This window comes from Amblyraja radiata, chromosome 2 (assembly GCF_010909765.2).
Source record: "Amblyraja radiata isolate CabotCenter1 chromosome 2, sAmbRad1.1.pri, whole genome shotgun sequence".
Taxonomy (NCBI): Eukaryota; Metazoa; Chordata; class Chondrichthyes; order Rajiformes; family Rajidae; genus Amblyraja; species Amblyraja radiata.
In genome coordinates this window covers 125,340,955-125,412,714 of record NC_045957.1, presented here as the reverse complement: position 1 = coordinate 125,412,714, position 71,760 = coordinate 125,340,955, and the positions used below count along the sequence as shown (strand labels likewise).

Here is a 71,760-nt window from a genome sequence, read left to right as displayed (position 1 = left end):
CCATTCTCTCTATATAGTCCCTCCCCCTGCTGGAGGGAGGGGGAGGGACTATAAAACCAGGAAGTGGTGTGCCTCACTCAGTCTCTGCAAGATGGATGAAGTCAAGGGTAACGTCTCTCTGAGCTCTGAATAACACTGAACAAATGTCTACACAACTGTGAGTCCCCTTAATGTGGTTTGAAAATAAAAATATGGTTTGTTTGAAGTAAAAAGACACTGCCTGCAAATGGTGGCTTGGGTGCTTTGGCTTGAAGTTGAAAGGCACTACTTATTGCAAATGGTGGCTTGGGAGCTTTGATTTAAAGTTGAAAGGCACTACTTACTGCAAATGGTGGCTTGGGAGCTTTAGCTTGAAGTTGAAAGGCACTACTTACTGCAAATGGTGGCTTGGGTGCTTTGGCTTGAAGTTGAAAGGCACTACTTACTGCAAATGGTGACGGGTGCTTTGGCTTGAAGTTGAAAGGCACTACTTACAGCAAATTGTGGCATGAAGTTGAAAGGCACTACTTACTGCAAATGGTGGCTTGGGTGCTTTGGCTTGAAGTTGAAAGGCACTACTTACTGCAAATGGTGGCTTGGGAGCTTTGGCTTGAAGTTGAAAGGCACTAACTGCAAATGGCGGCTTGGGTGCTTTGGCTTGAAGTTGAAAGGCACTACTTACTACAAATGGTGGCGGGTGCTTTGGCTTGAAGTTGAAGCACTATTTACTGCAAATGGTCGCTTGGGTGCTGCGGCTTGAAGTTGAAAGGCACTACTTACTGCAAATGGTGGCTTGGTTGCTTTGGCTTGAAGTTGAAAGGCACTACTTTCTGCAAATGGTGGCATGAAGTTGAAAGGCAATACTTACTGCAAATGGTGGCTTGGGAGCTTTGGCTTGAAGTTGAAAGGCAATACTTACTGCAAATAGTGGTTTGGGTGCTTTGGCTTGAAGTTCAAAGGCACTACTGCAAATGGTGATTTGGGTGCTTTGGGTAACTTCCTGTTTGCACTTTATATTGATTTTAGATAAAACGCTACCACTTACGGCTGTGATTTTTGGCCATATTTCTCAGTCCCCCCTCCCATCAATGAAAAATAAAAGTGTTATTAGTGTTTAAAATTTTTTGAGAATCTCTCTCCTGTCAATCATGGCATGAAGGCCACACCTTTTCTGGTGGGAGGGGGAGGGGTTATAAAACTCGGAAGTGTGGGTGTGGCTCAGTCTCTGCATGATGGGGGAGGGAGAGCTCACAACTCTGTCTGAGCTGTGAATCAACTGAACACACTGAATGTCTACTGAACTGTGAGTTTGGTATTTTGTGTGGTTTCATGGTGGTTTCACCCTGCATGAAATGGCATGAAGCTGCATTTGAATTTGGTGGCCTTGCACCCTGCTGAAAGTGGTATGAGAGTGCACTTGAATTTGGTGGCCTTGGATCCAGCTTGAAGTGGTATGAAACTGCACTTGAATTTGGTGGCCTTGCACCCTACTTGAAATGGTAGGAAAATGGAATTGAATTTGGTGGCCTTGCACAGTTGTTGGTTACCACCACCAACAACCGTCTGCAGTGCAGCATTTCAAAGCAGTTACCACCTCCAACAACCATCTGCAGTGCAGCATTTCAAAGCAGTTACCACCACCAACAACCGTTTGCAGCGCAGCATTTCAAAGCAACGGCATTTTCAATTTCAAACCACATTAAGGGCACTCACAGTTGAGGAGACATGTGTTCAATGTTATTCACAGCTCAGAGAGACGTGACCCTCTCGCTTCCTACATCTTGCAGTGACTGAGTGAGGCACAACACTTCCGGGTTTTATAGTCCCTCCCCCCTCCCACCAGCAGGGACAGCAGAGAGAATGTCAACATTTTTTAAACATTAATAACTCTTTTATTTTTAATCGATGGGAAAAATCCACTTGTCCTGCGCAGCGGAGGGGGACTCTGAGTAAGATGGCCAAAAACACAGCCGTAAGTGGCAGCATTTTTTCAAAAATCATGTAACAGAAAAACAGGAGTGGTCAAGATCTTACTTTTAGTAAATAGATATGAAGATAAGGTGATGGACTGTCCCAGTACACCAGATGACTGGAAGAGAGTGGCGCATGGCTTTGACAAAAGATGGAACTTTAAGCATACATGTGGGGCAGTGGATGGCAAGCATGTCGCCATCCAGTGTCCACCCAACCAGGCACGGAAATCGCTATCAAAATATGGAGGGGACCGGGGGACAGGGGGGGACACAATTTCTTGGCGGTCGCGCGTGCATGCGCACACTCACACACACACGCTTCGGAGGCTCAATCCAGCGCTAAATGCAGCTCAACTCTGCCTGTCTCGCCGGGTTAACCTACAGCCCTGCCTGAATTGACGGGACACCGGCGCTGCTTCTCCGCGCTGGCCATATTTCCCGCAAGTCCAGGCAGGGCTGTAGGTAAACCTTGCGGGACAGGCAGAGTTGAGCTGGATTTAGCGCTGCTTCTCTGCGCTGACTGTGGGCCTGGGGGCACCGCGCCCTTCCGACTCCCGACGTCTCTGGCCACCCCGGGTGGGGTGGGGACGGGACAGCGCCGGAGAGCCGGAATCGATCCTGGCTGTGGATGAGGCGCAGGTCTGTGCCGCCCCCATTGCCTGCTGATCGACGTCCCTCTTGTCCAATCGGCGCCCTCGATCAGCAGTCCCACCCCCACTGTCTCGCAGAAAGCGGAGATTTCACCGGATTTTAAAATCTGGATTACAAAAAATTAGGAGGGGGGGGACTGTCCCCCCACCTCTCAATACAGGGGGGTTCGTGTCCCACCTGCCCCCCTCGGGATTTCCACCCCTGCTCCCAAGGGAGTGTCAAAATACTTCAATTACAAGAAGTTTCATTCCTTCGTACTGTTAGCTGTGGTGGATTCAAACTACAACTTCCTGTATGTGGATGTGGGCACACCTGGCAGTGTCGCAGATGGTAGGATCTGGAGAGAGACCACCCTTGGGCAGGCACTGGAAGAAGGAACAGCAGGCATGCCTGATCCAGAACCTCTGCCAGGAGAAGACAACCTTGTATAGGAGACATGCACTGTTGGTGATGATGGCTTTGCACTCAGGCCCTGGATGATGAAGCCATACCCACCCACACAGGCATTTGACAAGGGTCCAGAGGATCTTTAATTACAGGCTGTCCAGGGCTAGGAGGGTTGTTGAAAACGCATTTGGCATCCTCTCCAGCAGATTACGATGCTTGCTGACTACTACGGAGCAGGAGCCCAAGAATGTGGAGGCTATTGTGTACGCAGCATGTGTCCTCCACAACCTGATCCGTATCAAAGGTGCAGCAGCAGCATCAGCAGCAGCAGCAGCAGCATCAGCAACAGCCATGTAGGAGGGTGGCTTGGTGGACAACCGTACAGGAAACATAACACCAGGTGCATGGAGGACTGGCGAACACGCTGCAACTATGGTGTCACCGCAGCGATTGCCAGGTAACACCAGGAGAAAGAGAGACCATCTCCTACTACAACTAAATACTGGGCAATGTGCCACGGCAGAACAAAGTTAGTTGAGGAACAACAGTGAGCATCACACAGCACAAAGTGAAGTTCACCACTCCAGGAGGAGAGCCCACTGCAGACAAGAACATTTATTTTTCAGGACAATTAAAATCCTGGAGATTTTGTTTAATTCCAGGTGAAGTGATCTTATTGAATTTCTCTTAATCTTTAAATTAAAATGTTTAAATTCAGTGTACTTCTTGTTTCAGTGACATTTAACGAGATGTATAAACACATTGTTTTACATTTGGTTGTTTTATTTTCAGATTTATCGAGAGGTACAATAAATATTCCTTTAAAATGCCGAGTTTGTGTCTGTTTTCACTCATAAAAATAATTGTGAGGCTAAAATGGGAATACATTGATACTAAGATAGGTGGGGTTGCGGGTAATGAAGAAGAGTTTCAAAGTCTACAGAGAGATTTATGCCAGTTGGAAGAGTGGGCTGAAAGATGGCAGATGGAGTTTAATGCTGATAAGTGTGAGGTGCTACATCTTGGCAGGACAAATCAAAATAGGACGTACATGGTAAATGGTAGGGAATTGAAGAATGTAGGTGAACAGAGGGATCTGGGAATAACTGTGCACAGTTCCATGAAAGTGGAATCTCATGTAGATAGGGTGGTAAAGAAAGCTTTTGGTGTGCTGGCCTTTATAAATCAGAGCATTGAGTATAGAAGTTGGGATGTAATGTTAAAATTGTACAAGGCATTGGTGAGGCCAATTCTGGAGTATGGTGTACAATTTTGGTCGCCTAATTATAGGAAGGATGTCAACAAAATAGAGAGAGTACAGAGGAGATTTACTAGAATGTTGCCTGGGTTTCAGCAACTAAGTTACAGAGAAAGGTTGAACAAGTTAGGGCTTTATTCTTTGGAGCGCAGAAGGTTAAGGGGGGACTTGATAGAGGTTTTTTAAATGATGAGAGGGATAGACAGAGTTGACGTGGAAAAGCTTTTCCCACTGAGAGTAGGGAAGATTCAAACAAGGGGACATGACTTGAGAATTAAGGGACTGAAGTTTAGGGGTAACATGAGGGGGAACTTCTTTACTCAGAGAGTGGTAGCTGTGTGGAATGAGCTTCCAGTGAAGGTGGTGGAGGCAGGTTCGTTTTTATCATTTAAAAATAAATTGGATAGTTATATGGATGGGAAAGGAATGGAGGGTTATGGTCTGAGCGCAGGTATATGGGACTAGGGGAGATTATGTGTTCGGCACGGACTAGAGGGGTCGAGATGGCCTGTTTCCGTGCTGTAATTGTTATATGGTTATATGATTACATTGCATTCCTTCCTTGATTTGGTGCGTGTTTCAATATCTAAATATATGATAAATGAAATATGAGATTCAAGTGATAACATGTTGGACTAATATAAAAATAATGGGTATCAGACATCAATTCTAGTTTGAAAAAACAAGAATGTCCTTCATTGTGCATTAAAGGTAACGAATTGTGATAAGCAAATAAATGTTGAAGTGTTGCAGTTGAATAAAGGGGACTATGGAGCCATGAGGGAGGTGCTGGCCAAAGTTGACTGGAAAAATACACCAGCAGGGATGACAGTGGAACAACAATGGCAGGTGTTTCTAGGAATAATACAGAAGGTGCAGGATCAGTTTATTCCTAGGAGGAAGAAAGATTCCAAGGGGAATAAGGGGCGACCATGGCTGACAAGGGACATCAGGGACAGTATAAAAATTAAAGCGAAGAAGTACAACGTAGCAAAGATGAGCGGGAAGCAAGAGGATTGGGTAATGTTTAAAGAACAGAAGATAACCAAAAAGACAATACGGGGAGAAAAGATGAGGTACGAAGGTAAGCTAGCCAAGAATATAAAGCAGGATAGTAAAAGCTTCTTTAGGTATGTGAAGAGGAAAAAATTAGTTAAGACCAAAGTTGGACCCTTGAAGACCGAAAAAGGTGAATTTATTATGGGGAACAAGGAAATGGCAGTTGAGTTGAACAGGTACTTTGGATCTGTCTTCACTAAGGAGGACACAAACAATCTTCCTGATATAGTAGTGGCCAGAGGATCTGGGGTGATGGAGGAACTGAAGGAAATCCACATTAGGCAGGAAATGATGTTGGATAGACTGATGGGACTGAAGGCTAATAAATCCCCAGGGCCTGATGGTCTGCATCCCAGGGTACTTAAGGAAGTGGCTCTAGAAATCATGGATGTATTGGTGATAATTTTCCTATGTTCTATAGACCCAGGATCAGTTCCTGTGCATTGGAGGGTAGCTAATGTTATCCCACTTTTTAAGAAAGGCAGGAGAGAGAAAAAGGGGCATTATAGACCAGTTAGCCTGACATCAGTGGTGGGGAAGATGCTGGAGTCAATTATAAAAGATGAGATAGTCGCACATTTGGATAGCAGTAACAGGATCGGTCCGAGTCTTTGTACTTGTACTTTGTACTTCCGGTGGCGCTGGTGCCAGCAGCCTCCACCTTCAGCCCAGTATCTTTTTGTTTTTTTGTTTTTTTAGTTATGTTAAAGTGTGTATTTTATGTTTTTTTAAATGTCTTTATGTGGGGGAAGCGGGCACGGTGCGGGGGATACCGTCCTTCAGTCGCCTCCTGGAGAGGACGCGACTATTATTCGAGTCGCGTCCTCACCCCCCCAGCGGCCTACCTACTGGATTGGCGCGGCCTTTCCTGCCGGGATCGACCAGAGCTCCAGCAGCGGCGGGACAGCACTGTAACATCGCGGGGCTGGCGATGCCTTACTGGGGATCGCCGTCTGGAGCCCGGAGTGCTGGACCTGCTGCACCGACATCCTGGAGCTGCGGTTTGCGGAGCTCCCAACGCGGGCGGCGCTGATGGACAGTGCGGGGACCTACGACTCTGCCCGGCTCGGCCTGCGGACTCGGGAGCTGCGGACTCCGGCTGCGGGAGGCGGCTGATCAGGAGGTCCGGGCCGCTGAGGAGGAGGATGTTCACCGTCGGGGATCGGCGTCGGCGTTCCATCAGCCCGGCGAGAGGGCCTGAACATCGGGACACCCGGGGTGGCGACTGCGGGTGCTCGGAAGGCCCAGACCACGGATGAACATCTGGGAAGGTCGGAGGGGAGGCTGGCTGGACTATGGTGCCTTCCTCACCTTGGTGCCACTGTGTTATGTTGTGTCGTGGACTTTCTGTGTTTGTGCTTTTCTTTTTTTAATTCAATTTTATTTTTAATATATTTTATTATTTATTATTTATTTATTTTTATGATACTGCCTGTAAGGAAAATTCATTTTGTTGTCTCTAATTGAGACAATGACAATAAATTTGAATACAAAATTTGAATACAAGTCAACATGGATTTACGAAGGGGAATTCATGCTTGACTAATCTTCTGGAATTTTTTGAAGATGTAACTAGGAAAATGGACAATGGAGAGTCAGTGGATGTAGTGTACCTGGACTTTCAGAAAGCATTTGATAAGGTCCCACATAGGAGATTAGTGGGCAAAATTAGGGCACATGGTATTGGGGGTAGAGTGCTGACATGGATAGAGAAGTGGTTGGCAGACAGGAAACAAAGAGCAGGGATTAACGGGTCCCTTTCAGAATGGCAGGCAGTGGTTAGGTGCTGGGACTGCAGCTATTTACAACATACATCAATGATTTGGATGAAGGAATTCAAAGTAACATTAGCAAATTTGCAGATGACACAAAGGTGGGTGGCAGTGTGAACTGTGAGTAGGATGCTATGAGAATGCAGGGTGACTTGGACAGGTTGGGGGAGTGGGCAGATGAATGGCAGATAAAGTTTAATGTGGATAAATGTGAGGTTATCCACTTTGGTATCAAAAACAGGAAGGCAGATTATTATCTAAAGGGCATCAAGTTGGGAAAAGGAGAAGTACAATGGGATCTGGGGGTCCTTGTTCATCAGTCTATGAAAGTAAGCATGCAGGTACAGCAGGCAGTGAAGAAAGCGAATGGCATGTTGGCCTTTATAACAAGAGGAGTCGAGTATAGGAGCAAAGAAGTCCTTCTGCAGTTGTACAGGGCCCAAGTGAGACCACACCTGGAGTATTGTGTGCAGTTTTGGTCCTCTAATTTGAGGAAGGACATTCTTGCTATTGAGTGAGTGCAGCGTAGGTTTACAAGGTTAATTCCCGGGTTGGCGGGACTGTCATATACTGAGAGAATTGAACGGCTGGGCTTGTACATTCTGGAGTTTAGAAGGATGAGTGGGTATCTTATTGAAACATATAAGATTGTTAAGGGTTTGGACACGCTAGAGGCAGGAAACATGTTCCCGATGTTGGGGGAGTCCAGAACCAGGGGTCACAGTTTAAGAATAAGGAGTAAGCCATTTAGAATGGAGACGAGGAAACACTTTTTCTCACAGAGAGTGGTGAGTCTGTGGAATTCTCTGCCTCAGAGGGCGGTGGAGGCCGGTTCTCTGGATACTTTCAAGAGAGAGCTAGATAAGGATCTTAAAGATAGCGGAGTCAGGGGATATGGGGAGAAGGCAGGAACAGGATACTGATTGGGGATGATCAGCCATGATCACATTGAATGGCGGTGCTGGCTCGAAGAGCCGAATGGCCTATTCGGACGTCTATTGTCTATTGTCTATCACAGGTAACAGACTACTGACCGACATCTACTACAAACCCACTGACGCCCATGGCTATCTGGACTACACTGGCCACCTCTGTGCCCAGGATGAAGTGTTCCAAACCAGGGCATCAGAGATGTCCTCATTCTTTAGGGAATGGGGCTTCCCCTCTTCTACTATAGATGAGGCTCTAATCAGGGTCTCTTCTATATCCCGTAGCTCCGCTCTTACTGCCCATCCCCTGACTCGTAACAAGGACAGAGTCCCCCTAGTCCTCACCTTCCACCCTACCAGCCGTCGCATATAACAGACAATCCGCCGACATTTTCGCCACCTCCAACGGGATCCCACCACTGGCCACATCTTCCCATTCTCCAATTACAGTGGTTTCTCCTTCCTTTCCCTTCCCAGCTCTTCCACAGCCCACTGTCTCTGCCTCTTCCTTTCTTTTTCCCGCTCCCCTCACCCCACCCCAACTTCAGTCTGAAGAAGGGTCTCGACCTGAAACGTCACCTATTCCTTCTCTCCATAGATGCTGCCTCGCCCACTGAGTTACTCCAGCATTTTTGTCTACCTTTGATTTTTCCAGCATCTGCAATTCTTTCTTAAACCACTTGGTGGGAGTGTTGACCACAAATTGGACGGGCCTGCAGTGCAGTGGATCACCACTTGGTGGGAGTGTTGACCACAAATTGCACGGGCCTGCAGTGCAGTGGATCACCACTTGGTGGGAGTGTTGACCACAAATTGGAGCGACCTGGTATTTTAATTCACTGCACATTGGGAGCGCTGTCTACAAATTAGATATTGTGCTCTTTACTGCAAAATGGTTCTTTATTGCTCTGTGACCCTTTACCTTTCCCCTTCCCCGTAATGCACCCATTGCTCAGATGCCAAACTTAGTAAAAAGCCCTGAAACCAAGGCAGATTTGGGATGAAAATCAAGGAACTGCAGATGCTGGTTTACAAAAAAAAAGACACAGAGTGCTGGAGTAACTCAGCGGGTCAGGCAGCATCTCTGCAGTACATGGACAGGTGGGATTTTGGGTTGGGGGCCTTCAGACTGATTTCTGGGTGTAGTTCTGTTTACTTTGTGAAGGCAGTAGCAAGGATGAATTTGTCTCCTGGATAGGTGCCCAATTGTATTTTAATTGGGGCACTTTGTGAAGATTGGTTTTCAGTTGATGACTAATTGTTATGATTAAGAAGACAGCGAGGAATTTAAAGTGGATCTACATTGTACTTGGTTGAGGAAAGTTAATGTGAACTAGTTGTTAAACCACTTGGACGGGCCTGCAGTGACCTTCTGAAGAAGGGTTTCGGCCCGAAACGTCGCCTATTTACTTCGCTCCATAGATGCTGCTGCACCCGCTGAGTTTCTCCAGCATTTTTGTGTACCTTCGATCTTCCAGCATCTGCAGTTCCTTCTTGAACACTAGTTGTTAAACCACTTGTGTGAAATGGTTAATGTTAACTACCCTAATCAAAGCTTGTTTATTATGAATTCTTATCAAGGACTTTCAGGTGAAAGGAATCTGTGTGTGATGTGTTGAGTGGTCATTCATTGAGCTTTGGACTGGACAGACTGTTGTAAAGATATTTGGATGCTCTTGCTCAAAAGACAAAATGCTGGAGTAACATCAGCGGGTCAGGCAGCATCTGTGGAGAACATGGATAGGTGACGTTTCACAGTGCTGGAGTAACTCAGCGGGTCAGGCAGGATGCCCATAATAAAAAGTACAGCATTGAGCAACTCAGTCAGTGAGTTCACCGTTTGTGTACAGGGTTTGATGCCCATAGTAAGAGTTACAGCATTGGGCAGCTCAGTCGGGGAGTTCACTGTTTGTGTGAAGTGTTGTCTTTGATATAGCTGGCATGTTGCTGTGCCAGTTTGATTATGAAAATAGTCGATGTATTCTTCCACCCTGTAGGATTCACTACTGCAGACACATTTGAATTTCACTGTACCTTAATTGGTACATGTGGTGATAAACTGACCTTGAAACATTGGGCCTAGAGTTATTTTTCGAGGCCTTGTCCATCCAGTGTTTGATATTTTGAGGTGAATGTAGAATCTTCTCGCCTGCTGCTGTTTCTCCCTCTACAGTTATTCTACTTGTTTCTGGTTGATGAGCCAAGGTCTTTGGAGATCTTCTAATGTCCCCAGTTTTCTATGGTTTGTGATAGATGGGCTTTGTCAACTTGCTGTTCCAAGTACTGCTTGTGATAGAGGGTGTGATCAAGGATGTCAGGAGATTTCAATCATTAAAGTGATCTTTTTGTTATAACTGGTCTATCTAATCTAGTCTTTGTGGAGATGATATGAAGATAAGGCCCTTGTTTAGACCCTTTCGTGGTTTCAATCGGGATAAATCTTTGAGAAAGATTAACAATGTATTTTCCTAATTGCTTTGTGGTCACGTTCCTTGTATTTCATGGTGCTGCAATGTTGAGCAGAAGTGCTGGAGGAACTCTGAGGGTCAGGCAGCATCTGTGGGGGAAATAGACAGATGGCATTTTGGGTTGGAAACCTTCAGACTGGAGTAGGGGGAGAAAGATGGATAGTGGGGGTGGGACAAAGCCTGGCATGTGGGGGTGGGTGGCAGATGGATGGAATGAATAAGTGACAAAAGCCAAAGGTGAAAGTGATAAAACATGTTGGATAACAAGGGTAGAGGTGTGGAAGAAGAAGCCAGAGGGAGGTTTATGGATGAGGGGATAAAAGGGAAATGTGGCATGGAGGTGGGGAATCGCCATACTGGTGATGGGAACCCCCCTCTTCCCCTGCACCCCCCCCCACCCTGGTGATGGGAACCCCCTCTTTCCCTGCACACCCCCCCCCCCCCCCCCCATGATGGGATCCCCCTCTTTCCCTGTCACCCCCCCCCCCTGGTGATGGGAACCCCCTCTTTCCCTGCACCCCCCCCCCCCACCCTGGTGATGGGAACCCCCTCCCTCCCTGCACCCCCCCCCCCCCCACTAAGGTGTAAACACTTCCCTCAACACCTTGGTCACTCTGCTCCTTCCCTCTGTATGCTCACCTCCCAAACCAGTCTCGTATTTCACTCCATCCCCTTCCACCCATATCCCTCCCTCCAGCTCCACTCTTCTCATCTGTTGCACCTTTTGTCTCCTTGTCACCCCTAGCCAATGTCACAACCCATCACCCTCTCCCCTGTATCCACTAATCACATAACAGGCTTTGTCCTGCTCCCACCTCTTTCCCACTTTCTCTGCCCGACTCCATCAGTCTGAAAGGGTCCCAACAGGAAACGGCAGCATCTGTCCATTCCCTTTGTGGTCGGGTAGATGGTGCCTGATCTGCCAAGTACATCCATTCCCTGGTTAAAGTAATCCTAGTTGGCTGCTGTTGCAGGGAAAGTAGTTTAATGTTCATTATGACATTTGCCGTCTCATTACAAATTGGCAATCCTGCCATTCACCCTACTGTAGTTTTGGAATTAGTCTAAATCTACATTTGGTTTGAGTGTGTTTGTTGCCAGAATCCATTTCCTCTCCTCTCTGCTCTTTTGTGAAGGTGACCAATTAGTGTTAGTTTCACTTCCACTTTCTCTACCCTACTCCATCAGTCTGAAGAAGGATCCCAACCTGAAACGTCTGTCCATTCCCTTTGCAGGCAGGCAGATGGTGCCTGACCCACTGAGTAGTTCCAGCACTTTGTTTTGGACCAGGTTACATCCCCTGGTTAAAGTAATCCTAGTTACCTCCTGTTGCAGGGAAAGTAGTTTAATGTCCATGACACTTGTGTTTAACTCATTACAATTAAGTAATCGTATCACTTCCATTCACCCAACTGTAGCTTTGTTTGGAATTGGTCTAAATCTATATTTGGTTTAGTTTGTTTGTCTGTGTTGCCCGAATCCATTTCCTCTCCTCTCTGCTCCTTTCTAAAGGGGTGACCAATTAGTGTCAGTTTCCACTCAGGATCTCCAAAGACTGTGTGTCCTCTGATGCTGGAAGAGTCTGCCAGAGTTAGACTCTCTTCCCCATTCTACCAAACGTTGCATAAACTGGGCCAAACTTCACTACTGTTCCTTTACTTGTACGTCTCATTTAATTCAAAGTATTTCTTTGCCGTTTAAAGTAGTATCTGGATTGTCATGATGTGTTTCTCCAGTAGATCAGATCAGATCAGATTCAACTTTAATTGTCAGTGTAGACAACGAAATGCAGTGTACAGTGAACTGCCTGTGTACAGAAATTTGGAGTTTTTGTATGTGTATAAAAGATCATTGTCGCATATAATTTCTTGTTGCATCATTCACCAGGCGGCTAGACGTGGCGTGGCTCCTTTACCATTCTTTTTATATATTTTTTCGAGTTCCGTAAATTTTTATATCAGTAAACAATATCCAAGTTCAGCTACATGAGAGTTCAAACTTAGATATTAGAAAAACATAATTGTTACACCACGGTAGGCTACAGTTATCCGTAGTAATTATCTGGTTATCAGTGACTGCATTGAAAATATTATATGAAATGTTAATGAAGCCTGTTCTTCAGCATATGTGCTTAAACATAAGCTATTGTTAAAGCTATGTGAGAGGTATTATCAATATTCAGGATTTTTTCATATACATATTCTTGTGAATCATTGTTCTCAGTTCTGGAGTAGTTCCTGAGGATTGGCGGGTAGCAAACGTAACCCCACTTTTTAAAAAGGGAGGGAGAGAGAAAACGGGGAATTACAGACCAGTTAGTCTAACATCGGTAGTGGGGAAACTGCTAGAGTCAGTTATTAAAGATGGGATAGCAGCACATTTGGAAAGTGGTGAAATCATTGGACAAAGTCAGCATGGATTTACAAAAGGTAAATCATGTCTGACGAATCTTATAGAATTTTTCGAGGATGTAACTAGTAGCGTGGATAGGGGAGAACCAGTGGATGTGGTGTATCTGGACTTCCAGAAGGCTTTCGACAAGGTCCCACATAAGAGATTAGTATACAAACTTAAAGCACACGGCATTGGGGGATCAGTATTGATGTGGATAGAGAACTGGCTGGCAAACAGGAAGCAAAGAGTAGGAGTAAACGGGTCCTTTTCACAATGGCAGGCAGTGACTAGTGGGGTATCGCAAGGCTCAGTGCTGGGACCCCAGCTATTTACAATATATATTAATGATCTGGATGAGGGAATTGAAGGCAATATCTCCAAGTTTGCGGATGACACTAAGCTGGGGGGCAGTGTTAGCTGTGAGGAGGATGCTAGGAGACTGCAAGGTGACTTGGATAGGCTGGGTGAGTGGGCAAATGTTTGGCAGATGCAGTATAATGTGGATAAATGTGAGGTTATCCATTTTGGAGGCAAAAACAGGAAAGCAAACTATTATCTAAATTGTGGCCGACTAGGAAAAGGGGAGATGCAGCGAGACCTGGGTGTCATGGTACACCAGTCATTGAAAGTAGGCATGCAGTGCAGCAGGCAGTGAAGAAAGCGAATGGTATGTTAGCTTTCATAGCAAAAGGATTTGAGTATAGGAGCAGGGAGGTTCTACTGCAGTTGTACAGGGTCTTGGTGAGACCACACCTGGAGTATTGCGTACAGTTTTGTTCTCCAAATCTGAGGAAGGACATTATTGCCCTAGAGGGAGTGCAGAGAAGGTTCACCAGACTGATTACTGGGATGTCAGGACTGTCTTATGAAGAAAGACTGGATAGAGTTGGTTTATACTCTCTAGAATTTAGGAGATTGAGAGGGGATCTTATAGAAACTTATAAAATTCTTAAGGGGTTGGACAGGCTAGATGCAGGAAGATTGCTCCCGATGTTGGGGAAGTCCAGGACAAGAGGTCACAGCTTAAGGATAAGGGGGAAATCCTTTAAAACCGAGATGAGAAGAACTTTTTTCACACAGAGAGTGGTGAATCTCTGGAACTCTCTGCCACAGAGGGTAGTCGAGGCCAGTTCATTGGCTATATTTAAGAGGGAGTTAGATGTGGCCCTTGTGGCTAAGGGGATCAGAGGGTATGGAGAGAAGGCAGGTACATAGATACATAGATAGATACATAGAAAATAGGTGCAGGAGTAGGCCATTCGGCCCTTCGAGCCTGCACCGCCATTCAATATGATCATGGCTGATCATCCAACTCAGTATCCCGTACCTGCCTTCCCTCCATACCACCTGATCCCTTTAGCCACAAGGGCCACATCTAACTCCCTCTTAAATATAGCCAATAAACTGGCCTCAACTACCCTCTGTGGCAGAGAGTTCCAGAGATTCACCACTCTCTGTGTGAAAAAGTTTCTTCTCATCTCGGTCCTAAAGGATTTCCCCCTTATCCTTAAGCTGTGACCCCTTGTCCTGGACTTCCCCAACATCGGGAACAATCTTCCTGCATCTAGCCTGTCCAACCTCATAAGAATTTTGTACGTTTCTATAAGATCCCCTCTCAATCTCCTAAATTCTAGAGAGTATAAGCCAAGTCTATCCAGTCTTTCTTCATATGAAAGTCCTGACATCCCAGGAATACTGAGTTGGATGATCAGCCATGATCATATTGAAAGGCGGTGCAGGCTCGAAGGGCCGAATGGCCTACTCCTGCACCTAATTTCTATGTTTCTATGTGATGAACTTTAAGTATCGTAATAGTAGTAACCTTACGGATGAAACTAGTAGTGCATGCATATAGCGAACACAAACGATTGCTCTTAATATAGTGGACTGCATGCAATGCTTTATTGTGCCTTTGAACTATCTGTAAATTGTGCAGTAAACTATTTAAAAATATCAACCAATTACTTAAAATTTAAAAAAAATAATAATTTCAATTATAACATTCTGTATTTACATTCGGTATCTACTGCCAGTAATATGTACAGTACATGTGCATTGTAATTACAGGTGCACAACCTTTTATCCGAAGTTCCAAATAACGAAAAGCTCCGAATAGCGGACATTTTTTCGGTCCTTGAAGAAAGGTCCTTGAAAACGTTCACCGAGGGCGGCCCGCAGAGGTGACAGCGGAACCTCCGGTCGGTCCTCGAAGAAAGGGGAACTAAATCCCCATTCATAAAAGAGAAGGTGAGGGTATATTGCGCGGGAGGGTTAATAATTGACAATCTGCTGCTGCCTGCCCGCTGAGTTAAAAAGTTCCCACGGTAGACTCACGATACACAGTGTATCGTGAGTCTTGCGTGGGAACTTTTTAACTCAGCGGGCAGGCAGCAGCAGATTGTCGCTCCCTTCAGTTTCACCCCACCTACACCCCTCTGCTTCCCGGCCATGTGTGTGTCCCCTTCCCTCCCCTCTTCAGCTCTCCGCCCATTGCACCGGCGCGGGGGCTTTGCACTGTCTTCACGTCGGCGATGCCAGCAGGTCAGTGCCAGTCATCAGAGACGTCAGGACCAACGGGACACCGACCCCCAGGCCCACTGCAAGCACTGAGATCCCAGAGACCCACAGCCAGCAGCAGCCCAGCCCCGTTCCAACTCCAGAGGAAAACTGCAAACTGGCCGGAGACGTCAGGACCACCAGAAGCCGCTCCCCGATGGGCCGCTACAGCGACAAGTGGCAGTTCGCCCACAGCCCGAGCTGCGCCCCCTCATCGGGACACCGACCCCCAGGCCCACTGCAAGCACGGAGATCCCAGATCAGCAATTCCAGACCCGCTCCAACTCCAGAGGAACACGCTCCCCGTAGGGGCAGAAGCTGATGGTGTGCAAGGTACGTCTTGTCCTTGGGGTGGCGGATGAGGGGGCGCAGCTCGGGCTGTGGGCGAACAGCCACTTGTCGCCGTAGTGGCCCATCGGGGAGCGGATTCCTCTGGAGTTGGAGGAGGAGGGGGGTATTGTGCTGTTTGATCGCCCCCTGCTATCCCAGGGACAGGGAGACACAGCGGCTTTTGAGAATGGTGGGCAATCACTTCCAAAGTTCTGCCCACACAGTCAGTACACCTCTCCTACACTTGTCTCCCGCACTAAGATCATCTCGCAGAGAATGATCCCAGCCTAACCCTTCCTATTCTCTCCTATTCTACAAGAAAAAACTACATTGAAGACTCAAACTCGCGACCGAGTAACTGCCGGGATCGAGGCGCAAACTCGCGGATATGAGCCGAGCACTCTACCACTGAGCCAGCCGTTAAAATCTACGCTAAAAATCTTCCATTCCGAAGGCCGAAAAATTCCGAATTATGTAAAGTGTCTGGTCCCAAGGCTTTCGGATAAAAGGTTGTGCACCTGTACTAAGAAATACACTTTTTCCACAAAAGAATTTAATTGTACCCTTTTTTCGATATGTATTTTTTGAAATTTTTATTTATTCGTTATGAGTGGGCCCCCTTTGTCTCCTGGCAACCAATATTTTTAGACCCAGTCTGCCACTGTACTTGGGTATCTATTTAGTAGTGAGTTTCTGCCTATACCTGGGGCAGTTGGTCAGGGTGGGGACAGTGCGGGGGATAGATATTAGGGGGGGGGGGTCTATCTCTGGGTTTTGTGCGCTGAGCCTCTGGAGTGATCAGGAAATGGGTGCTTGAGGATACGGACAGGTATACGGGTGTAATGGGACAGGTATACGGGTGCAATGGGACAGGTATACGGGTGCAATGGGACAGGTATACGGGTGCAATGGGACAGGTATACGGGTGTAATGGGACAGGTATACGGGTGTAATGGGACAGGTATACGGGTGTAATGGGACAGGTATACAGGTGCAATGGGACAAGTATACGTCCGATACCTCTTGGGGCTGCACGGGAGAATCCACGACGTTTGAGAAATTTGCCAAACGCGTCGGGCTCTGAGTCATCATGTGCCCCAGTGGCATTTTCTTGCAAGTCTTCGGTGGGAAAGTTCCTCGTAAACAGCTGGCGACCACATCAATCGGCAGATGTTTCAAACCTTCCCCTTCACACCATCTGGAAGAGATCCGGGACCAGAAGAAATCCCATCGTTGTTCCTAAACAGCTTCTCCAGCGCCAGGTGTGGAAGGTCACAGAGAACTTGGAGCTAGATTGGGCTTAGAGATCTTCAATGATTCCCACAAAATCCCCCTCGTCACCCTCAAGTATCTCTCATTTCCTCAAATAGGCTGTGATCTGAGGTGCTTTTTCCTTTAAGTTTGTGACCCAAATCATGGAAACTACCTGAATTTTTAACATTGAGTAAAAATATTATATAAATCATACCTGGAACTCGTCAAGAACAAAACCTGCACATATTTTTAAAATATGAGGAAAAGCTCCAATTTTCTGAGTAGTAATTGTCCAATCAAAGCACGTTTGACATTGGTCAATTGGCGTCCAACCTCCTCTTCAGCGTTAGTAGTCTTCCCCTTGGGTCTTCCCCTTCCCCCTCTTTTAATCAGGTTACCCCGACCACACACCCAACAGTTAAAATTCCCCGCTTTATTATGGATCACAATTTCTACGAATTACGATATATAAAACTATGTCGGCTCACACAAAATGTGAATGCTAGTCTTCACAAAATATATGCAAACATTTTCTGAGATTTCAGGAAATTCTCAGCCCCCCTTTTGGACTCAGGTGACGATGTACCCCCTGCACCCCCCTCTCATAGTATATGTACGCGCATATGTGAACAAAATACTGTGTGTGGTGTGTACCTTTGTTAGTTTCCTAAAAATGGCCTCAACAAATTGGTCCCAGCAGCCCCAGATTTGGTGCCCATTGTTGACAGTTTAACAAAGACCATCCTCTGGAATGTTAAATCAACCTCTGAAAGCTGCCTGCATGTCTTCCAAGACAATGGATTCAGCTGCAGTAAGTAAACAAACATGCACTTAATAACCATTGAGGACTGTGTTAATTGTCAGCCTACCGAAGATGAGAATGGAAGAAGCACAGAAGATAAACAAAGTAGGAACTTTAAAACAAATACAACATGTGCTAATTGCCCACCCACGCATATTTAATGTAGCAGCTTTTGGAGACAAGATTCGAACTTCAAACACAACCTGTGAAAGGTGTCTGCAAGAGAATGGAAGAGGGGCTGCAGAATATCATTAACAACTTGTTTGCCTGCAACCCTGCTAGAGAATTACATAAAGGGTTATTGCAGGAATAATCACGAACTTTTACATCTAAATGAACCTGTCCAAATTGCAATCATGGCTAAAAGAAAATTGTTGAGCTACTGAAATTAAAAAATAAGCAGTTACTCACAAGTGCAGTCAGGATGCCCTATATCACAAGCAGTACTTGGAACAGCAAGTTGACAAAGCCCATCTATCACAAACCATAGAAAACTGGGGACATTAGAAGATCTCCAAAGATCTTGGCTCATCAACCAGAAACAAGTAGAATAACTGTAGAGGGAGAAACAGCAGCAGGCGAGAAGTTTCTACATTCACCTCAAAATATCAAACACTGGATGGACAAGTCCTGGAAAAATAACTCTAGGCCCAATGTTTCAAGGTCAGTTTATCACCACATGTACCAATTAAGGTACAGTGAAATTCAAATGTGTCTGCAGTAGTGAATCCTACAGGGTGGAAACATAGAAACATAGAAATTAGGTGCAGGAGTAGGCCATTCGGCCCTTCGAGCCTGCACCGCCATTCAATATGATCATGGCTGATCATCCAACTCAGTATCCCGTACCTGCCTTCTCTCCATACCCTCTGATCCCCTTAGCCACAAGGGCCACATCTAACTCCCTCTTAAATATAGCCAATGAACTGGCCTCGACTACCCTCTGTGGCAGAGAGTTCCAGAGATTCACCACTCTCTGTGTGAAAAAAGTTATTCTCATCTCGGTTTTAAAGGATTTCCCCCTTATCCTTAAGCTGTGACCCCTTGTCCTGGACTTCCCCAACATCGGGAGCAATCTTCCTGCATCTAGCCTATCCAACCCCTTAAGAATTTTATAAGTTTCTATAAGATCCCCTCTCAATCTCCTAAATTCTAGAGAGTATAAACCAAGTCTATCCAGTCTTTCTTCATAAGACAGTCCTGACATCCCAGGAATCAGTCTGGTGAACCTTCTCTGCACTCCCTCTATGGCAATAATGTCCTTCCTCAGATTTGGAGACCAAAACTGTACGCAATACTCCAGGTGTGGTCTCACCAAGACCCTGTACAACTGCAGTAGAACCTCCCTGCTCCTATACTCAAATCCTTTTGCTATGAAAGCTAACATACCATTCGCTTTCTTCACTGCCTGCTGCACCTGCATGCCTACTTTCAATGACTGGTGTACCATGACACCCAGGTCTCGCTGCATCTCCCCTTTTCCTAGTCGGCCACCATTTAGATAATAGTCTGCTTTCCTGTTTTTGCCACCAAAATGGATACCCTCACATTTATCCACATTATACTGCATCTGCCAAACATTTGCCCACTCACCCAGCCTATCCAAGTCACCTTGCAGTCTCCTAGCATCCTCCTCACAGCTAACACTGCCCCCCAGCTTAGTATCATCCGCAAACTTGGAGATATTGCCTTCAATTCCCTCATCCAGATCATTAATATATATTGTAAATAGCTGGGGTCCCAGCACTGAGCCTTGCGGTACCCCACTAGTCACTGCCTGCCATTGTGAAAAGGACCCGTTTACTCCTACTCTTTGCTTCCTGTTTGCCAGCCAGTTCTCTATCCACATCAATACTGAACCCCCAATGCCGTGTGCTTTAAGTTTGTATATTAATCTCTTATGTGGGACCTTGTCGAAAGCCTTCTGGAAGTCCAGATACACCACATCCACTGGTTCTCCCCTATCCACGCTACTAGTTACATCCTCGAAAAATTCTATAAGATTCGTCAGACATGATTTACCTTTTGTAAATCCATGCTGACTTTGTCCAATGATTTCACCACTTTCCAAATGTGCTGCTATCCCATCTTTAATAACTGACTCTAGCAGTTTCCCCACTACCGATGTTAGACTAACTGGTCTGTAATTCCCCGTTTTCTCTCTCCCTCCCTTCTTAAAAAGTGGGGTTACGTTTGCTACCCGCCAATCCTCAGGAACTACTCCAGAATCTAAAGAGTTTTGAAAGATTATTACTAATGCATCCACTATTTCTGGAGATACTTCCTTAAGTACTCTGGGATGCAGCCTATCTGGCCCTGGGGATTTATCGGCCTTTAATCCATTCAATTTACCCAACACCACTTTCCGGCTAACCTGGATTTCACTCAATTCCTCCAACTCCTTTGACCCGCGGTCCCCTGCTATTTCCGGCAGATTATTTATGTCTTCCTTAGTGAAGACGGAACCAAAGTAGTTATTCAATTGGTCCGCCATATCCTTGTTCCCCATGATCAACTCACCTGTTTCTGACTGCAAGGGACCTACATTTGTTTTAACTAATCTCTTTCTTTTCACATATCTAATACAGATATACAGTGGAAGAATACATTGACTATTTTCGTAATCAAACTGGCACAGCAACATGCCAGCTATATCAAAGACAACACTTCACACAAACAGTGAACTCCCTGAATGAGCTGCCCAATGCTGTAACTCTTACTATGGGCACCAAACCCTGTACACAAACGGTGAACTCCCTCACAGAGTTGCCCACCAAACCTGTACTCTTTACTATGGGCATCCTGCCTGACCCGCTGAGTTACTCCAGCACTCTGTGAAACGTCACCTATCCATGTTCTCCACAGATGCTGCCTGACCCGCTGAGTTACTCCAGCACTTTATGACTTTTTTTTGTAACCTAGCATCTGCATCCGGTAGGCAGCGCGACTCTCGTCTGCAGCGGCCTCTGCAGTCCGTCTGCGTTTTTATTATTTTATGTCTATGTTTTAATGTAGTTTTTGTTATTTTTGTTGGGGTATGTGTGTGGGGGGGTGGGGGTGGTATGGGGGGGTTGGGGGTAACTTTTAAATCTCTCCCTGCACGGGAGACCCGACCTTTTCTTTGTCGGGTCTCCGTTGTCGTTGGGGCTGCAACGAGGAGCGGCCTCCAACAGGAAGACCGGGGGCTCTGGTGCCGACTACTCACCTCACCGTCGCGGAGCTGGCCGAGTCCAGAGCGGGTGGAGCTGTGGTGGATGCTGCTGCGACCCGACCCCCGGAGATTCGGAGGCTGCAACTGCGGGTTTGGCGGGCGGCGACACCGGGAGCCCGCGGGTCCCTGGAGGGAGACCGCTTTTCGGGGCTTCCGCAGCGGCGACTTCTCCCGCCCAAGTTGCGAGGTTGAAGAGCACCTGGAGCGGGGCCTACATCACCGCCCCGCGCGGCTTGGAATGGCCGCGGGAGTTTGCGAGCGCACGCCGGGGGCTCTAACATCAAGACCCGGTGTGCGACCTTGCATCACCCGGCGTGGCTTTAATGGCCACGGGACAATTCGCCATCGCCCGCCGGGGGCTTTGACTTTGACTCTGACATGGGGGGGAGAGTGCAGTGGAGAGATAAGTTTTTTTGGCCTTCCATCACAGCAATGTGATGGATGTTTATGTAAATTATGTTGTGTCTTGGGTCTATTTGTTTGTAATGTATGGCTGCAGAAACGGCATTTCGTTTGGACCTCACGGGGTCCAAATGACAATAAATTGAATTGAATTGAATTGAATTGAATTGAATTGCAGTTCCTTGATTTTCATCCCAAATCTTCCCTGGTTTCAGGGCTTTTACAAACTTTGGCATCTGTGCAATGGGTGCATTACAGAGAAAGGAAACAGGTCACAGACCAATAAAGAACCATTTTGCAGTAAAGATCACAGTTATATCTAATGTGCAGTAAATTCATATATCAGTCTGAAGAAGGATTTTGGCGCGAAACGTTGCCCATTTCCTTCGCTCCATAGATGCTGCTGCACCCGCTGAGTTTCTCCAGCACTTTTGTCTACCTTCGATTTTCCAGCATCTGCAGTTCCTTCTTAAACAAAAAAAAATCATGACAGGTCACTCCAATTTGTGGTCAACACTCCCACCATGTGGTGATCCGGCGCACTGCAGGCCCTTCGAATTTGTGGTCAACACTCCCACCATGTGGTGATCCACTGTATTGCAGGTTCGTCCAATTTGTGGTCAACACTCCCACCGTGTGGTGATTTACTGCACTGCAGGTCCGTCCAATTTGTGGTCAACACTCCCACCGTGTGGTGATTCGCTGCACTGCAGGTCCGTCCAGTTTGTGGTCAACACTCCCACCGTGTGGCGATCCGCTGCACTGCAGGCCCATCTGATAGGTGGACAAAGTACTGGTTTGACTTGGCAGCAGCAACAATTCTTGGCAACATCCTCAGAAATCTCGTTTTCACACTTTCAAAGAGTCTCCGAACATTGGAAACAGATTGGATCAGCTCTTTGTGGAATTTTACACATCCTTACTCCAATCCACAGCAGACTTATTATTCCAAGTTACACAAAATTGCTGGGGAAACTCAGCGGGTGCAGCAGCATCTATGGAGCGAAGGAAATAGGCGACGTTTCGGGCCGAAACCCTTCCTCAGACTGATAGGGGGTGGGGAAAGAAAGAAGGACAAAGGGAGGAGGAGGAGGAGCCCGAGGGCGGGCGGATGGGAGGGTGGGAGGAGACAGCTAGAGGGTGAAGGAAGGGGAGGAGACAGCTAGAGGGTGAAGGAAGGGGAGGAGACAGCACGGGCTAGCAAAATTGGGAGAATTCAATGTTGATGCCAAAGGGACGCAAGGACCCCAGACGGAATATGAGGTGCTGTTCCTCCAATTTCCGCTGTTGCTCACTCTGGCAATGGAGGAGACCCAGGACAGAGAGGTCGGATTGGGAATGGGAGGGGGAGTTGAAGTGCTGAGCCACCGGGAGGTCAGGTAGGTTATTGCGGACTGAGCGGAGGTGTTCGGCGAAACGGTCGCCCAACCTACGCTTGGTCTCACCGATGTAAATCAGCTGACATCTAGAGCAGCGGATGCAGTAGATGAGGTTGGAGGAGATACAGGTGAACCTTTGTCGCACCTGGAACGACTGCTTGGGACCTTGAATGGAGTCGAGGGGGGAGGTGAAGGGACAGGTGTTGCATTTCTTGTGGTTGCAACGGAAAGTGCCCGGGGAGGGGGTGGTGCGGGAGGGAAGTGAAGAATTGACGAGGGAGTTGCGGAGGGAGCGGTCTTTGCGGAAGGTAGACATGGGGGGAGATGGGAAGATGTGGCGAGTGGTGGGGTCACGTTGGAGGTGGCGGAAATGGCGGAGGATTATGTGTTGTATTTGCCGGCTGGTGGGGTGAAAGGTGAGGACCAGAGGGACTCTGCCCTTGTTGCGTGTGCGGGGATGGGGAGAGAGAGCAGTGTTACGGGGTATGGATGAGACCCTGGTGTGAGCCTCATCTATGGTGGCGGAGGGGAATCCCCGTTCCCTGAAGAACGAGGACATTTCCGATGCCCTGGTATGAAATGTCTCATCCTGGGAACAGATGCGGCGTAGGCGGAGGAATTGGGAGTAGGGGATGGAGTCTTTACAGGGGGCAGGGTGGGAAGACGTGTAGTCCAGATAGCCATGTGAGTCAGTGGGTTTATAATGTATGTCGGTCAGGAGTCTGTCCCCTGCGATGGAGATGGTGAGGTCAAGGAATGGTAGGGAAGTGTCTGAAATCGTCCAGGTGTATTGGAGTGCCGGATGGAAGTTGGTGGTGAAGTGGATGAAGTCAGTCAGTTGTGTGTGGGTGCAGGAGGTGGCACCAAAGCAGTCGTCAATTATTCCAAGTCACTGGATTCACAGTAAGAATGCCCCTCGGGTCCCTTCACCCCAATATTCTACATTATCCCTGCATCTGTCCCAGCTCCTTGTTCCACATTGTGCTTCAATCATTAACAATTATCCCTGATCAACATTTTATTGCAGAGAGACAAAGTGCTTGATTAACTCAGCGGGTCAGGCAACACCGCTGGAGGAAAAAGATGTGATATTTTGGGTAAGAACCCTTTTGTTCCATCCCAAAGTCTCTTGTTTCTCCAGAGATGCTGCCTGGCCCACTGAGTTACTCCAGCAATGTGTCTATGTTTGGTATAAACCAGCATCTGCAGTTCCTTGTTTCAACATCACCCAGATTTAATTTCAGTTGTGATAAGGTTAGGGCATCATCACTTTAGTAAAGATACATCCTTTTATTCTGACACTGTGCCATCTGGTCCGAGACTCTCCCACTAGTGGAAACATCCGTTTAGTTCTGAGCACAATTCCAATTTCACCAGAAAAAACCCTGGACACAAAGACAGGCTCCCTGTCTCTATGCTGAGCACTGTTCCCATCCACAGCCCAGACCCACTGCTTCCACCCATAGCCCAGGACCACTCCGCCCCACAACAGCCCAGTACAATTGCACTCAGACACTCCCACAACTCCCCCCTTTTATACACAGCAGCTGACAAATTTCTAACCAGCTTCAATCAAGCCAATGACCACACTAACCCTTTGCCCACCAGTGGCCAATCAATGTTTGTTGCACACATCATGATATCCACCTGGGCTGTAGTTGTCTGCGGGACAATCTCCGACTTGTTGCTCTTTGCATAAAATGGCTGCTTGCATTTCCTTAAGTCAGAGACGACCATAACACACAGAATCAGATTTAGGCCATTCGGCCCATCGAATCTACTCCACCATTCAATCATGGCTGATCTATCTCTCCCTCCCAACCCCATTCTCCTGCCCATAACCTCTGACACCCATACTAATGAAGAATTTATCTATCTCTGCCTTAAATATATCCACTGACTTGGCCTCCACCGCCATCTGTGGCAATGAATCCCACAGATTCACAACCCTCTGGAGAAATAAATTCCTCCTCATCTCCTTCCTAAAGGAATGTCCTTTAATTCTGAGGCTGTGCCCTCTGGTCCTAGACTCTCCCACTAGTGGAAACATCTTTTTAGTTTAGTTTAGAGATACAGCATGGAAACAGGCCCTTCAGCCCACAAAGTCTGTACCGACCAGTGATCACCCTGTACACTCGCACTATCCCACACACTGGGGACAATTTTACAATTACCGAATTACCAAAGGCAATTAACCTACAAACCCGCATGTCTTTGGAGTGTGGGATGAAACCGGAGCGCCCGGAGAAAACCCACGCAGGTCATGGAGAGAAAGTGCAAACTCTGTACAGACAGCACCCGTAGTCAGGATGGAACCCGGGTCTCTGGCGCTGTGAGGCAGCAACTCTACCCGATGCACCACCGTGCCGTCCCATTTTTTGTTATTTTTCTATCCATGCTTCCATTTTTTATTCCACACCTGCTCACTGGTTCACAAATCATTCACATTGAGAATGTCAACCTGAGGGGAAACCTTTCCACACAGAGGGTGGTGGGTGAGTTGAACGAGCTGCCGGAGGAGGTAGTTGAGGCTGGGACTCTCACATTTGGACAGGTACATGGATAGGACAGGTTTGGAGGTATGTGGGCCAAACACGGGCAGGTGGGACTAGTGTAAATGGGGCATGTTGGCTGGTGTGGGCAAGATGGGCCGAAGGGCCTGTTTCCGTGACTCTGGGACTAGTGTATATGGGACATGTTGGTCGGTGTGGGCAAGTTGGGCTGAAGGAATGGCCTGTTTCCACTCAATGACATCAGTATTCACTTCTTCTCAAAAGAAAACTGCAAATCCTGTCAGAGTTACTCCAGGTCTTTGTGTCTATCTCTGGTTTAAATCGGCTTCTGTAGTTCCTTCCTACACAAAATTCGATCTTGTGTTTCTTCTTACAATTTAATGTCATCATTTTGACAAATCATGTGAAATGGAAAATACTTCTGTCCTCCAGATTTCAAGATTCATGTGTGTTATATATTAAACCATCTGCCTGCCTGCAGCATGTGACTCTAACCATGCTTAAAGCTATTTATCTAATGATCAACCAGTCAATCTATTTATTTCATGCCTACAAAAGATGCAATAAAACCATCCTCTCCAGTCTGTCATTGCCGTCTAATTCTGTAAACATGTGGCAACAAAATCACCAGATCTCTTCTTAGAAAATGTCTCCAGACCTGCTTGTGACAACATTATAGACACAGAGTGCTGGAGTAACTCAGCGGGACAGGCAGCATCTATGGAAAGAAGGAATGGGTGACGTTTCAGGTTGAGACCCCTCTTCAGACTGAGTGAGTTTGTGACTTCAGTGAGAACATTACCTTCGATGTCTCTGTAAATGCATCTTATTCCTCTCCTGTTTAAATGAACAAATTCTCCAAATCCACTCTATCCAGGCCTTTCATTATTATGTCCCCCCTCATTCTTCTAAACTCCAGCGAGTACAGGCCCAGAGTCTTTGTACACTCCTCATACATTCATATGCCGGCTCTGGAGAGGGTCCAGAGGAGGTTTACAAGAATGATCCCAGGAATGAGTGGGTTAACCTATGATGAGCTGGGCCTGTACTCGCTGGAGTTTAGAAGGATGAGGGGGGACCTCATTGAAACATACAGAATAGTGAAAGGCCTGGATAGAGTGGATGTGGAGAGGATGTTTCCACTAGTGGGAGAGTCGAGGAGCAGAGGTCACAGCCTCAGAATTAAAGGACGTTCTTTTAGGAAGGAGACGAGAAGAAATGTATTTAGTCAGAGGGTGGTGAATCTGTGGGATTAATTGCCACAGACGGCTGTGGAGGCCACAAGTCAGCTGGTATTTTTAAGGCGGAGATAGATTCTTGATTAGTACAGGTGTCAGAGGTTATGGGGAGAAGGCAGGAAAATGGGGTTAGGAGGGAGAGATAGATCAGCCATGATTGAATGGCGGAGTAGACGATGGGCCAAATGGCCTAATTCTGCTCCTATTCCTTATGACCTTATGAACCCAATCATCTCCAGAATCATTCTTGTAAACCTTCTCTGGACCCTCTCCAGAGCCAGCACATCCATCCTCAGATATGGGGCCCAAAACCCCTCACAATACTCCATATGTGGCCTCACCAGCAAAGCCTCAGCATTACATCCGCATCTCTAAACTTCTTCTGAGTCACCCTGCACGGAAACAGGCCCTTCAGCCCACACTGACCAACATGCCCCATCTATACTAGTCCCAGAGTCACGGAAACAGGCCCTTCAGCCCAACTTGCCAACACCGGCCAACATGCCCCATCTACACTAGTCCCACTTGCCTGCATTTGGCCCGTATCTAAACTTGTCATCCATCTGTTTAAATGTAACTTCAATGATGTTCCCAAACCGGAAACCCTGGATGAACAAGGAGGTTCAGGATCTACTAAGGGCATGCAACAACGCCTTTAAATCCAGGGACACTTCTGCCTACAGTGCGGCCAGGGCGAACCTCAACAGAGGTATAAAAAAGGCCAAAGTCATCCACAGGCAAAGGGTGGAAGACCACTTCAATACCGCGGACACCAGAAGCATGTGGCAGGGTGTCCGGGACATCACTGACTACAAGAGCAGCCCCGCCTGCCCCCACAGTGATATCACACTGGCCAATGAACTAAACACCTTCTTTGCCCGGTTCGATACTGGCAACACCACCAGGTGTGGAATAACCCCGGCCATAGCGGAGGGACAGGCCTTATCACTGAGCACTCAGGAGGTACAGTGCGCTCTGCGTAGGATCAATCCACGCAAGGCTGCAGGCCCGGATGGTGTACAGGGAAGAATATTAAAGGACTGTGCTGGACAGCTGGCGGAGGTATTCACGAGAATCTTCAATCTCTCTCTATCTCTGGCAACGGTCCCCAAGTGCCTGAAAACAGCCACCATAGTGCCGGTGCCGAAAAAGTCCAAAATCACCAACCTCAACGACTACCGGCCGGTTGCCCTGACTCCAATCCCCATGAAGTGCTTCGAAAGGCTGGTCCTCTCCCATATTAAATCCAGCATCCCTGCCTCATTGGACTCCCATCAATTTGCATACAGGGCAAATAGATCAACAGAGGATGCCATCTCTCTGGCCCTTCACACTGTCCTGACTCACCTGGACAGACAGGGCACAAATGTGAGGATGCTCTTCATTGACTATAGCTCTGCATTCAATACGGTCATCCCCACCAAGCTCACCACCAAACTCCACCAGCTAGGCCTCAGCTCACCGATATGCGATTGGATCCTGAACTTTCTGACGGAGCGACCGCAGGCAGTGAGACTGGGCCAGCACCTGTCCTCCACCATCACTCTGAGCACCGGCACACCACAGGGTTGTGTACTAAGCCCCATGCTCTACTCCCTCTTCACTCACGACTGTGTCCCTGCATTCAACACCAACACCATCGTGAAGTTTGCAGACGACACAACAGTGATTGGGCTGATCACCAACGGTGATGAAACAAAATACAGAGCGGAGGTGCAGAACCTGGCGGACTGGTGCGCACGTAACAACTTGTCACTAAACACCTCCAAGCCCAAGGAGCTGATTATTGACTTCAGGAGGTCCCATAATGGAGAATACGCCCCAATCTCCATCTACGGGGAAAGTGTGGAGAGAGTGTCCAGCTTTAAGTTTCTGGGCACTCACATTTCAGAAGACCTCACATGGTCCACCAACACCGCCGCGCTGGTCAAGAAGGCACAGCAACGACTGTTCTTCCTGAGGACATTAAAAAAGACTGGTCTGCCCCAACAGCTGCTGACAACGTTCTACCGCTGCACCACAGAGAGCATACTAACGTATGGCATCTCTGTGTGGTATCTCAGCTGCACGGAGGCGGAGAGGAGAGCTCTTCAGCGCGTCGTCAACAGAGCGCAGAGGATCATCGGGACAGAGCTACCAGCCTTGGAGGGCATCTACCACACGCGGTGCCTCAGGAAGGCCCTCAGCATCCATAAGGACTCATCACACCCCTGCCACGGTCTGTTTCAACTACTTCCCTCCGGCAGACGTTACAAGGCCTTCTACGCCCGAACCTCCAGACTCAGGAACAGTTTCATCCCAAGAGCTATAGCGGCTCTGAACCGGCCCTAATGAGTGCCCCCCCACCCACCCCCTTTGGACAGTCTCCCTCAGATGGTCACGTCAATCAATTCAGCTTGTTTATTTATGTATTGTATTTATTTACCTTTCCTGTACATCAGTGGAGCTGCACACTAAATCTCGTTGCACTGACGTGCAATTACAATAAAAGATATATTATTATTATTATTATTATTATTATTATTATTATTATTATTATTATTATTATTATTATTATTATTATTATGTTGTGAAAGTACCTGCCTCAACTAACTGTGGTAAAGTGAGTGAGAGAGAGAGATGGGTAGACAGGGGAGAGAGAGGGAGGGGAGAGAAATAAATTGACGGGAGAGAGAATGGCCATCGCAATGATATGTAGACACAAGGAACTGCAGAAGCTGTTTTACAAGACAAAGTGCTGGAGTAGCTTTGGGGTGGCACGGTGGTGCAGCGGTAGAGTTGCTGCCTCACAGCACCAGACACTCGGGTTCCATCCTGACCACGGGTGCTGTCTGTGCGGAGTTTGCACGTTCTCCCCGTGACCTGCGAGGGTTTTCTCCGGGTGCTCCTGATTCCTCCCACACTCCAAAGACGAGCAGATTTGTAGGCTAATTGGCTTCGGCAAAAATCATAAATTGTCCCCCAGTGTGTGTGTGTGTGGGATAGTGTTAGTGTGCGGGGGTCGCTGGTCGGCACGGACTCGGTGGGCCGAAGGGTCTGTTTCCTAGCTGTATCTCTAAACTAGTGTGGGGGGATCGCTGGTTCGAACGGACTCAGTGGGCTGAAGGGTCTGTTTTCACGCTGTAAACTAAACTAGGTGGATCAGGCAGCATCAAAGGGTGACAGGGATGAGGGAGCAGTGGGAAGGAGAGGGAGTGGAGGGAGTGTGTGAGTGGACGGGACGGAGAGAGGGAGCTTCACTCTGTGATTATGTCTGACCCCAGATCTGTCAAACGCTCTTCTCAGGAGTGAAGCACATAAACACACACACACTGTGTCTCCCTGTGTGTGTCTGTGTGCGTGTGTCTCCCTGTGTGTGTGTCTGTGTGCGTGTGTCTCCCTGTGTGTGTGTCTGTGTGTGCGTGTGTCTCCCTGTGTGTGTGTCTGTGTGTGCGTGTGTCTCCGTGTGTGTGTCTGTGTGTGCGTGTGTCTCCCTGTGTGTGTGTCTGTGTGTGCGTGTGTCTCCCTGTGTGTGTGTCTGTGTGCGTGTGTCTCCCTGTGTGTGTGTCTGTGTGTGCGTGTGTCTCCCTGTGTGTGTGTCTGTGTGTGTCTTCCTGTGTGTGTGTCTGTGTGTGCGTGTGTCTCCCTGTGTGTGTGTCTGTGTGTGCGTGTGTCTCCCTGTGTGTGTGTCTGTGTGTGCGTGTGTCTCCCTGTGTGTGTGTCTGTGTGTGCGCGTGTCTCCTGGGCGGGCGGGGAAGAGGTTACAGCTCTTTCTAGTGGCTCTTAAAAGGGCCGTTGTTGGACGGAGTGAAATGGAGACAAGGAGAGTCTTGAAGGGCCAGGATCCAAAACGTCATCTATCCATTCCCTCCACAGATGCTGCCTGACCCGCTGAGTTCCTCCAGCTACTTTTCTTCTGACAGAGGAGATTGAACCTCACTGATCTTCGACAAGATCTCGGGCTGGAATCACATCTCGGTCGCGGTCCCCCACGCCATCGTCGTCAAGGCTGGTCGCAGAGTGGTCCACTGGCGCTGGATCATCTCAGAGCCAACCTGACCTGCAGATGTTTGTCGTTAGCGGGGACCGACTGAGCGCCGGTGAGTTTATCACCGCCACCGGCCACACAAGCGGTTTCTTTTTGTATGTAAAAACCCACTTCAGAACCATGGGCGATTTAAAAATTTTACAGCCAGATTTATCACTTCTGAGACTTATTAGATACCAAAGGAATCAAGAAAAACTCAAAAAATGCCTTACTGTTGATGAAATGCAGTGAGAAAACGCGATAATTCCCAATACTTTCAATTTCGATATCTGCACGGCCAATGTTCGGCAAGCACTTTAGCTGCTGTTGTCCCTTCAGCTCTTGCTTCTATTTACCTTCATTTCGCTTCACGTTTGGAATTCTGAAGTTGGGTACATGTCTCTCACGCTTACCCCGACTTACACAATTTTTTACAGCACACAAATTCACCATTTTGGCGGTTTTTAACAGCTAGGAAAGTACGCGTTTTGTGCATTAACAACATATACCGGAAGCTGAGATGTCCTCCAGATGAATTGAGCGGCTCCGTGCTTCAGGCCCTATGACCTTACGTGCAACCCCCCTATATATGACGTGAATATGGCTGTAATTATATTATATAAAAATAATATAATTAATATACTTGTGAGTGTGCATTTTAAATGCGACTGCCGCAGAGGTCCGTCTCCTAATTAATGGGTGAGGGCAGTTCCTGTGGGTTCCCCCATTTACTGAACCCCACTGACTGCCAGTGTGCAGAGTGGGGGTCACAGCCATAGTGGGACTGGGGCAGTGTGAGGCTGGGGGAAGGCAAAGGAATCTTCCACTGACAGGAAAATGCCTAACCATAACCCTAACTTGCCCCCCCCTTCAAGAGCTGCCCACGGCTGGAGCTGGAGCCGCTTTGGGACCGGCTGCGGGCTCCGTACGTGTGGACCCGCAGCGCGTCCACCTCCGCCAGCATGCCCTCCTGGATCATCGTGGTGGTGGGGAGTAGCACTGCCCTGCTTGCCGCCTGGGCCGCCTTCAGCACCTCCATAGTACCGGCTCCGTCAGTCCGCCACTCGCTTGCTGCAATACCGGCCTACCGACAGCCCGACCGACCACTCGCACCCACCAGCGGCCAGTCCGACCACTCGCAGCTCCCACCGGTGACCCGACAGCCTGACCGATCCTTTGCAGCATCCACCGGCCTACTGACAGCCCAACCGATCCTTCACGCCTACCGACAGCCCGACCCTAACACTAGCTCTACAGTTGTTATTTATCAGTTTTATTTAACAGTTCACATCGTAACTTTATAAAGACAAATCAATTGTAAAACAAAATTATCAGCAAGGTTAGCATTACCTTTATTCCTTGGAAACCTTGCTATTGTTTTGATGTAATGAGGAGGCAGCCATGATCCCAGAGTACTCGCTGCCTAGCGACCAGGAAACAAAGCCCGGGATTGAGGTTGGACGCTTGACCTGACGATGACAGGTTGGCCTGGCTCGCCTCAACGGAGCTGGAGGTCTAAAAGACATACGACAGAAGAGGAGGTTGGATGCCATTGACCAAACGTGCTTTGATTGGACAATTACTACTCAGAAAATTGGAACTTTTTCCTCATATTTTAAAAATATGTGCAGGTTTTGTTCTTGACGAGTTCCAGGTATGATTTATATAATATTTTTACTCAATGTTAAAAATTCAGGTATTTTCCATGATTTGGGTCACAAACTTAAAGGAAAAAGCACCTCAGATCACAGCCTATTTGAGGAAATGAGAGATACTTGAGGGTGACGAGGGGGATTTTGTGGGAATCATTGAAGATCTCCAAGCCCAATCTAGCTCCAAGTTCTCTGTGACCTTCCACACCTGGCGCTGGAGAAGCTGTTTAGGAACAACGATGGGATTTCTTCTGGTCCCGGATCTCTTCCAGATGGTGTGAAGGGGAAGGTTTGAAACATCTGCCGATTGATGTGGTCGCCAGCTGTTTGCGAGGAACTTTCCCACCGAAGACTTGCAAGAAAATGCCACTGGGGCACATGATGACTCGGAGCCCGACGCGTTTGACAAATTTCTCAAACGTCGTGGATTCTCCCGTGCAGCCCCAAGAGGTATCGGACGTATACCTGTCCCATTGCACCCGTATACCTGTCCCAATACACCCGTATACCTGTCCCATTGCACCCGTATACCTGTCCCATTGCACCCGTATACCTGTCCCATTGCACCCGTATACCTGTCCCATTGCACCCGTATACCTGTCCCATTGCACCCGTATACCTGTCCCATTGCATAGACATAGAAACATAGAAATTAGGTGCAGGAGTAGGCCATTCGGCCCTTCGAGCCTGCACCGCCACTCAATATGATCATGGCTGATCATCCAACTCAGTATCCTGTACCTGCCTTCTCTCCATACCCCCAGATCCCTTTAGCCACAAGGGCCACATCTAACTCCCTCTTAAATATAGCCAATGAACTGGCCTCAACTACCTCCTGTGGCAGAGAATTCCAGAGATTCACCACTCTTGTGTGAAAAAATAATTCTCATCTCAGTCCTAAAGGATTTCCCCTCTATCCTTAAGCTGTGACCCCTTGTCCTGGACTTCCCCAACATCAGGAACAATCTTCCTGCATCTAACCTGTCCAACCCCTTAAGAATTTTGTAAGTTTCTATAAGATCCCCCCTCAATCTCCTAAATTCTAGCGAGTACAAGCCGAGTCTATCCAGTCTTTCTTCATATGAAAGTCCTGACATCCCAGGAATCAGTCTGGTGAACCTTCTCTGCACTCCCTCTAGGGCAATAAAGTCCTTCCTCAGATTTGGAGACCAAAACTGTACGCAATACTCCAGGCGTGGTCTCACCAAGATCCTGTACAGAACCTCCCTGCTCCTATACTCAAATCCTTTTGCTATGAATGCTAACATACCATTCGCTTTCTTCACTGCCTGCTGCACCTGCATGCCTACTTTCAATGACTGGTGTACCATGACACCCAGGTCTCGTTGCATCTCCCCTTTTCCTAATCGGCCACCATTTAGATAATAATCTGCTTTCCTGTTTTTGCCACCAAAGTGGATAACCTCACATTTATCCACATTATACTGCATCTGCCATGCATTTGCCCACTCACCCAGCCTATCCAAGTCACCTTGCAGCCTCCTAGCATCCTCCTCACAGCTAACACTGCCCCCCAGCTTAGTGTCATCCGCAAACTTGGAGATGTTGCATTCAATTCCCTCGTCCAAATCATTAATATATATTGTAAATAGCTGGGGTCCCAGCACTGAGCCTTGCGGTACCCCACTAGTCACTGCCTGCCATTCTGAAAAGGACCCGTTTACTCCTACTCTTTGCTTCCTGTTTGCCAGCCAGTTCTCTATCCACATCAATACTGAACCCCCAATACCGTGTGCTTTAAGTTTGTAAACTAATCTCTTATGTGGGACCTTGTCGAAAGCCTTCTGAAAGTCCAGATATAACACATCCACTGGTTCTCCCTTATCCACTCTACTAGTTACATCCTCGAAAAATTCTATAAGATTCGTCAGACATGATTTACCTTTCATAAATCCATGCTGACTGTCCAATGATTTCACCACTTTTCAAATGTGCTGCTATCCCATCTTTAATAACTAATTCTAGCAGTTTCCCCACTACCGACGTTAGACTAACTGGTGTGTAATTCCCCGTTTTCTCTCTCCCTCCCTTTTTAAAAAGTGGGGTTACATTAGCATCAGTATATTTGTCCGTTTCTTCAAGCACCCATTTCCTGATCACACCAGAAGCACAGCACGCAAAACCCAGAGACAGACCCCCCCCCCCCCCAATATCCATCCCCCTCACTGTCCCACCCTGACCAACAGCTCGAGGTATAGGCAGAAACTCACTACTAAATAGAGACACAAGTACATCGCAGTGGTCCCTGTTAAACTTCTTCAAGTAGGCCCAGACCACAACTTTAGTGAATAAACCTTAACGAGGGGAAGGGGCAATGTAGTCTTTAAACTAAAGTGGGCCCCAAGCTGAGAGAGGCCGAGCCCAATTAGAGAAAACAGTTGTTAATCTTTCCCAAACATTCATCCACACTGAAGCCCAAGAGAAGGTTCTAAACAGGGGCCTTACCTTTGTACCAACTCCATAACCATATTCAGATAGACCAAGTTATATACAAAACAAACCAATGTCACGTTAGTGATTTGAAGTCTGCCGACATCCTCCTTCACACTGGACACCTAGAGAGGAAGAGATTCCAATTGAAATTAAAAGTCATGAGAAACAGGATCAGCCATTGAAAGGATTGTAGTGAACCCTACAGGGTAGCAGGATACATTGACTCTTGTAATTCACTGGCACAGCAACATGTCAGCTTTGATGAAGGGCAGCACAGTGGCACAGCATAGAGTTGTTGCCTTACAGCGTCAGAGATACGGGTTCTGTACAGAGTTTGCACGTTCTCCCAGTGACCAAGTGGGTTTTCTCCCAGATCTTCACTTTCCTCCCACCATTCAAAGACATGCAGGTTTGTAGGTTAATTGACTTGATATAAATGTAACATTGTCCCTAGTGTGTGTAGGATAGTGTTATTGTACAGGGATCACTGGTCGGTGCGGACTCGGTGGGCCAAAGGGCCTGTTTCCGAGCTGTGTCCCTAAATGTGAAACTTACCAGGTCACATGAAGTGTTCTCCCCGACACTGCCCCTGATACCGTACCTTTTACCATGGACATTGAAACCCTGTGCACAAACAGAAACAGATAGGACCATACAGGCAGTTCAAATATCTGGAAAAACACATCATGACAAACCAGATACCACTTTAACTGACAAAGAAATACTTTGAATTAAATGAGACGTACAAGTAAAGGAACAGTAGTGAAGTTTGGCCCAGTTTATGCAACGTTTGGCAGAATGGGGAAGAGAGTCTAACTCTGGCAGACTCTTCCAGCATCAGAGGACCCAATCTTTGGAGATCCTGGGTGGAAACTAACACTAATTGGTCACCCCGTTAGAAAGGAGCAGAGAGGAGAGACAATGGATTCTGGCAACACAGCCAAACATACTAAACCAAATATAGATTTAGACGAATTCCAAAGAAGGCTACAGTTGGGTGAATGGAAGGGGACAAGATCACTTAATTGTAATGAGTTCAACACAAGTGTCATGAACATTAAACCACTTTCCCTGCAACAGCAGCCAACTAGGATTACTTTAACCAGGGGATGTAACCTGGTCCAAAACAAAGTGTTGGAGGTACTTGGCAGATCAGGCACCATCTACCCGACCACAAAAGGAATGGACAGAAGCTGTTGTTTCATGTTGGGACCCTTCCAGACTGATGGAGTCAGGCAGAGAAAGTGGGAAAGAGGTGGGGGCAGGACAAAGCCTGTTACTGCAACAACTCCATCTTACTTTATATCAATCTTAACTCGTTGTGCTACGCTTTGTTGCTTATTGTATGTTCTTACTGATATTATGTGATGTAGGGTGACCTTGAGTGTCTTGAAAGGCGCCATTAAATAAAATGTATTATATATGTGATTAGTGGATACAGGGGAGAGGGTGGTGGGCTGTGACATTGGCTAGGGGTGACAAGGAGACAAAAGGTGCAACAGACGAGAAGAGTGAAACGTAAAGCTGGAGGGAGGGATACGGGTGGAAGGGGATAGAGTGAAATATGAGACTGGCTTGGGAGGTGAGCATACAGAGGGAAGGAGCAGAGTGACCAAGGTGTTGAGGGAAGTGTTTACACCTTGGTGGGGGGGGCGCAGGGAAAGAGGGGGTTCCCATCATCAGGGTGGGGGGGGTGCAGGGAAAGAGGGGGTTCCCATCACCAGGGTGGGGGGGGTGACAGGGAAAGAGGGGGTTCCCATCATCAGGGTGGGGGGGGTGCAGGGAAAGAGGGGGTTCCCATCATCAGGGTGGGGGGGTGACAGGGAAAGAGGGGGTTCCCATCACCAGGGTGGGGGGGGGTGCGCAGGGAAAGAGGGGGTTCCCATCATCAGGGTGGGGGGGGTGCAGGGAAAGAGGGGGTTCCCATCACCAGTATGGCGATTCCCCACCCCCATGCCACATTTCCCTTTTATCCCCTCACCCATAAACCTCCCTCTGGCTTCTTCTTCCACACCTATACCCTTCTTATCCAACATGTTTTATCACTTTCACCTTTGGCCTTTGTCACTTATTCCATCCATCTGCCAATCACCCACACATGCCAGGCTTTGTCCCACCCCCACTATCCATCTTTCTCCCCCTGCTCCAATCTGAAGGTTTCCAACCCAAAATACCATCTGTCTATTTCCCCCACAGATGCTGCCTGACCCTCAGAGTTCCTCCAGCACTTCTGCTCAACATTGCAGCACCCTGAAATACAAGGAACGTGACCACAAAGCAATTAGGAAAATACATCGTTAATCTTTCTCAAAGATTTATCCCGATTGAAACCACGAAAGGGTCTAAACAAGGGCCTTATCTTCATATCATCTCCACAAAGACTAGATTAGATAGACTTGGTTATAACAAAAAGATCACTTTAATGATTGAAATTTCCTGACATCCTTGATCACACCCTCTATCACAAGCAGTACTTGGAACAGCAAGTTGACAAAGCCCTTCTATCACAAACCATAGAAAACTGGGGACATTAGAAGATCTCCAAAGAGCTTGGCTCATCAACCAGAAACAAGTAGAATAACTGTAGAGGAAGAAACAGCAGCAGGCGAGAAGATTCTACATTCACCTCAAAATACCAAACACTGGATGGACAAAGCCTGGAAAAATAACTCTAGGCCCAATGTTTCAAGGTCAGTTTATCACCACATGTACCAATTAAGGTACAGTGAAATTCAAATGTGTCTGCAGTAGTGAATCCTACAGGGTGGAAGAATACATCGACTATTTTCATAATCAAACTGGCACAGCAACATGCCAGCTATATCAAAGACAACACTTCACACAAACATTGGTACGGAACGTTTGCATTTTCCAGCTTGAAATTGTGCAATATGGTGCATACTGTAGCGAGTCTTTTAACTTTCACTTGTATGCAACATATATGCTTTAAATTGGATTGGGGCGTTTTTGAATGGGGGAGGCTGTGCGATCACTGATCACGGGCCTTGGGGGTACTCGGTGACGGAGTGGAGCAACCGAGTGGGGAGAGGGTGTGGAAGAAGGGTGTCCCCCCTCCCAAGGTAGGAACTTTTTGAAATTTGATGTATTAAAATCATGTTTTAGTGCACTGTAGAAGTATGATTTCAATGTTTTTTGTATGAAGTATTTTTAAGAGGTAACTTTTTAAGGGGTAACTTTATCCACACAAAGGGTGATGGGTGTATGGAACAAGCTGCCAGAGGAGGTAGTTGAGGCAGGGATCATCCCAACATTTAAGAAAAAGTTAGACTGATACATGGATAGGACAGGTTTGGAGGTATGGACCAAAAGCAGGTAGTGTAGCTGGGACACGTTGGCGATTGTGGGCAAGTTGAGCCGAAGGGCCTGTTTTCACACTGTATCACTCTATGACTACATTATGCCTCCACCATGCATGAATGCTTCAAAATCAAGTGATCGAGTTTTATTGCCATATACTCAAGCATAGAAACATAGAAAATAGGTGCAGGAATAGGCCATCAGCCCTTCGAGCCAGCACTGCCATTCAATATGATCATGGCTATTCATCTAAAATCAGTACCTCTTTCCTGTTTTTTCCCCCATATCCCTTGATGTCATTAGCCCCAAGAACTAAATGTAACTCTCTCTTGAAAACATCCAGTGAATTGGCCTGCACTGCATTCTGTGGCAGAGAATTCCACAGATTCACAACTCTCTGCGTTAAGAAAGTTTGTTCTCATCTCAGTCCTAACTGCTGCCCCCAAACCCCCCCCCCCTTTATTCTTAAACTGTGACCCATAGTTCTGAACGCCCCCAACATCGGGAACATTATTCCTGCAGTTACAGTAAGTGAAAATCTAGCAAGCAAGCAGGATGCTTTCTCCAACCACCCCCATTTGAAGTCCACTATCTTCCACTGTTTCTACCCATTGCTTGGTACTTACTTCCAGCAGCCACTGGTTGTCCTCCAGGATGCACCGAGCCGCAGCCTGATCCATGCCGGTCACCTGGACGAATTCGGCACAGAGACTCTCTCTCCCCCCTCTCATCCGCTCTCTCTCTTCTCAACCCGCCCCCTCTCTCCCTCTATCTCTCCCCCCCCTCGCTCCCCTGTCTCCCCCTCTCTCTCTCCCCCACTCACTCTCCCTCTATCTCCCCCTCTATCTCTCTCTCTCTCATCTCTCTCCTCATCTCTCCTCCTCTCTACCCCATTTCTCCCTCTCACATCTCTCCCCTCTCTCTCTCTCCTCTTTCACTTTGCCCCCCCATCTCTCTCGCTTTCCCCTGTTTCTCTCTTTCCCCCTCTCTCCCTCTTCCTTTTACCACCCCTCTCTCGCATTCTCTCCTCCCTCTCCACCCCCCTCTCTCCCCCACCTCTCTCCCCCACATCTCCCTCTACTCCCCCTCTATCTCACCCCCCTCTCTCTCTCTCCCCACTGTCTACCCGTCTCCTTCCCCGCTCTCTCCACCTCCGTTTGAGAGTCTGTCCCTTCGGCACAGAGACGCTCGCGGCAGCGGCAGAACGCTTTCGACGCCCCCGACGGCCCGGGACACTCGCACTGTCCGGAGTGCTCCATGGCCAGAGCTGCAGCAAACGATACGCTAGCCCCGCAAACACTCGACTGCCTGGCAAACACTCGCCAGTCCCTGCTCCCTGCATCTGTTCCCGCCGCTGGTTCTGCTCCCATCCCTCCCTCAGCCCCTGCTTTCCAACACCCGCGGACCATGCAGTTTATCCGAGTTTCGAAATTTTCGTTGATCACACAATTTCTCACCACAGAGCGTGAGAAATTTCTGATCAGTGTGAGGACGTGAAAGTTTGCTTGAGGGCGTGATTCTCACGCTCAAAGCGTGAGAGTTGGCAGCCCTGCAAAGCCCATCTATCACAAACCATAGAAAACTGGGGACATTAGAAGATCTCCAAAGACCTTGGCTCATCAACCAGAAACAAGTAGAATAACTGTAGAGGAAGAAACAGCAGCAGGCGAGAAGATTCTACATTCACCTCAAAATATCAAACACTGGATGGACAAGGCCTGGAAAAATAACTCTAGGCCCAATGTTTCAAGGTCAGTTTATCACCACATGTACCAATTAACGTACAGTGAAATTCAAATGTGTCTGCAGTAGTGAATCCTACAGGGTGGAAGAATACAGCGACTATTTTCATAATCAAACTGGCACAGCAACATGCCAGCTATATCAAAGACAACACTTCACACAAACGGTGAACTCACTAACTGAGCTGCCCAATGCTGTACTCTTTACGATGGGCATCAAATGTAACCCGCTGAGTTACTCCAGCACCCTGTGAAACGTCACCTAGCCATGTTCTCCACAGATGCTGCCTGACCCGCTGAGTTACTCCAGCATTTTGTCTTTGAGCTTTGATTAGGGTAGTTAACATTAACCATTTCACACAAGTGGGTAACAACTAGTTCACATTAACTTTCCTCAACCAAGTACAATGTAGATCCACTTTAAATTCCTCTATGTCTTCTTAATCACAACAATTAGTCATCAACTGAAAACCAGTCTTCACAAAGTGCCCCAATTAAAATACAATTGGGCACCTATCCAGGAGACAAATTCATTCTTGCTACTGCCTTCACAAAGTAAATAAAACCACACCCAAAAATCAGTCTGAGGCTCCCGACCCAAAATCTCACCTATCCATGTACTGCAGAGATGCTGCCTGACCCACTGAGTTACTCCAGCACTCTGTGTCTTTTTGTTTGTAAACCAGCATCTGCAATTCCTTGATTTTCATCTCAAATAAAGTAACGGGTCACAGAGCAATAAAGAACCATTTGGCAGTAAAGAGCACAATATCAAATTTGTAGACAGCGCTCCCAATGTGCAGTGAATTCAAATAACAGGTCGCCCCAGGACCACGGCTCCCATCCACAGCCCAGTACAACTGCACTCAGACATTTCCACAACCAAAGATCCTATAGCTGTGCGCTCTGCTATAGGATCTTTGCCCACAACCTCTGATGCTGTGACCTCTGGTCCTAGACTCTCCCACTAGTGGAAACATCCTTTCCACATCCACTCTATCCGGGCCTTTCACTGTTCAGTGAAGTTTTAATGAGGTCCCCCCTTCAATCTTCTAAACTCCAGCGAGTACAGGCCCAGCGCCGACAAATGCTCATCGTACGTTAACCCACTAATTCCTGGGATCATTCTTGTAAACGCTAACTCTTTTGTCTTGCTGATGTTGAGGGATGGATTGTTATCCTGACAATAGGTGCAGGAATAGGCCATTCGGCCATTCAGGGCAGAAGGTTATCAATGTCTTTCCCATATTCTATCTCATCTTTGCTGCTCATGTGGCTGAAATAGTGTTCTGACCAGTGGATGAATGTTGTGGGTGGCAAGGTCATGAACCTGAGGGTCAATGGTGTCAAAGGTCGCGGTAGACAGAATGTTCTGACCAGTGGACGGACCTCTTGATCCCATTGGCCTGAGACCTGGCCACAAGTTGTGGGTGGCAAAGTCATGACCCCGAGGGACATTGGTGTCAAGGGTCACGGTGGAGGGAATGTTCTGACCAATTCTAACGTCTGAGAAGTGAATAGTGATGATTTGTTAATTCATCATGGCTGAAGCAGGTGGGCTCACTTCTGACTTAAACAGCAAAAGTAAACTTTCTTTATTAACAATGACCCATAGAAAGGAGAATGTTACTCTTGGAAGTTCATAGTCACAACAAGGAAACAGGCATGGAAACAGCCCAACATGGAAACAGGCCCTTCCTTCGGCTAAACTTGCCCACATCTACACTAGTCCCACCCCGACCAACATGCCCCATCTACACTAGTCCCACACCGACCAACATGCCCCATCTACACTAGTCCCACACCAACCAACATGCCCCATCTACACTAGTCCCACCCCGACCAACATGCCCCATCTACACTAGTCTCACCCCTACCAACATGCCCCATCTACACTAGTCCCACCCCGACCAACATGTTCCAGCTACACTAGTCCCACCCCGACCAACATGCCCCATCTACACTAGTCCCACCCCGACCAACATGTTCCAGCTACACTAGTCCCACCCCGACCAACATGCCCCATCTACACTAGTGCCACCCCGACCAACATGCCCCATCTACACTAGCACCACCCCAACCAACATGCCCCAGCTACACCTGCCCGCGTTTGGCCCATATCCCTCCAAACCTGTCCTATCCATGTACAAGTCCAAGTGTCTCTTAAACGTTGCCTCAACTACCTCCTCCGGCAGCTCATTCCATACACCCACCACCCTCTGTGTGGAAAAGTTGCCCCTCAGATTGACATTATTAATGTGAACCATTTGTGAACAAGGTCGCTGGAGTGGATAATAAATGAAATCATAGCGAAAAAACACGGTGGTGCAGCGGGTAGAGTTGCCGCCTCACGGCGCCAGAGACCCAGGTTCCATCCCGGCCACGGGTGCTGTCTGTACAGAGTTTGCACGTTCTCCCCCTGACCTGCGTAGGTTTTCTCCGAGCGCTCCAGTTTCCTCCCACACTCCAAAGACGTGCGGGTTTGTAGGTTCATTGGCTTCAGTAAAGGTTGTAAATTGTCCCCCAGTGTGTGTGTGTGTGTGTGTGTGTGTGTGTGTGTGTGTGTGTGTGTGTGTGTGTGTGTGTGTGTGTGTGTGTGTGTGTGTGTGTGTGTGTGTGTGTGTGTGTGTGTGGGATAGTGTTAGTGTGCGGGGATCGCTGGTCGACGTGGACAGGGTGGGGAAGGGCACGTTTCCACGCTGTATCTCTAAACTAAACTTTCCTTATCACCATCTGCTTTGATCTACTGTTTTCACACCTATGTTTCTCGTTTCCCTCTCCCAACTCTCTGTGTGAAGTGTCTCGACCCGAAACATCCCCATTCCTTCTCTCCAGAGATGCTGCCTGATCCGTTGAGTTACTCCAGTATTTTGTCTATCTTCGGTGTAAAGCAGCATCTGTAGTTCCTCCCTACTCTGTGTAGAACAGTCGTCATTTAATCTACATTGCCTCTCCTCTCCCACCACTGGTATCATTCAGTTTTGAGTTTAGTTTATTGTCCCGTGTACCGAGGTACAGTGAAAAGCTTTCTTGTCGCGTGCTATCCAGTCAGCAGAACAACTGCACATGATTACAATCGAGCCGTCCTATCCATGTACCTGTCCAAATGTCTCTTAAACGTTGCCTCAACTACCTCCTCTGGCAGCTCGTTCCATACACCCACCACCCTCTGTGTGGAAAAGTTACCCCTCGGATTCCTATTAAATCTTTTCCCCTTCACCTTGAACCCGTGTCCTCTGGTACTCGATTCCCCTACTCTGGGCAAGAGACTGTGCATCTACCCAATCTATTCCCCTCATGATTTTATACACCTCTATAAGATCTGCCCTCATCCTCCTGCGCTCCAAGGAATAGAGTCCCAGCCTGCCCCAACCTTAACACGGTTCTGTGAAGGAAAGATCTTGCCTGACGAATCTGCTGGAGTTCTTGGAGGAAGTAAATAGCAGGACAGATAAAGGAGATACACGTTGTGTATTAATGGTTTGGACGAGGGGATTGAACTCTTTGTGGCCAAGTTTGCAGATAGAAACATAGACAATAGGTGGAGGGGCAGGTAGTGTAGAGAAAGCAGGGACTCTGCTGAAGGACTTGGACAGGTTGGGAGAGTGGACAGAGAAGTGGCAGATGGAATATAGTGTAGCAAAGTGTGGAGTCGTGCATCTTGGTCGTGGGAATATAGGCGTCGACTATTTACTAAACGGGGAGAGAATCCAGAAATCGGAGTTGTAAACAGACTCAGGAGCTTGTGCAGGACAATAGGTGCAGGAGTAGTCCATTCGGCCCTTCCAGCCAGCACCGCCATTCAATGTGATCATGGCTGATCATCCTCAATCAGTACCCCGTTCCTGCCTCCTCCTCCTCATATCCCCTGACTTCACTATTTTTAAGAGCCCTATCTAGCTCTCTCTTAAAAGCATCCAGCCTTCACCACCCTCTGAGGCAGAGAATCCCACAGACTCACAACTCTCTGGGTGGAAAAGTTTCTTCTCGTCTCCGTTCTGAATGGCCGACCCCTTATTCTTAAACTGTATGTGGCCCCTGGTTCTGGACTCCCCCAACACCGGGAACATGTATCCTGCCTCTAACACGTCCAAACCCTTAATAATCTTATATGTTTCAATGATATATCCTCTCATCCTTCTAAACTCCAGAGTGTACAAGCCCAGCTGCTCCATTCTCTCAGCATATCACAGTCCCGCCATCCTGGGAATTAACCTGATGTTGGGATGTCAGGACTGTCTTATGAAGAAAGACTGGATAGACTTGGTTTATACTCTCTATAATTTAGGAGATTGAGAGGTTGAGAGATCTTATAGAAACTTACAAAATTCTTAAGGGGTTGGACAGGCTAGATGCAGGAAGATTGCTCCTGATGTTGGGGAAGTCCAGGACAAGGGGTCACAGCTTAAGGATAAGGGGGAAATCCTTTAAAAACCGAGATGAGAAGAACTTTTTCACACAGAGAGTGGTGAATCTCTGGAACTCTCTGCCACAGAGGGCAGTCGAGGCCAGTTCATTGGCTATATTTAAGAGGGAGTTAGATGTGGCCCTTGTGGCTAAGGGGATCAGAGGGTATGGAGAGAAGGCAGGTACGGGATACTGAGTTGGATGATCAGCCATGATCATATTGAATGGCGGTGCAGGCTCGAAGGGCCGAATGGCCTACTCCTGCACCTAATTTCTATGTTTCTATGTTTCTATGAACCTACGCTGGGCTCCCTCAATAACAAGTCTGATCTCAGTCGAATCGCTGGTAAAGAAAGTCAACTCGATGCTGGCATTTATTTATTTATTTATTTGTTTATTTACAGAGGGCTTGTGTACAAACACAGGGGTGTAACGCTGAGGCTCTATAAGGGGCTGGTGCAGCCGTGAGCAGTTCTGGGCCCCGTATCTGAGGAAGGATGTAGGGCTCTGGAGAGGGTCCAGAGGAGGTTTTACAAGAACCATCCCAGGAACGAGTGGGTCAACGTTTCCGATGAGCTTTTGTCGGCGCTGCTGGGCCTGTGCTCGCTGGGTCACAGCACGACCCCCCCATCTCCGACCCCCAGTGAATCCTCCAAATCTTCACCCTTGACGCCCAACGAGGGCCTCACCTCATCTGTCCAATGACCCTATGTGGGGGTGGGGGAAGTGAAAGAGATCAGTAATCACCCCCTCCCGTCGTCCCCCCCACAGACCCACTCCCCCCCACACCCCCTCCCCAACACCCCCTCCACCCACACCCCCTCCACCCACACCCCCTCCACCCACACCCCCTCCCCCAACACCCCCTCCCCTCCCCCCCACACACCCCCTCCCCCCCACACCCCCTCCCCCAACACCCCCTCCCGCCCCCCCACAACACCCCTCCCCCCACCCCCCCTCCACCCCCTCCCGTCCCCCCCACACACCCACGTCCCCCAACACCCCCATCCCCCAAGCACCCCCCTCCACCCCCCACCCCCTCCCCCAACACCCCCTCCCTCCCCCCCCCCACACCCACGTCCCCCACACCCCCTCCCCCACACCCCCCTCCACCCACCCCCCCTCCCTCCCCCCCCACACACCCCCTCCCCCCGTCTCCGTGACCCGCGACCTCTCACCTGCTGATGGGTCAAGCTGTGGCCAGGGTCTGGGTCAAAGGTCATCCGTCGAACAAGGTTCCCCCAGAGGGCGGGTCGTCGGCAGCTGGGGGTCAAAGATCAGAGCGGCGTCAGGAGCGTCAAGAGAGGGGGGGGAGGGGGGGTAATGAGCGCTTCACCTACCGTGGACAATCCCCCTCGAGGGGCAGCAACTCGTCCGGTTTCCCCACGAGGAAACTCCGGGCCAGACACAGGATGTGGGATCTTGCTGCGCAGCCGCGGTGAACACACGGTAACGTCACCGAGACAAGCTGGGGGAGAGAGAGGGAGAGAGAGGGAGCAGTCAGTCCCAGTGACAGGCAGACACCCACCCCACCCAATTATTAAATGTGTCCCCTGTGTGTGTGTGTGTGCGTGTGTGTATAGGATAGTGTTAGTGTGCGGGCGATCGCTGGTCGGCACAGACGCAGTGGAGAAGGGCCTGTTTCCGTGCTGTATCTCTAAACTAAACTTGTGTTAGTAATCATGTATAGTTTTACCGCTGACTGGATAGAATGCAACAAAAAGATAGCATGAGAGAGACAGAGAGAGAGAGAGAGACAGAGAGAGGTGGCAGTACGAGTCTGCCTTACCATGGCATACAAAACTTTACCTAACATTCCCCAATTATAGAAAAAACAAGTGTTTTTGCACCTGGCCCACAAAATAGGTTTTATTTAAAGAAAATAATATAAATAGAAAATAAATGAGTTCATTCCATATAGGCTGCTGGAATATCCAGGGTCTCTACTCCTCAACCTTCAGGATGAAGACTGGGACACCTGAGTTCCTAAAGTCTATAGAAGACACTGATATAATGATATTAACAGAAACATGGTACCGAAAGGATACGTTCATTCACTGCCCCTCAGGGTACCATGAAGTCATGGTGCCTTCAGTAAAAACTACTGATATACATAAGGGCAGAACCTCTGGGGGGGTCTTGGTGTGGTACAAAGAACTAGACAGTCACATTACATCAACAAAACAGGGGAAATCACATATATGGTTGAAACTAGATTAAAAAATTGGAATAATTGGAAAAGATATATATCTATGTGCCGCCTACATACCCCCAACAGAATCGCCATATTTTGTAGAGGATATATTTGAAACTCTCCACAGGGAAATCAATCATTTCCAGGCCCAGGGAAATGTGCTACTAATGTGGAGACCTGAATGCAAGGACCGGATGTGAACCCGATTCCATAGACCCACAGGGCAACAACCTATGTGTTCGGTCAAGCCCCCTTGTATGTCACACCAACTATCATTAACCGAAACAACCTTGACTGCGAAATAAATAAAAGTGGTAGAGAGGTAGTGCATCTCTGTCGAGCCTTGGGCCTGTACATAGTTAATGGTAGGCTCAGAGGGGACTCGCTGGGAAGGTTTACATTTTCCTCAGCTCTTGGGTCTAGCATGACATAGACCCCTGCACTATCAGTGCATTCACTGTTAAGCAACAGTCCCCTCTTTCAGACCACAGTCAAATCAACGTGTACCTAAAATTTCCTGTTCAAACTAAAGACGTAAAAAAGGAGCCCAGTAAGCTGTATAAACTAAATCACTTACAGATGGGCCTCAGATAGTGGAGATAAATTAATCATGGCCCTGAATTCACCTGATCTCACAAACAAAATATTGAAATTCAAGACAAACCCATATGAGACTACTAGAGATGGTGTAAACGTGGCTATAAATGACATGAATATGATCTTTCACAAGGCAGCTATCAAAGCTGACCTTGTGAAACAGAAGAGAAAAATTATCAAAAAACACAACCATGAAAAATGGTCCGACCATGAGTGTAAAAGTGTCAGAAAAGATCTGAGGAAAATATCGAACCAAAAACACCGTCAACCAAACAATCCAGACTTACGTATTAGATATAATGAAACTCTTAAAAGGTATAACCATATAACCACATAACAATTTCAGCACGGAAACAGGCCATCTTGGCCCTTCTAGTCCGTGCCGAACACTTACTCTCACCTAGTCCCATCTACCTGCACTCAGACCATAACCCTCCATTCCTTTCCTGTCCATATACCTATCCAATTTATTTTTAAATGATAAAACCGAACCTGCCTCCACCACTTCCACTGGAAGCTCATTCCACACAGCTACCACTCTCTGAGTAAAGAAGTTCCCCCTAAACTTTTGTCCCTTAAATCTCAAATCATGTCCTCTTGTTTGAATCTTCCCTACTCTCAATGGAAAAAGCTTATCCACGTCAACTCTGTCTATCCCTCTCATAATTTTAAAGACCTCTATCAAGTCCCCCCTTAACCTTCTGCGCTCCAAAGAATAAAGACCTATCTTGTTCAACCTTTCTCTGTAACTTAGGTGCTGAAACCCAGGCAACATTCTAGTAAATCTCCTCTGTACTCTCTCTATTTTGTTGACATCTTTCCTATAATTTGCCGACCAAAATTGTACATCATATTCCACAATTGGCCTCACCAATGCCTTGTACAATTTTAAAATTACATCCCAACTTCTGAACTCAATGTTCTGATTTATAAATGCCAGCACACCAAAAGCTTTCTTTACTACCCTATCTACATGAGATTCCACCTTCAGGGAACTATACACAGTTATTCCTAGATCCCTCTGTTCAACTGCATTCCTCAATTCGCTACCATTTACCATGTACATCCTATTTTGATTTGTCCTGCCAAGATGTAGCACCTCACACTTATCAACGTTAAACTCCATCTGCCATCTTTCAGCCCACTCTTCCAAATGGCCTAAATCTCACTGTAGACTTTGAAAATCTACTTAATTATCCACAACACCACCTATCTTAGTATCATCTGCACCCTTACTAATCCAATTTACCACACCATCATCCAGATCATTGATGTACATGACAAACAACAGTGGACCCAACACAGATTCCTGCGGCACCCCACTAGTCACTGGCCTCCAACCTGACAAACAGTTATCCACCATTACTCTCTGGTATCTCCCATTCAGCCACTGTTGAATCCATATTGCTACTCCACTATTAATAACCAACAATTGAACCTTCTTAACCAACCTTCCATGTGGAACCTTGTCAAAGGAAACAAAACACAAAATTACACTCATAAAAGACTTGAAGAAATTGAAAATTTCATAAATCAAAAATAATTTTGGGATATGTGGAATAACCCGAGCACAACAAAACTACAAACACTACCAATTCAAGGGTGATATCTGGAGAGCACATTTCAAAAATCTATATAAAGACAACCCAATAACTAAAATAAACTTAAATTATTCTCATATCAAAGAAAAACTCCAAACACTAGAAACAATAATTAAAAATTATCAAAACCCTCTTGATTTCCCAATTACTTTGGAAGAATTGACCATAAAAATAAAATCTCTGCACTCAAAGAAAGCCTGTGGTCCAGACAGCATTAAAAATGAAATGCTCAAGTACAGCACTCCGGAGATGCAAGACATAGTGCTTAGGCTGTTCAACATCATACTACGTTCAGGTCATTGCCCTGATATTTGGTGTCAAGGGATTATTTCGCCCATTTATAAGAGTGGAAACAAATTAGACCCAAATAATTATCGTGGCATCTGTGTCAGTAGCTGCCTAGGGAAGTTATTCTGCAGATTCATAAATAACAGAATGTTATCAAATACAACATTCTCAGTAAAAATCAAATTGGCTTCCTCCCAAAACACCATACCACTGACCACATTTATACCCTCCACACTCTCATTGAAAAACATATACACCAAGCAAAAAATGGAAAAATATTTGCCTGTTTTATTGACTCTATTTGGCACGAAGGGCTCTATTACAAACTCCTCGGCTGTGGTATAGGAGGAAAGGTATATGACCTTATCAAATCAATGTATCTGAATAATAAATGTGGCGTTAAAATTGGGGACAAATGCACTAATCTCTTCGCCCAGAGAAGAGGCATCCGGCAAGGCTGCAATCTGAGCCCGACACTATTTAATGTATATATCGACGATTTGGCAGTAAAGTTGGACCAGATCACAGCGCCGGGCCTCTGTCTTCTGGACGGAGAGGTAAAATCCCTGTTTTATGCGGATGACCCAAGTCATCTGCTGTCCCCCACAGAACAGGGACTGCAGCAACAGTTGGACCTACTTGATGAGTACTGCCAAAATTGGGCCCTGGCAGTAAATCTAAAGAAAACCAACATCATGGTTTTTCAGAAAAGACCCAGATGTCAGGAAGATAAATACAAATTTACTCTCAATGGTATTACTATCGAACACACTATGAGCTATACTTACCTTGGTCTAACTGTTTCAGCATCAGGGAGCTTCAATATGGCAGTGAATGCATTAAAAAATAAAGCTCAAAGAGCTCTGTATGCAATAAAAAGAAGATTCTACAACATCCAAATTCCAATTAAAATCTGGCTTAAAATATTTGGCAGTGTAATCCAGCTTATTGTGCTTTATGGTAGTGAAGTATGGGGTCCGCTCAGTCACCATAGTTATAGTAAATGGGAAAAACGTACAACGGAGGCCCTGCATGCGGAATTTTGTCGGAATTAGGCAGATACCCACTGATAGCGCGAGGCTGAGGACGGCCCGGCTCGGGGCTAGAACAGGGCTTCCGTGAGGGGCTGTTGACGCTCCCGTGAGGACGGCCGGCCCGGGGAAGGAACGGTGCTCCCGTCGGAGTGGCCGAGCTCGGGGAGGTACGGCGCTCCTAGCCCGAGGGAGGAGCGGCGCCCAGTCAGGGCGGCCCAGCCCGAGGGAGGAGCGGCGCCCATGTCGGGGCGGCCTGGCGCGAGGCTGAGACGGTAACGGCACTCACGTGAGGGCGATCCGGCTCGGGGCTGGAACGGTGCTCCGGTGGCTTGGACGGTGTTCTGGCGGCGGTGGCCTGAGTCCGGGGTTCGGCCGCGGGCCAGCGGCTGCGTCAGCAGGACTGGTGGGCGGCAGCTTCGACCACCCCGGGCCGCGGTGTTTGAGCCGCGGGACAGTTGTAACATCGCCCGGGGGGTATCGCCTCAGTGCAGAGGGAGAAGAGGAGGGAAGAGACTGGAGACCTAAGACTTTTGCCTCCATCACAGTGAGGAGATGTTGGGTGGACTCACTGTGGTGGATGTTAATATGTGTTTATTGTTGTTTTTTATTGTATTGTATTGTATGTATGACTGCTTCAATTTCGTTCAGACTTCGGTCTGAATGACAATAAAGGCTATCTAATCTAATAATAAATATCCAGAATAGAGCACTAAATTTTTGGAATCATCTTAAATCTAGCCCCCCAGATACCCTCCAGTTTAAAGCCCTTCAAACATAAGAGGGGAGCCCAGAAAAGAGTTCCCTGTGTCAGTTGGTACTGAGACTACCTACCCCTATTCAGTTAAACCCTATCCAGTTAAACCCTGACCAGCCTCAGATCAATACTGATCCCCAATCACCAGTTAGAGTGAACCAAATTATCAAACAATGTAAAGTAACTTATTTGGAGCATTGGGATAAAGAAACCAAAAGCCAAAGCAGATTAGAATGTTACCGTAAGAGATTATAAATTGGCAGACTATCTCTCAACTGTTAGAGACATAAAGCAGAGACAGACCCTCACCAAATACAGGTTAAGTGACCACTATTTGGCAGTTGAACAAGGAAGACAGAATAGATTCTGACAACCAAGAGAAAATAGAATATGCGGCCACTGTTTGACAGATGAGGTTGAAACAGAGGTGCACTTCCTCCTAAAATACAAAAAATTTGACAAAACAAGGAAAACATACTTTGACAAACTCAGTCTGGCAACCCCTGATTTTAAAGAACTAGATGATACATCAAAACTAAGAATAATCCTTGATGAAGGAAATACGGCACACCTTGGTGCACAATACGTAACAGCATGCCATAACCTGAGAGACGGTGAATGACCAACATGCACACACACTCAAATTGACATTAACTGACAATAAGAAATTAATATTGAATTGCTAAACTTGCTACTCTGTTATACTGCTTACAACTGCAAGAACGTGTAGTATTCAATAAAGGGCTATAGGTCTATTGCGAGTTTATGTACAGGGACATATCTATCCATGCACTGTATACTTACTTATATTTGTGCATTTTAAATATGTATGTCATGTTTTATACTTTGGCAATATAATGATGTATTTTATCATGCCAATAAAGTTTTTTAAATTGAAATGGAAATTGACAGAGAGAGACTGACCCCACCAGAGTCTCACCGTGAGTCTTTCCCCACAGACACTACAATCTCCTCCCTTCTCCATCTCCTTCTGGCTCTGTGTCTCCGTCTGTGTCTCCGTCTGTGTCTCCGTCTGTGTCTCCGTCTGTGCCTCCGTCTGTGTCTCCGTCTGTGTCTCCGTCTCCAGCTGACCGTAAGCCAGGGCGAGGTGGGGAGGGGGGGCGAGGAGGGGAGGGGGTTCGATCCGGATGTCTGCCCGGATCCAGCGTAGGGTGAGTGGGAATCGGCCCCACTGGGGACATCGGAGCAAGAACCAGAGGAGGCGGAGATGGTGGGAGAGGCTAGTCTCCCCCCGCAGACGGCTTGGCTCCACCCGCCTCCCCTCCCCCTCTCCCCCTCCCCCTCGCACCAGCCCCCGGGCTCGAGAAGGATGCTGCCAGCACCATTCAAACTGGGGGGAGAGAGAGAGGGGGAGAGAGGGGATAGAGAGAGAGGGGGAGAGAGGGGATAGAGAGAGAGGGTGAGAGAGAGAGAGAGAGAGAGAGAGAGAGAGAGAGAGAGAGAGAGAGAGAGAGAGAGAGAGAGAGAGAGAGGTTAGTGCCAATGATCACAGTCGCCCAGCGCAGAAAAAGGCCCTTCCTTCGGCCCAACTTGCCCCCGCGACCAACATGCCCCATCTACATTATTCCCACACCGACCAACATGCCCCATCTACACTAGTCCCACCCCGACCAACATGCCCCATCTACACTAGTCACACACTGACCAACATGCCCCATCTACACTAGTCACACACTGACCAACATGCCCCATCTACACTAGTCACACACTGACCAACATGCCCCATCTACACTAGTCACACACTGACCAACATGCCCCATCTACACTAGTCACACACTGACCAACATGCCCCATCTACACTAGTCCCACCCCGACCAACATGCCCCATCTACTCTAGTCCCACCTGCTCGCGTTTGATCCATATCCCTCCAAACCTGTCCTATCCATGTACCTGTCCAAGTGTCTCTTAAACGTTGCCTCAAACACCTCCTCCGGCAGCTCGTTCCATACACCCACCACCCTCTGTGTGAAAAAGTTGCCCCTCAGGTTCCTATTAAATCTTACCCCCCTCACCTTAAACCCGTGTCCTCTGGTCCTCGATTCCCCTACTCTGGGCAAGAGACTCTGTGCGTCTACCCGATCTATTACCCTGGTGATTTTGTACACCTCTATAAGATCACCCCTCATCCTCCTGCGCTCCAAGGAATAGAGTCCCAGTCCTGCTCAACCTCTCCCTGTTGCTCACACCCCTCAAGTCCTGGCAACATCCTCGTAAATCTTCTCCGCGATCTTTACATCTATCCCGTAGCAGGGGGGTGGGGGTGAGGGGGGGTGGGGGTGAGGGGGGGTGGGGTGAGGGGGGGGGGTGAGGGGGGGTGAGGTGAGGGGGGATGGGGGTAAGGGGGGGGTGGGGGTCATGGGGTTGTCCTCTCACCTTCAGCGCTGAGATGTCGTTGGGGAATCCATGAACGATGAGAATCATCTCCCTGTGACGGGGAGACAGAGTCAGAACCAGAGACCGCTCCCCCTCTCCCCATCTCCCCTGTGACCACTTTGCCCCTCTCCCCCTGCTAACCCCCAACTCCCCCTGTGACCACTCCACCCCACTGCCCCTGCTACCCCCCTCTCATCCTGCTACCCCTTCCCCCTGCGACTCGGACACAGTTTTTTTTTGTTTTTGTTTTTTTTTAATCAAAAATTTTATTCAATTATTAAAAATAATATTTACATTACAATAAAACAAGCCAGAACCCACCACCATAATACAATACAAACATGTATCCATAATAAACTACTATACAACTATGATACAATCCTTATTGAGGATACATTCAACACCCTGCGGAGCCCAGCAGTCCCGGAACTCCCTCAGGGTGCCCGTAGACAGGACGTATTCCCTTTCTAATCCCACCCGGGCATGGACATAACCCCGGAAAAGGGGCAGGCAGCTGGCTCGGGTAGAGCCCTCCACCGTCTGGCGCCGTGACTCGCGGATGGCCAGCTTGGCCAGGCTCTCGACTCGGACATAGTGTCAGGACCAGAGACCGCTCCCCCCCTCTCCCCCCTGCTACCCCCTCTTATCCCCAGCTGGCAGTCACCGTCTATAAATCCCCTGAACCCCGACATTAGACCGTGTCTGGGGGTTCACTACTCACCAGGGCCCCCTCCCGCTGGTTCTCCGGGCCCCCCCCTTGTGCCGGCCCGCGTTGTGCTGCCTCTCTCTCCTCTGGGGGTTCACCGTGAACCCGATGTAGACCCGACCCCTGAACTTGGGGTTCTGGCTCAGGAGCAAGTAGACCCCGAAAAAACTCCCCTCGCCCCGTCCCATCGCACCTGTGGGGAGAGAGAGAGAGAGAGAGACAGAGGGTGAGAGAGAGAGCAGGGCTGCCAACTCGAATGCTTTGAGCGTGAGACTCACTCATTTCGACAAATTCTCACGCTCTCACGCTGATCACAAATCTATCACACTCTGCCGTGAGAAATCCTGTGATCAACGAGAATTTCAAAACTCATATTAAGTGCATGGGCCGCGGGCGTTTGAGAGCCGCGGGCTTTTGAGGGAGGGATGGAAGCAGACGCAGCGGCAGGGGCAGAGGGGGGAGTGTTTGCCGGGCTGGCGAGTGTTTGCCGGGCTGGCGAGTCGCTTGCTGCAGCTCCGGCCGTGGAGTAGCGTCCCAGGCCGTCGGAGGCGTTGGAAGCGTTGTGCCGCTGCCGTTAGTCTCTGTGCCGAATTCGCCCTGGTGACCGGCATGGATCAGGCAGCGTCTCTGGAGAGAAGGAATTGGTGACTTTTCTGGTCATGACCCTTCTACCCGAAATCTTTAGAAGGGTCTCGACCCGAAACGTCACCCATTCCTTCTCTCCAGAGATGCTGCCTGTCCCGCTGAGTTGCTCCAGCATTTTGTGTCCCTCTTCGGTTTAAACCAGCATCTGCAGTTCCTTCTCACACAATGTGACCCAACAAGACGACTTTGCAGCTAGTTCCAGGTAGTAGTCGGGTGGGGGAGGGACGGAGAGAGAGGGGATGTTAAAGAAATCGATATTCATACTCAATCGGGGAAATTAGTTGCTATCTGTCTTTACATTGATATTTTGTTCATCTTTAAATGTAAGTCTTGGATTCATGTATCGCGGGAACAAATAAGCAAAGGCCAGATGGTAAATATAAACTACAAATTAACTGCAGAAAATGAAACTTGTAGAGATGAACTTTGCCCTTCACTTTACAAAGAATAACCTCAGGGATTATGCAGTAAATGCCATTCAAATACTCTGCAACCTTGGGATAATATTGTCCATGTTCAAATCCGATAGGTAAGTCTTGATTTGTTCAATGTTATAATTAGTTCCAAGATACAGGAAGTAGGTACCAAGCACTGGGTAGAAATGGTGGAAGATAGTAGCATTCAAATGGGGTGGTTGGAGAAAGCATCCTGCTTGCCTGCTAGATTTTCACTTACTATAACTGCAGGAAAAATATTCCCAATGTTGGGGGCGTTCAGAACCATGGGTCACAGTTTAAGAATAAAGGGGGGGCCAGTTAGGACTGAGATGAGGACAAACTTTCTTCATGCAGAGAGTTGTGGATCTGTGGAATTCGCTGCCACAGAAGTCAGTGGAAGCCAATTCACTGGATGTTTTCAAGAGAGTTACATTTAACTCTTGGGGCTCGCAAATCAAGGGATATGGGGAAAAAACAGGAAAGAGGTACTGATTTTAGATGAACAGCCATGATCATATTGAATGGCAGTGCTGGCTCGAAGGGCCGAATGGCCTATTCCTGCACCTATTTTCCATGTTTCTATGCTTGAGTATATGGCAATAAAACTCGACCACTTTATTTTGAAACATTCATGCGTGGTGGAGGCATAATGTAGTCATAGAGTGATACTGTGTGAAAACAGGTCCTTCGGCGCAACTTGCCCACACCCACCAACATGTCCCAGCTACGCTACCTGCTTTTGGTCCATATCCCTCCAAACCTGTCCTATCCATGTACCAGTCTAACTGTTGCTTAAATGTTGGGATAATCCCTGCCTCAACTATCTCCTCTGGCAGCTTGTTCCATACACCCACCACCCTTTGTGTGGAAAATGTTACCCCTTAAAAAGTTACCTCTTAAAAATACTTCAAACAAAAAACATTGAAATCATACTTCTACAGTGCACTAAAACATGATTTTAATACATCATATTTCAAAAAGTCCCTACACCCTCCCCCCACTTGGTTGCTCCACTCCCTCGCCGGGTAGCCCCAAGGCGAGTGATCAGTGATCGCTCAGCCTCCCCACTTTCAAAAACGCTCCGTGGCCCCTGGTTCAGACAGAGAACACTGCCAGATGTGAGCGGGGAACTGAGGCCAGTTGTCCGTAATGTGTGGATCCCAATGCTCAGCTCTTCGTGTTTCGGAGTTGGCTAATGTTATTGATTTTTAAATCGCCTGATGGTAATTAGTTGGCAAAACCTTAATTTATTAATCTGGAATATCCAGGGGGATGGGATAAGTGTAATATTAAAATGACATGCAAGGTGTCAGGCTGTCTGTCACAACGTACAGCCCCGATAACCCATTATTTCCTTCAGTTAAATATTGGGAAGGTAGCACTATTGCCATTTGCCACTCAACTATTATGTTTGTTTAGCTCACTGACTATTTCTAACCCCCCCCCCCCCTCCCCAAATTCCTTTGACAGGTTGAATCGAAATGTCCTCAATCTCGTTGTTTCAATTGAACACGTAGATGAACATCCTCAAGGAACATAATCAGATGGAAACTGATTCAGATGCAATGTTCAAGGGCTTGTTCAAAGAAGGGGCATATTTTAAAGGAGTGACAGAGATACTTGCAGGGGAATGTGTGAGGAGGTTATTATTTGCCTTTAATTTTAGCTTGAACTAGGACATCTGAAGATTCAAAGTTTAATTTAGTAATTGTGCTGATACTGACCCCAACCAACCACGTAATGAATATCATCCATGCCGGAGGTTTTATTTTTCTGATGCCATTTAAACTTCACTTGGATTTCAATCACTTCAATGTAAAAGTAATTGGGAATGGGGAGCATTGGAACAAAAATTTGCCCTCGGTACATATTAACTGTAATATAATAATGTATGCATGTTGGTAGGTGCAATCAAAACAAATATCTTTTTATCATTGTTGTGTCATGAATACCACAGAAAATATTAAGTACTCTCAAGATCACATTTAATAGAATAATATTGCTTAAATATATAGTTATTGGACTTTGCATTTCGGAAAAGTCCCAGCTGTGAGGAAGACAGCAAAATACTGAAAATATTGGGGTGAAAATGACTTCCTTGTTAGGAAAATGAAGGAAATGGTAACAGAATACTTATACAGCTGAGTGAGTATAATTTTATGGATGAGAAATTGTGTTCAACCAATTGATGACTTCTTTGACAAAGTAACTAGCATGTTAGATAACAAGGAACCCAATGGATGTAGCACATTTTGTTGTACAAAATTTGGCCCGTGAAGTGCCCCATAAAAGATTACCGCATTAGATAAGCACCTGTGGTCTTGAATGTGATAGGTTGGCCAGGGGGTCAGATATGGGGCTTTATGTGTGGGCCAGATATATTGTCTGTGCAGAGGGGCTTGGAGCAAGGCCAAGTGTGCATCCAGAATCAAGGTCTGGAATAGTACTAGGTGTGCAGTCAAAGCTGGGACAATGGGAGTGTTCAGCACTGGGAACCTAAGCAGGTCAGCAGCTGTGATCAGGGTAGAATAGATGGCCAGGTGTAAGGCTGGACTCAGGTCAGGACCGTGAGAAGGTATGCAACTGGAGTCAGGGTCAGGAGTAGTACCAGGTGTGCAGTGAGACCCAGGTTGGTCAACATGGGCCAAGTGTTTGATTATAATCTGATTTCCATACATAAATATACTATGATCATTCATGTGCTACATCTGTTGATCAGAGCCTGGCTGTACTGTGGAATGTAATTAGGAATGTAATATAGCCTAACCTTATTCATAGCTGATCCAATTTAAAGCATAAATATTGCATTCAAGTGTCAGTTAAAAGACTAGCTACAGTATGCACCAGAATGCACAATTTCAAGCTGAAAAATGCAAAAGCTCCATACCAATGGGAGGGTGCCCCCCCCCCCCCCCCCGGTGCCCCCCCCCCCCCCCCCCCCCCTCGAGCTTGGTCTGTCGCAATTTCTCATTCCCAACTCTCACTCAATGTTGGCAGCCCTGGAGAGAGGGAGAGGGAGGGGGGGGGAGAGAGGGGGAGAGAGGGAGAGAGGGAGAGAGGGAGAGGGGAGATGGGGGTTGGGGGGGCTGTGGGGGAGGGGAGGGAAGCCATGTTTCCGCCTCCAGGCCGCCTTTACTCCCGGCCTCTCTCCCTGCGCCGCCTCACCTCTGATGCAAGCCCCGTCTTTTGCACATTGACCAATGCAGCGCTGGGGACCCCCGCGGCCGCTCGGCCGGTTCTCGCACCCCGGGGCCCGCAGTAGTCGCGCCTTAAATCGGGGCGGCGGCCCCTTTAAGGGGCGGAGCCGGATCGCGGCGCCATTGGCCGGAGGGAGGCGGAAGCGGCGCTGCCATTGGCGGAGGCCGCTGTCAGTCAGTCAGTCGGGCGGCCGCAGGGTCCTGACGCCCCGTCAGCCCGTCGCTCTCTGTGCGTGTCTGTGTCTCTCTCTGTGTCTGTGTCTCTCTCTCTCTGTCTCCCTGTGTGTGTCTGTGTCTTTCTATCTCCTCCACCCCCCGCATTGCAGCCGCCGACACAACTTGCAAACTTCACCCCGACTCCTGGTTAGTTATTCAGTGAAATATCTCAGAATGGAGGCGCGGGAAAGAAATGCAATCTCATCTCATCTCAACTCTCTCTCTCCCTTCCCCCCCTCTCTCCCCTCCCTCCACTCTCTCCCCTTCTCCCCCTCCCCCCCCCCCCCCCCCCCCCCCCCACTCTCTCCCCTCCCCCCTCATCCTCCTCTCTCCCTCTCTCTCTCCCCCCAGGATGACGGAACTGACGGCCGCGGGTGTCCGGGACAAGTTGCTCAGAGAGTTGAAGGCGGAACATGTGGTGAGAGAGTGAAGGGGGAGAGAGGGGGGAGGGAGTGACAGAGGGTGTTGGGACAAATGTCAACTTGCTTAAGTTAGTATGGACAGGGTGGGGCGAAGGGCCTCATGTTCATTTGTGATAGGACCAGAATCAGGCCATTCGGCCCATCAAGTCTACTCCGCCGTTCAATCATGGCTGATCTATCTCTCCCTCCTAACCCCATTCTCCTGCCTTCTCCCCATAACCCCTGACACCCGGACTAATCAAGTATCTGTCATTCCCCGCCTTAAAAATATCCACTGACTTGGCCTCCACAACCGTCTGTGGCAACGAATCCCACAGATTCACCACCCTCTGGCTAAAGAAATTCCTCCTCATCTCCTTCCTAAAGGAACGTCCTTTAATTATGAGGCTGTGACCTCTGGTGCTAGACTCTCCCACTAGTGGAAACATCCTCTCCACATCCACTCTATCCAGGCCTTTCACTGCTCGGTGACGTTTCAATGCCCCCCCTTGCTTACCCACTGACTATTGTCTATTGTCCTTTAATTCTGAGGCTGCGCCCTCTGGTCCTAGACTCTCCCATTAGTGGAAACATCCTCTCCACATCCACTCTATCCGAGCCTTTCACGGTTCGGTGACGTTTCAGTGAGATCCCCTCCCCATTCTTCTAAACTCCAGCAAGTACAGGCCCAGTGCCGACAAACGTTCATCGTACGTTAACCCACTCATTCCTGGTATCAATCTTGTAAACCTCCTTTGGACCCTCTCCAGAGCCGGCACATCCTTCCTCAGATACGGGGCCCAGAACTGAGCAGCCATGATTGAATGGCGGAGTAGACTCCATGGGCCGAATGGCCTAATTCTGCTCCTATGTCTTGTAGTCAGTGGATCTGATGTAGAGGATGTTTGTTTAAAAAAGAACTGCAGATGCTGGTAAAATCAAAGTGCTGGAGTAACTCAGCGGGTCAGATTAGAGGGTTCCAGCTACAGGGAGAGGATGCAGAGGAGGTTTCCTGGATTAGGGGGTTCAGCTCCAGGGGGAGGCTTTACAGACTTGGATATTTTCTCTGGATCGTTGGAGTTTGAGGGGAGAGCTGATAGACGTTTATAAAATGACCAGAGGTGTAGACAGGGTCGACAGTCACAACCTTTCCCCCCAGGGTGGAGATGTCCAGGACTAGAGGGCAAAGCTTGAAGGTGAGAGGGTCACAGAGACACTTTTCTCTGGGACGTCGGGGGTTGAGGGGTGAGCTGATCCTTTGTAAAGTTGTTACAAGATGTCTGTCCCCGACAGGAAGTGGAGGACATCACCGCACAGAAATGTTCGACCAGTTTCAAGGTGCTGGTCGTGGCGGAAGTGTTCGGCTCAAAAGCTCTGCTCCAGAGACACAGGTGAGGGGTCACAGAGACACAGCGTGGAAACACCCACAGACGGGCGATCGCTTCGCTCAACACCTTTGCTCAGTCCGCCTGGACCGACCTGATCTCCCGGTTGCCAAACACTTTAACTCCTCTAACAGACACAGAGTGCTGGAGTAACTCAGCGGGTCAGGCAGCATCTGTGGAGAGGAGTGGGTGACGTTTTGGGTCGAGACCCTTATTCAGACAGCCTGAAACGTCACCTATCCATGTTCTCCAGCGATGCTGTCTGACCCGCTGAGTTAGTTAACAAAGATTAGTTAAAACAAATGTAGGTCCCTTGCAGTCAGAAACAGGTGAATTGATCATGGGGAACAAAGACATGGCAGACCAATTGAATAACTACTTTGGTTCTGTCTTCACGAAGGAAGACATAAATAATCTGCCGGAAATAGCAGGGGACCGGGGGTCAAATGAGATGGAGGAACTGAGTGAAATCCAGGTTAGCCGGGAAGTGGTGTTAGGTAAATTGAATGGATTAAAGGCCGATAAATCCCCAGGGCCAGATAGGTTGCATCCCAGAGTACTTAAGTAAGTAGCTGCAGAAATAGTGGATGCATTAATGATAATTTTTCAAAACTCTTTAGATTCTGGAGTAGTTCCTGAGGATTGGAGGGTAGCTAATGTAACCCCACTTTTTAAAAAGGGAGGGAGAGAGAAAACAGGGAATTACAGACCAGTTAGTCTAACATCGGCAGTGGGGAAACTGCTACAGTTATTAAAGATGGGATAGCAGCACATTTGGAAAGTGGTGAAATCATAGGGCAAAGTCAGCATGGATTTATGAAGGGTAAATCATGTCTGACGAATCTTATAGAATTTTTCGAGGCTGTAACTAGTAGAGTGGATAAGGGAGAACCAGTGGATGTGTTATATCTGGACTTTCAGAAGGCTTTTGACAAGGTCCCACATAAGAGAATAGTATACAAACTTAAAGCACACGGTATTGGGGGTTCAGTATTGATGTGGATAGAGAACTGGCTGGCAGACAGGAAGCAAAAAGGAGGAGTAAACGGGTCCTTTTCACAATGGCAGGCAGTGACTAGTGGGGTACCGCAAGGCTCAGTGCTGGGACCCCAGCTATTTACAATATATATTAATGATTTGGACGAGGGAATTGAATGCAACAGCTCCAAGTTTGTGGATGACGCGAAGCTGGGGGGCAGCGTTAGCTGTGAGGAGGATGCTAGGATGCTGCAAGATGACTTGGATAGGCTGGGTGAGTGGGCAAATGCATGGCAGATGCAGTATAATGTGGATATATGTGAGGTTATCCACTTTGGTGGCAAAAACAGGAAAGTAGACTATTATCTGAATGATGGCCGATTAGGAAAAGGGGAGATGCAACGAGACCTGGGTGTCATGGTACACCAGTCATTGAAAGTAGGCATGCAAGTACAGCAGGCTGTGAAGAAAGACAATGGTATGTTAGCATTCATAGCAAAAGGATTTGAGTATAGGAGCAGGGAGGTTCTACTGCAGTTGTACAGGGTCTTGGTGAGACCACACCTGGTGTATTGCGTACAGTTTTGGTCTCCTAATCTGAGAAAATACATTCTTGCCATAGAGGGAGTACAGAGAAGGTTCACCAGACTGATTCCTGGGATGTCAGGACTTTCATATGAAGAAAGACTGGATAGACTCGGCTTGTACTCCCTAGAATTTTGAAGATTGAGGGGGGATCTTATAGAAACTTACAAAATTCTTAAGGGGTTGGACAGGCTAGATGCAGGAAGATTGTTCCCGATGTTGGGGAAGTCCAGAACAAGGTCACAGTCTAAGGATAAGGGGGAAATCTTTTAGGACCGAGATGAGAAAAACGTTTTTCATACAGAGAGTGGTGAATCTCTGGAATTATCTGCCACAAAAGGTAGTTGAGGCCAGTTCATTGGCTATATTTAAGTGGGAGTTAGATGTGGCCCTTGTGGTTAAAGGGATCAAGGGGTATGGAGAGAAGGCAGGTACAAGATACTGAGTTGGATGATCAGCCATGATCATATTGAATGGCGGTGCAGGCTCGAAGGGCCGAATGGCCTACTCCTGCACCTAATTTCTATGTTACTCCAGCGCTCTGTCTCTTTGGTCGGTGAAAACCAGCGTCTGCAGTTCCTTCCGACAAACCTCATATTTCGCTTGGGAAACTCACAACCCATTTCCAGCAACTTCCGTCGGCAGTCACGGTGGCGCAGCGGTAGAGTTGCCGCCTAACGGCGCCAGAGACCCGGGTTCCATCCCGACCGCGGGTGCTGTCTGTACGGAGTTTGCACGTTCTCTCCCCGTGAACCGCATGGGTTTTCTCCGGGCGCTTCGGTTTCCTCCCACACTCCAAAGACGTGCGGGTTTATAGGTTAATCGGCTTCGGTGAAGATTGTAAATTGTCCCCGTGTGTGTGTGTGTGGAGGATAGTGTTAGTGTGTGGGCGATCGCTGGTCGGTGGGGAGGGGGTGACAGAGACGGGGAGAGAGGGGGTGAGGAGGTGCGTGACGATGACCTCTGCCCCCCCCCCCCCCCCCTCCGTTTCTCTACAGGATGGTGAACGAGGTTCTGAAGGAGGAGATGAAGTCGATCCACGCACTGGAGCTGAAGACATTCACCCTGGAGCAGTGGAGGGGAGGGGCTCATGGTCCTGAGGTCAAGAGCTGAACCCCAACTCACACGTCCTCCTCCACCCCCTCCAACCACTCGAGTTCCCCCATTCAAGTTCCCCCTCCCCTCCCCCCATCATGTCCACCCTCTCCCCTCCCCATCATCCTCCCCTCCCCATCACCCCCCCTCTTTCCCCCCCCATCATGTCCACCCTATCCCATCCCCCCATCACACCCCCCTCTCTCCCCTCCCCCCCCATCATGCCCCCCCTCTTCTCCCCTCCCCCTCATCATGTCCCCCCCTTTCTCCCCTCCCCCATCATGCCCCCTCTCTCCTCCCCGCCCATCATTTCTCCCCTTCCCTCACCCCCATCATGCCCCCCCTCTCTTCTCCCCCCCCCCCCCGACATCTATATAATTAAAAGTCTAAACTTGACCACCATGTTTGCATTGTATATTGATTTTAGAAAAAACGCTAACACTTACGGCTGTGATTTTAGGCCATCTTACTCAGAGTCCCCTCCGCTGTGCAGGACAAGAGGATTTTTCCCATCGACTAAAAATAAAAGACTTATTAATGTTTAAAAAATGTTGAGAATCTCTCTCCTGTCAATCATGCCATGAAGGCCACGCCCCTTCTGGCGGGAGGGGGAGGGACTATAAAACTGCAAGATGGGGGAGCGAGAGCTCACGACTCTCAGTCTGAGTTGTGAATAACACTGAACACATGTATACTAAACTGAGTGTCGTTTTATTGACATAGAAACATAGAAAATAGGTGCAGGAGTAGGCCATTCGGCCCTTCGAGCCTGCACCTCCAGTCAATATGATCATGGCTGATCATCCAACTCAGTATCCTGTACCTGCCTTCTCTCCACACCCCCTGATCCCTTTAGCCACAAGGGCCACATCTAACTCCCTCTTAAATATAGCCAATGAACTGGCCTCAACTACCTTCTGTGGCAGATAATTCCAGAGATTCACCACTCTCTGTATGAAAAACGTTTTTCTCATCTCGGTCCTAAAAGTTTGCCCCCTTATCCTTAAACTGTGACCCCTTGTTCTGGACTTCCCCAACATCGGGAACAATCTTCCTGCATCTAGCCTGTCCAATCCCTTAAGAATTTTGTAAGTTTCTATAAGATCCCCCCTCAATCTTCTAAATTCTAGGGAGTACAAGCCGAGTCTATCCAGTCTTTCTTCATATGAAAGTCCTGACATCCCAGGAATCAGTCTGGTGAACCTTCTCTGCACTCCCTCTATGTCAAGAATGTCTTTTCTCAGATTAGGAGATCAAAACTGTACGCAATACTCCAGGTGTGGTCTCACCAAGACCCTGTACAACTGCAGTAGAACCTCCCTGCTCCTATACTCAAATCCTTTTGCTATGAATGCTAACATACCATTCGCTTTCTTCACTGCCTGCTGCACCTGCATGCCTACTTTCAATAACTGGTTTACCATGACACCCAGGTCTCGTTGCATCTCCCCTTTTCCTAATCGGCCACCATTTAGATAAGAGTCTGCTTTCCTGTTTTTGCCACCAAAGTGGATAACCTCACATTTATCCACATTATACTGCATCTGCCATGCATTTGCCCAATCACCCAGCCTATCCAAGTCATCTTGCAGCCTCCTAGCATCCTCCTCACAGCTAACGCTGCCCCCCAGCTTCGTGTCATCCACAAACTTGGAGATGTTGCATTCAATTCCCTCGTCCAAATCATTAATATATATTGTAAATAGCTGGGGTCCCAGCACTGAGCCTTGCGGTACCTCACTAGTCACTGCCTGCCATTGTGAAAAGGACCCGTTTACTCCTCATTTTTGCTTCCATAAGATCGCCCCTCAATCTTCTAAATTCTAGCGAGTACAATCTATGGCAACAATGTCTTTCCTTATATTAGGAGACTAAAACTGTACGCAATACTCCAGGTGTGGTCTCACCAAGATCCTGTACAACTGCAGTAGAATCTCCCTGCTCCTATACTCAAATCCTTTTGCTATGAATGCTAACATACCATTCGCGCCTTGTGAGTGCCCTTGGTGGGCGGCGCGACTCTCGTCAGCAGCGGCCTCTGCAGTCCGTCTGCGTTTTTATTATTTTATGTCTTATGTTTTTATGTAGTTTTTGTTATTTTTGTTGGGGTATGTGTGTGGGGGGGGGTGGGGGTAACTTTTAAATCTCTCCCTGCACGGGAGACCCGACCTTTTCTTTGTCGGGTCTCCGTTGTCGTTGGGGCTGCAATGAGGAGCGGCCTCCAACAGGAAGACCGGGGGCTCTGGTGCCGACTACTCACCTCACCGTCGCGGAGCTGGCCGAGTCCAGAGCGGGTGGAGCTGTGGTGGACGCTGCTGCGACCCGACCCCCAGAGATTCGGTGGCTGCAACTGCGGGTTTGGCGGACAGTGACACCGGGAGCCCGCGAGTCCCTGGGGGGAGACCGCTTTTCAGGGCTTCCGCAACGGCGACTTCTCCCGCCCGAGTTGCGGGGTTGAAGAGCACCTGAGCGGGGCCTTACACCATCGCCCCGCGCGGCTTGGAATGGCTGCGGGACTGCGAGCACACGCCGGGGGCTCTAACACCAAGAACCCGGTGCGCGACCTTGCATCACCCGGCGTGGCTTTAATGGCCGCGGGACAATTCGCCATCGCCCGCCGGGGGCTTTGGCTTTGACTTTGACTCTGACATCGGGGGGGAGAGTGCAGTGGAGAGATAAGTTTTTTTGGCCTTCCATCACAGCAATGTGATGGATGTTTATGTAAATTATGTTGTGTCTTGGGTCTATTTGTTTGTAATGTATGGCTTCAGAAACAACATTTCGTTTGGACCTCAAGGGGTCCAAATGACAATAAATTGAATTGAATTGAATTGTATTGTATGTGGTTTGAAATGAAGTTTGAAAATGAAAATGTGGTTTGTTAATGAAGTTTGAAAAAGAAAATGTGTTTTGGAAATGAAGTTTGAAAATGAAAATGTGGTTGGTTTGAAAATGAAAATGTGGTTGGTTTGAAAATAAAAATGTGGTTTGAAAATCTATATAATTAAAAGTCTAATCTTGACCACTTCCTGTTTGCGCTGTATATTGATTTTAGAAAAAACGCTACCACGTACAGCTTGTGATTTTTGGCCATCTTACTCGAGTCCCCCGCTGCTCATCAGGTGCCGAGGATTTTTCCCATCGATTAAAAATAAAAGAGTTATTAGTGTTTAAAAAAGGTTGAGATTCTCTCTCATCAATCACGCCATGAATGCCACGCCCCTTCCGGTGGGAGGGGGAGGGACTATGAATCCCGGAAGTGCGGGCATGGCTCAGTCTCTGCAAGATGGGGGAGGGAGAGATCACGACTTTTTGGTGGCCTTGCACCCTGCTTGACGTAGGAAACCACTTGATTTTGGTGGCCTTGCACCCTGCTTGAAGTGGTAGGAAACTGCACTTGAATTTGATGGCCTTCGTCTGCTTCGGTGAGGGAATCAAACGGCCCTGAGGAGACTGTGTCTGATTGGCCGCCGAGTGACCAGCGCATTATGTGATTGGACACAATGCCCTTGGAGACAGCGGCTGATTGGACGGGAAAACCGATTTGTTGATTGGACGGGAATTTTAAGGGAAGCTGGTCGGTGATTGGATGCAACCCCCTTAGAGACAGCGGTTGATTGGTCGCCAAATAATCGGTCACAAAAAATTGACAAATAGGTAAACAATAAAATCGGAATTACAATTTAAAACTGAAGAATATCATGCCTGATCTGCAGCAAAGATACTAGTATCCCCCCCCCCAACAGGAAGGAACTGCAGATGCAGCCGTCCCTGCAAAATGCCAAATGATTCCGGGAAAGCCGAGGCAAGAGGGTGAGAGAGAGGGAGTGAGAGAGCGAGAGAGATCCAAAGGACGGATTCGGATCCCAACTACGCCTCGCTGAGACCTTGCCAGAAGTTTCAAACCTACGGCCCCCTCCAGTTCGAGCCACGTGGACCAAGAGACCACATTGTAAACAGCCAAGTTCGCTACTTTGACTGGGAGTTTGCGTTCCAACCACAGTCCCGCCAGCGGTTTACAACTGTTTTATATCCGCTTCAGGAAGGAGCGGGTGGTCTACGAGTTGAACGTCCAGGAGGTGAACTCCGTTTATGACGGAGAGACGCCAGGTCTGATGAGGGCCAAGTTCTTAGACAGTCATTATGGAATTGGGAAAAGTTCCAATGAGCTGGTGAAAGACGTGGACTGCCCTTACAGCGCCACTTTCCTCCACACTCTCCATCTCATGGAGACTGGAAACCAAAGATCCTATAACGGAGCAAGATAGTCCACTCAATGAAAAAGCCGTAGTAAGGTCATGGGTAATCTTCAGCACCATTTCCGTAACCGGCTTCCGTCTCCGCTCTAGTATCTTTGCTTTGGTCATGGCTTCTTCACGCACAAATCATCTTTTTGTTCTCAGCTGCAGGTGATCATTTTGATATTCATGCTGTCCTTTTTAACTTTGAACATATTGCCATTTGGAAGGAGCTCCAGAAAATCCAGCACCCAATCAAGCCATCCTCCCCCCCCCCCCCCCCCCCCACCACCAATTTTGGTGAGCCCCAGGTTCCCAGCCAAGGTCTGTAGAATCATAGAAATACAAATAAAGTCTATTATAGACTTTATATCTCTATGGTAGAATGGAAAATAATCAAAATGTGCGCTTAAAAAGTGCCTGCGAGTTAATGGACCAAACAGATCTAAGCTACATTTCAATATAAAATTGCATACATGTAAGCCTACAAGTAACAAACAAAATGTGTAGATCACCTCTGTAAAGTGCATAGTTACAATATCACTTGTTTTAATGACTGAAATGAAAAAAAAAATAATTAGATCCTGGAAAACCAGTTGGGGGAAAACCAGTCCAGGCATTAAATTTTAGGCTTCAGCCCCATCCTACCCTTTGGGCTTCTACCTCATCCTAACTTAGTTGTGTGTGGGTGTTTGTGTTAGTTGGCAGTGCGTTATGTGTGTGTGTGTGTGTGTGTGTGTGTGTGTGTGTGTGTGTGTGTGTGTGTGTGTGTGTGTGTGTGTGTGTGTGTGTGTGTGTGTGTGTGTGTGTATGTGGGAGGGAAGGAGAGAAGGGCCGGGAGAGATGGGATGAAGTAGAGAAGGAAGCGAGGGAAGTAGAGAAAGAAGGGAGGTAGGGAAGGAGAGAAAGAAGGGAGGGAGGGAAGGAGAGAAGGGAAAAGAGAGAGAGGAAGGAGAGAAAGGAGGGAGGGAAGGAGAGAGGGAAGGAGTGAAGGGAGGGAGGGAAGAAGGGAAGGGAGGGAAGGAGAGAAGGGAGGGATAGAAGAGGAGGAGAGAAGGGAGGGAGAGGGCTGGCGGCGGGAGCGGGTGCCGGGGTCCGGGCGGACGGGCGTAAGCTGAGGCTGAGGTTTGTTAACGTTGCTCTAACCCCCAGCCTGGCCCTCCGTGTATTGTTTACCGCGCCTCCCCGGGGAGAGAGGGGTGGAGCCGGGGCTGTGTGCGTGCAGCATGGCGACTGGAGGTGCGGGAGCGCCGCCCTGGGACCGTGAGGGAACGACCCACCTTCCCCTTCTCCATTCCCGCTCTCACCCCCTCCCCGTCTACCCCTTTCTTTCCCCTCTACCCCTCTACTCTCTCTCCCCCCTCCACCCGGGGTAAATCCACCTGGGCCGAGAGCAGATTACTCTGGCGCGGGCCCCCCTTCGGCACTTAAGGCCAGCCATAGAGCGGAATAGGTGACATTTCGGGTCGGGACCCTTCTTCAGACTGACAGTCAAGGGAAAGGGAAACGGGAGATATAGGCAAATCTTCCATTCATTTGACCCTAGTACCGTCCATCTCCGTTGCTCCTCTTTCCCCTGACTCAGTCTGAAGAAGGCTCTCGACCCAAAATGTCATCTATTCCGCTCTATGGCTGGCCTTAAGTGCCTAAGGGGGGCCCGCGCCAGAGTAATCTGCTCTCGGCTCAGGTGGATCTACCCCGGGTCCATTTTCCGAGTTACATCTTCAAAAAATTCCAGAAGATTAGTCAAGCATGATTTCCCCTTTATAAATCCATGCTGACTCGGACCGATCCTGTTACTGCTATCCAAATGTGCCGCTATCTCATCTTTTAGAATTGACTCCAGCATCTTCCCCACCACCGATGTCAGGCTAACTGGTCTATAATTCCCTGTTTCTCTCTCCCGTCTTTCTTAAAAAGTGGGATAACATTAGCTACCCTCCAATCCACAGGAACTGATCCTGAGTCTATCGAACATAGGAAAATTATCACCAATGCATCCACGATTTCTAGAGCCACTTCCTTAAGTACCCTGGGATGCAGACCATCAGGCCCTGGGGATTTATCAGCCTTCAGTCCCATCAGTCTATCCAACACCATTTCCGGCCTAATGTGGATTTCCTTCAGTTCCTCTGTCACCCCAGATCTTCTGGCCACTACTATATCAGGAAGATTGTTTGTGTCCTCCTTAGTGAAGACAGATCCAAAGTACCTGTTCAACTCATCTGCCATTTCCTTGTTCCCCATAATAAATTCACCTTTTTCGGTCTTCAAGGGTCCAGCTTTGACTTAACTATTTTTTTCCTCTTCACATACCTAAAGAAGCTTTTACTATCCTGCTTTATATTCTTGGCTAGCTTACCTTCGTACCTCATCTTTTCTCCCCGTATTGTCTTTTTGGTTATCTTCTGTTGTGCTTTAAACATTACCCAATCCTCTTGCTTCCCGCTCATCTTTGCTACATTGTACTTCGCTTTAATTTTTATACTGTCCCTGACGTCTCTTGTCAGCCACGGTCGCCCCTTACTCCCCTTGGAATCTTTCTTCCTCCTAGGAATGAACTGATCCTGCCCCTTCTGTATTATTCCTAGAAACACCAGACATTGTTGTTCCACTGTTATCCCTGCTAGTGTATCTTTCCAGTCAACCTTGGCCAGCTCCTCCCTCATGGCCCCTTAGTCCCCTTTATTCAACTGCAACACTGACACCTCCAATCTACTCTTCTCCCTCTCCAATTGTAGATTAAACCTGACCATATTATGGTCACTGCCTCCTAATGGCTCATTAACCTTGAGGTCCTTTATCAAATCCGGTTCATTACATAACACTAAATCCAGAATTGCCTTCTCCCTGGTAGGCTCCAATACAAGCTATTCAAATAATCCATCACAAAGGCACTCTACAACGTCCCTTTCTTGGGGTCCAGTACCAACCTGATTTTCCCAGTCTACCTGCATGTTGAAATCTCCCATAACAACCACAGCATTACTTTTACTACATTGCCAATTTTAACTCCTGATTCAACTTGCGCCCTATGTCCAGGCTACTGTTTGGGGGCCTGTAGATTTGTCCCATTAGGGTCTTTTTACCCTTACAATTCCTTAGTTCTATCCATACTGACTCCACATCTCCTGTTTCAATGTCACCCCTTACAAGGGACTGAATTTAATTCCTCACCAACAGAGCAACTCCACCCCCTCTGCCCACCTGTCTGTCTTTTCGATAGGAGGTATACCCTTGAATATTCAGTTCCTAGCCCTGGCCCTCTTGCAGCCTGTCTCAGTAATTCCCACATCATACTTGCCTGTTTCTAACTGAGCCTCAAGCTTGTCCACTTTATTCCTTATACTTCGCGCATTCATATAAAGCACTTTGACCTCCGTATTCACTTCCCCCCTCGCAATTGGCCCTGATCTTACTCTGTTGTCCATTCTCGAGCTTTCCTTCCCATTAATTCGAGAATCTTTTGTAATTTTTCCTGGAGCCACTTTCCCTTCAACTCCATCTTTATTCTCCCAATTTGTCAATCCCTCCCCCCACTATTTAGTTTAAACCTACACGTGTAGCCCTAGCAAACCTGCCTGCCAGAATGTCGGTCCCCCTCCAGTAAAGGTGTAACCTGTCCCTTTTGTACAGGTCACCCCTACCCCAGAAGAGTTCCCAGTGGCCCTTCTGCAGTTGTACAGGGCCCTAGTGAGGCCACACCTGGAATATTGTGTGTCATTTTAGTCCCCTAATTTGAGGAAGAACATTCTTGCTATTGAGGGAGTGCAGCGTAGGTTTACAAGGTTAATTCCCGGGATGGCGGGATGTCATATGCTGAGAGAATGGAGCAGCTGGGCTTGTACTCTGGAGTTTAGGATGAGAGGGTATCTCATTGAAACATATAAGATTGTTCAGGGTTGGCAGGAGATCGCCTGCCAACCATAGCCATATGTTTTGGTCTTGCCCTAAGCTAGCAACCTTTTGGAGGAGTGCTTTCGACTTGATAAGCAGAGCCTACGGCCAGACTATTCCTCCAAACCCACTGTCAGCCATTTTCGGTACCCCTCCCAACACCAACCTCTCTGTTGCGGTGAAACGGGTTCTAGCTTTTACAACATTGTTAGCCCGGAGACTGATCTTGCTTAACTGGAGGCTCACCTGTCCCCCGACACACACCCGCTGGATTAAGGAGGTGCTTTACAATTTAAAGCTTGAAAAACTTAGGTTCTCTCTCAAAGGCTCTACCAAGACATTCCTAGATACATGGAACCCTTTCTTGGAACTTGTTAACTCTCTCAACTTGTCCCCGGACTCGGAAGAGGACTGAGTGCTCTCCACCATTGTTCTGCTCTACTGCAGCTGCTCTCCCCTTAACCCCCTCCCCCCCAACCCCCTCCCCCCCCACACTTATTTATTTAATTACTTACTTATTTACTGTTATTAGTGACCCCCCCCTTTTTTTTTTTTAGTACTTTTTGTTTCGTTTATCTTATCATATTTATGTGGATGTGTATGTATGTGAGTGTTGTTTGTCCCCGTTTGGTTCCGACCTGATTCGGGTGGGTTGAAGGTGGGTAAGGGTAAGGGCTTTGAGGGTCGCTTACATACTGTTGCACCATTATGCCTTGACTGTCACTGTCTGTTATCATTGTATGTATGCAAATTGCTGTGAAATTCAAATAAAAAGATTTAAATCAAGATTGTTCAGGGTTTGGACACGCTAGAGGCGGGAAATGTTCCTGATGTTGGGGGAGTCCAGAACCAGCGGCCACAGTTTAAGAATAAGGAGTAAGCCATTTAGAACGGAGACGAGGAAACCTTTTCTCAGAGTGGTTATTCTGTGGAATTCTCTGCCTCAGAGGGCGGTGGAGGCCGGTTCTCTGGATGCTTTCAAG

General features: G+C 48.0%; 2 protein-coding genes across 3 annotated transcripts; one reads left to right on the top strand and one right to left on the bottom strand.

Moving 5' to 3' along the window:
• Nucleotides 1-44,516: 44,516 nt before the first annotated feature.
• Nucleotides 44,517-58,154, bottom strand: LOC116968424 (structure-specific endonuclease subunit SLX1-like). Of its 2 annotated transcripts, XM_033015203.1 has the most exons (7): nt 57,951-58,154; nt 53,719-53,896; nt 52,998-53,049; nt 51,543-51,953; nt 45,475-45,602; nt 45,313-45,397; nt 44,517-44,841 (listed from the first exon to the last, which is right to left on the bottom strand). In XM_033015203.1, the coding sequence occupies exons 2-7, from the start codon at nt 53,889-53,891 to the stop codon at nt 44,746-44,748; spliced, it is 945 nt and encodes a 314-aa protein (XP_032871094.1). In that variant the 5' UTR covers nt 53,892-53,896; nt 57,951-58,154; the 3' UTR covers nt 44,517-44,745. The 2 variants fall into 2 exon arrangements, with proteins under 2 accessions (XP_032871094.1, XP_032871087.1); XM_033015196.1 differs by lacking the exon at nt 53,719-53,896 and having other exon boundaries at nt 57,951-58,096.
• Nucleotides 58,154-62,773, top strand: LOC116968443 (bolA-like protein 2). The gene is made up of 4 exons (XM_033015211.1): nt 58,154-58,345; nt 58,550-58,616; nt 59,893-59,990; nt 62,546-62,773. The coding sequence occupies exons 2-4, from the start codon at nt 58,551-58,553 to the stop codon at nt 62,658-62,660; spliced, it is 279 nt and encodes a 92-aa protein (XP_032871102.1). The 5' UTR covers nt 58,154-58,345; nt 58,550; the 3' UTR covers nt 62,661-62,773.
• The last annotated feature ends 8,987 nt before the right edge of the window (nt 62,774-71,760 follow it).

Excerpts from the sequence above, each read along its gene's own strand:
- LOC116968443 (XM_033015211.1), top strand. The coding sequence starts at position 58,551 with ATGACGGAACTGACGGCCGCGGGTGTCCGGGACAAGTTGCTCAGAGAG. Across the intron at positions 58,617-59,892 it reads AGTTGAAGGCGGAACATGTG|GAAGTGGAGGACATCACCGC; the intron begins GTGAGAGAGTGA and ends TGTCCCCGACAG. Across the intron at positions 59,991-62,545 it reads GCTCTGCTCCAGAGACACAG|GATGGTGAACGAGGTTCTGA; the intron begins GTGAGGGGTCAC and ends GTTTCTCTACAG.
- LOC116968424 (XM_033015203.1), bottom strand. The coding sequence starts at position 53,891 with ATGGGACGGGGCGAGGGGAGTTTTTTCGGGGTCTACTTGCTCCTGAGC. Across the intron at positions 45,603-51,542 it reads TCTGTGGGGAAAGACTCACG|CTTGTCTCGGTGACGTTACC; the intron begins GTGAGACTCTGG and ends TCTCTCCCCCAG. Across the intron at positions 44,842-45,312 it reads ACAGCTTGACCCATCAGCAG|GGTCATTGGACAGATGAGGT; the intron begins GTGAGAGGTCGC and ends ACCCCCACATAG.